The sequence below is a fragment of the Salvelinus namaycush genome, chromosome 2, assembly GCF_016432855.1.
Source record: "Salvelinus namaycush isolate Seneca chromosome 2, SaNama_1.0, whole genome shotgun sequence".
Lineage (NCBI taxonomy): Eukaryota > Metazoa > Chordata > Actinopteri > Salmoniformes > Salmonidae > Salvelinus > Salvelinus namaycush.
The window spans coordinates 65670760-65735803 of NC_052308.1; the positions used below are offsets into that span (position 1 = coordinate 65670760).

Below are 65044 nucleotides of genomic sequence, written 5' to 3' on the forward strand. Positions count from 1 at the left end.
TGCTCCAAATGCCAAATCATTCTCATACACCATTGTTTTCACCACGTCAGGACTCAAGCAGACGATGCACATACAGTATGTTAGTTTTGCTGCAGTTTCCAGGACTCAAGCAGGCACTCAGATTTGTAGCAGAGATTTCCTTGCAGCAGAGAAGAATGGTATTGCTGTTTCATAGTTTTGTGTTATGCACGAAAATTAAACCACTCATTTATTCTGTCTTTTCCTTGCAGGAGACAAGCGCTTCGAGTGCAACCAGTGTCAGAAACGGTTCATGAGGAGCGACCATCTCACGAAGCATTACAAAACACACATAAACACCAAGAACTTGTGAGCTGTGCTGTATACCGACTGTATACACAGACATGCCCTGATGAACTAAACCCCATAGAGGGCCGCAGGAGAGGATACCAAGAGAGTAGTCCCAAAAAGGCCCCATTCTCCCCCACAGAGGCTTTGTAGCCTGGTGTACAAACCAATCCTCCCCCTCACGGACTCAACTGTTCCAGTCAAGTTATTAATGATACAAATATATATAATTACGGACAGCAGGCTTACTTACGTAGGCAGAATGCGTAGAACAGCGAAAGGCGGTCTCCCAGAAAGACAGACAAGCGTGGCTGCTGTGTTCTGATGACCTCACGCTCTGAGCGCCATATCCAAATCCAGTCACCAGGCCTGAGGGAGGAATGAGAGCAAAACTGATAGATTTAGTCTACCAAAGTACCCGAGCCCAAAGGAGACTCCAGCCACTCTTGCCCCTTCTTGTTTTTCCATATTTTATTATTTTCAATATTAATAATAACAAATATTATTTTTGTTGAAGCTCCAGAATAAGGTTTTTTCAAAGTTGATCCTCAAGCCCCACGAGTATCCAAGGTCCTTTTTTCAGTCAAACAAATCCTATTCAGTAAATTGCACTACATGCATATCCTTTTACATGGTTTGAACGGTATTTGTAATTCTATTGTTGTTCAATATCAAAGTAATATTATTGATTTTCCAACAAATAAATTATTTGGTTGGAAAGAAAACATGCATACCTATGAGGCCTTGGTGACCACTTTGAAACCTTACACAGTTCCAGACTCGGAAAACCCAAGTTGGCAAAAGATTTTGTGCATATGCGTACAAACATACATTCACTCATACATGGGCAAATATAGATATTTATGATGTTCAGACATAATACCCTTTTCGGGAGGTTTTTTTGTAAATCGAAAATGTAATTTAGGTTTTGGCATTTGTTTGTTTGAGTAAAGAGTTACAAATTATTTTGAATACAGACTCCCTCCTAATGAGTTTAAATGTAGTGCATTGCTATGTGTATATCATTATGATATTAACTAAATATGTCCCAAATATTGGTCTGGCGTGACAATCATGTCATAAGATGCAACAAAAAAAATCGACATTAAAATGCTTTCTCGGGCCTGTCACCAGTTATTAGATTACATTAGAAGTCATAACTTGTCTATTATGATCTACATTAAGATCCGTTTGAGGCAAATATGTTTGATAAAACATTTCCGATTCGTATGACATAAAAATTGACAAGCTATCTACTATTATTTATCTAAGGTTTCTGGTGTTTCAATTCCTTTAACAGTCAAGGAAGAACACCAGCACTAAACCTTTACTCAATATGTTCTGTTCAATGAATACATATTGACTGTTTATGTAGCTAACTGCATAACAGCGTACATTTTTTATATTTTTCTTTCAAATATTTAATTAACTACTCGGAAAGATTTATACATGTCCCCCAACAAAAAAAATGATCCTCATGCATTTTAAAATGAGATCAACATTTCATTGAATAGCCCATATGAAAATCATGTCCAGTATGTCTGGATGCCTCAACTGGGCCTTGGGGACAGAAAGAAAGTCCTGCTCATATTTATGTTTGTATTGTATGTCCTGAATGTGTATATACAATGTGTCTGGGAGACACAGTAAAATGTAGGATAGAAAGTTACACTGCCTTGTATTTTGGCCGGCCTGGCCAGAGCTGAAGGAAGTGGACTCTGTACAGTGTGAAAGGAAAATGCGTAATGTGACATTGTATAGCTTCATTCCTGCTTTGTACACCATTACTTCTAGATGATCCCTTTTCTATCGAATTTAAAGTTGCCTTAGACAGTTGCACCCAGTATTTAAAGAGATTTCTGTCTAATTTCCAGGGAATGGCATTTGTAGAATTCCTTTTATTTTTGTCTAACTTATGTTACATAATGCCAATGTTTATGTGCACTGACTTGAGCCCAGGTTGAAAATGTGTGATTTTTTTTTAATTTGATTTTTAAGTAATGATCAGTGGATGAGTTATTTTACCTAACCTGAAAAGGTCCTAATGTTGGTCTCAGTGAACCAGGTGCTTTTCCCTCTCTAAACCTGATCTACCACAGTAATAGATACAGACCCTGTGTATGTCTGAAATGGCACCCTAATTCCTATATTGTGCACTACTTTCAACCATAGCTCCATGGTCTGGTCAGAAGTAGTGCACTATATAGGAAATAGGGTGACATTTCAGACTTCCTTTGTTTAACAGGAGTCCTCAGATATCCAGCTATTGCCCATCTTTTATAACTTGTATTAAGGCGCTTACTACAGGTGCTTGCTCCTTTTTTACAGTCACCCACCCCCTCAATAAAGCATTCAAACTGTATTCTGTGTTGTCCTTCTTCATCCAGGTCCCATCAGCCTTCACGAGAGACTTCCCTCACTGAGAACCATAGGGTGAATTTTGAAAAAGGTGTGTTTGTGTATAAGTATTTACCTGGCTGTCATTTGTCTTACATGGGGCAGCAGGTAGTCTAGATCATTGGGCCAGTAACTGAAAGGTTGCTGGTTTGAATACCTGAGCTGACAGGTGAAAAAAATCTGATGTGCCCTTGAGCAAGGCACTTAACCCTAATTGCTCCTGTAAGTTGCTCTGGATAAGAGTGTCTGCTAAATCAGGGTTTCCCAAACTAGTCCTGGGGCCCCGCCCTGAGTGCAAGTTTTGGTTTTTGCCCTATGACTACACAGCTGATTTCAAATATCCAACTCCTCATCAAGCTTTGATTATTTTAATCAGCTGTGTAGTGCTCGGGCAAAAAACATATATATTTTTTAACTACCTTTTATTTAACTAGGCAAGTCAGTTAAGAACAAATTCTTATTTACAATGACGGCCAAACCCAGACGACGCTGGGCCAGTTGTGCGTCGCCCCGACACTTGGGCCGAGCTTGGGAAACCCTATGCTAAATGTGCATGGCTAATGAGAAAATAAAATTGTATTTTCAGAAAAAAGGATTGAGTGATTCCAAGCTATAGGGTCTCGGTGCTGTATCCCCTTTCTGGATTGATGTCTGGACAGTTGACTTCAGAAATAAATGTGTTTGCCACATGTTCTTTAGGGTTAAAGCAAACTTAAGTCGATCTCAGATCGATTGCCTGCGGGGCCAAGTTAACCTCCACTTTCATGTAAAATAATAAGTCATGACCATTGTGTTTTTAAGGAAAGAGGATAAGTTTGTACATGTATTAAGCTGTAAGTTTGACCAATTCCAGTCCCCTTGCTTCGGGGGTTCAGTGTCCACCTTGGGATCATTTTTATGTAGAAGGACTGAAGCACTGTTCTGGTGACTTTTTAAAAGAACCTTCTACTATATATATATATATATATATATATATACTGCTCAAAAAAATAAAGGGAACACTTAAACAACACAATGTAACTCCAAGTCAATCACACTTCTGTGAAATCAAACTGTCCACTTAGGAAGCAACACTGATTGACAATAAATTTCACATGCTGTTGTGCAAATGGAATAGACAACAGGTGGAAATTATAGGCAATTAGCAAGACACCCCCAATAAGGAGTGGTTCTGCAGGTGGTGACCACAGACCACTTCTCAGTTCCTAGGCTTCCTGGCTGATGTTTTGGTCACTTTTGAATGCTGGTGGTGCTTTCACTCTAGTGGTAGCATGAGACGGAGTCTACAACCGACACAAGTGGCACAGGTAGTGCAGCTCATCCAGGATGGCACATCAATGTGAGCTGTGGCAAGAAGGTTTGCTGTGTCTGTCAGCGTAGTGTCCAGAGCATGGAGGCGCTACCAGGAGACAGGCCAGTACATCAGGAGACGTGGAGGAGGCCGTAGGAGGGCAACAACCCAGCAGCAGGACCGCTACCTCCGCCTTTGTGCAAGGAGGAGCAGGAGGAGCACTGCCAGAGCCCTGCAAAATGACCTCCAGCAGGCCACAAATGTGCATGTGTCTGCTCAAACGGTCAGAAACAGACTCCATGAGGGCCCGACGTCCACAGGTGGGGGTTGTGCTTACAGCCCAACACCGTGCAGGACGTTTGGCATTTGCCAGAGAACACCAAGATTGGCAAATTCGCCACTGGCGCCCTATGCTCTTCACAGATGAAAGCAGGTTCACACTGAGCACATGTGACAGACGTGACAGAGTCTGGAGATGCCGTGGAGAACGTTCTGCTGCCTGCAACATCCTCCAGCATGACCGGTTTGGCGGTGGGTCAGTCATGGTGTGGGGTGGCATTTCTTTGGGGGGCCGCACAGCCCTCCATGTGCTCGCCAGAGGTAGCCTGACTGCCATTAGGTACCGAGATGAGATCCTCAGACCCCTTGTGAGACCATATGCTGGTGCGGTTGGCCCTGGGTTCCTCCTAATGCAAGACAATGTTAGACCTCATGTGGCTGGAGTGTGTCAGCAGTTCCTGCAAGAGGAAGGCATTGATGATATGGACTGGCCCGCCCGTTCCCCAGACCTGAATCCAATTGAGCACATCTGGGACATCATGTCTCGCTCCATCCACCAACGCCACGTTGCACCACAGACTGTCCAGGAGTTGGCGGATGCTTTAGTCCAGGTCTGGGAGGAGATCCCTCAGGAGACCATCCGCCACCTCATTAGGAGCATGCCCAGGCGTTGCAGGGAGGTCATACAGGCACGTGGAGGCCACACACACTACTGAGCCTCATTTTGACTTGTTTTAAGGACATTACATCAAAGTTGGATCAGCCTGTAGTGTGGTTTTCCACTTTAATTTTGAGTGTGACTCCAAATCCAGACCTCCATGGGTTGATAAATTTGATTTCCATTGATCATTTTTGTGTGATTTTGTTGTCAGCACATTCAACTATGTAAAGAAAAAAGTATTTAATAAGAATATTTCATTCATTCAGATCTAGGATGTGTTATTTTAGTGTTCCCTTTATTTTTTTGAGCAGTGTGTATATATATATATATATATATATATATATATAATTATTTTATTTTTTTAATGATGCTGACACCCATCTAAAATATAATTTCCACCTCCAGAAATGAGCACATTAACATATTGGTAGAAATTACTGTATCTTACAATTATTTTAACATATTGGACCATGCATATAGCCCCCTCTTGCTCAACTCTGGACCTCGAAGCCAGTTCCACTGCATTTTTTTCATTGTTCCCCTCTAATCAGGGACTGATTTAGACCTAGGACACCAGGTGGGTGCAATTAATTATCAGGTAAAACAGAAAACCAGCAGGCTCTGGACCTCGTAGGGTATGAATTGAGAACCCCTGTTCCTGTGCATTGTCTATAACAGGGCTCTCAAACCCTGTTCCTGGAGAACTACAGTCCTGTATGTTTTCACTCCAACCTTAATCTAGCACACCTGATTATAATTAGCTGATTGATAAGCTGAACCAGGTCAATTACAACTAAGGTTGGAGCGAAAACCTACAGGAGTACAGCTCTCCAGGAACAGGGTTGGAGATACTATACTATCAGATGTGCTATTAGCAAGATGCATGATCACCTGTAGCCCAACTGATGCAGCATAGACCCCAGCTGTTCATGCTAGACATGTACTGTATGCTGTGACGCATAGGCAAAATTGCCATTGGAGATGGGGGGACATGTCCCCCAAATATTCAGAATAGGTCAATTCGTACCCCACAATAATTTCTTTAATAACTTAAAATAAGTCATTTATAAAAATAAAAATGTAATTAAAAATTCCGAATGACCGCGTGGATGCTGACAGAATACGGTCGGGAGACTCGAAAGTCAGGATCAACATTTAACAAGAGTCTGTGTCCATGGTATGTTCACACTCAATTATTTTATATATATATATTTATATATATATATATATTAAAACATGTGGACTGGGCATAAGGTAGGCAAACTCAAACTATAATAAAACTTAGTCTTCATCTTTTGTGTCTTTTTAATATAAATAAATATGCATGTGTGCATCATTATAATACTACTCATTCTACATCTTTTGTGTCTTAATATTTGCCTTGAAATACCTTCATTGATGATGGTGACGACTTATCCTTTCACTTACACTGTGTTTTCAAAATATCCCTCAAAATACCCCTCGAGGGGCATAATAAGTTATGTCAAACTGTGTAGAATTGCAGGAAATGTGTTTTAAAAATGTAAAAAGTGTATGTCTAGTGTTCGTCCCCCCAATATCTACACCACCATTTCACCCTTGGTCTGATGGCATCGATGGAAATCCCACCTAACTGTCTTGCTATTTTTCTACACTGAACAAAAATATAAACGCAACATGCAACAACTTCTTATAAGGAAATCAGTCAATTGAAATAAATGAACTAGGCCCTAATCTATTGATTTCAAATGACTGGGAATACAGATATGCGTCAGTTGGTCACAGACACCTTTAAAAAAAAGTTAGGGGTGTGGATCATAAAACCAGTCAGTGTCTGGTGTGACCACCATTTTCCACATCTCCTTCGCATAGAGTTAATCAGGCTGTTGATTGTGGCCTGTGGAATGTTGTCCCACTCCTCTTCAATGATGCGAGGTTGCTGTGTGAAGTTGCTGGATGTTGGCAGGAACTGGAACACACTGTTGTACACGTCAATCTAGAGCATCCCTAGCATGCTCAATGGGTGACATGTCTGGTGAGTATGCAGACCATGGAGGAACTGGGACATGTTCAGCTTCCAGTAATTGTGTACAGATCCTTGCGACATGGGGCGGTGCATTATCATGCTCAAACATGAGGTGATGGCGGCGGATGAATGGCACAACAATGGGCCTCAGGATCTCATCAAATTGCTATAGACCCTGGTGAAGAAGACCAGTACGCAGATGAGCTTCTCTGAGACGGTTTCTTGACAGTTTGTGCAGAAATTCTTTGGTTGTGCAAACCCACAGTTCCATCAGCTGTCCGGGTGGCTGGTCTCAGACGATCCTGCAGGTGAAGAAGCCGGGTGTTGGAGTGTGCCCCTGCTGTCTGTAAATAAATTAAAAACAAGACAATCGTGCTGTCTGTAAAAAAAAATATTAAACAAGAATTGTGCTGTCCGGGTTGCTTAATATAAGTAATTTGATGTGTAGCGTTTACTTTTAACTTTTAATCAAGTATGAAGCAGTATTGCAAATGCAGAGCGCCATGATACATACAGTGGTTTGCGAAATTATTCACCCCCTTGGCATTTTTCCTATTTTGCTGCCTTACAACCTCGAATTAAAATAGATTTTTTAGGGGGTTTGTATCATTTGATTTACACAACATGCCTACCACTTTGAAGATGCAACATATTTTTTTATTGTGAGACAAACAAGAAATAAGACCAAATATCAAAACTTGAGCGTGCATAACTATTCACTCCCCCAAAGTCAATACTTTGTAAAGCCACCTTTTGCAGCAATTACAGCTGCAAGTCTCTTGGGGTATGTCTCTATAAGCTTGGCACATTGTCACGACTTCGACCGAGGCAGGCTCTCCTTCCCGTTCGGGTGGCATTCGGCGGTCGTCGTCACCGGCCTATTAGCTGCCACTGATCCTTTTCTCCCCCTCCCTATGTGTTTATTGGGTGCACCTGTTTTGTATGAGGGTGTAATTAGTTGGGCTTATTTAGTCAGCCGGCCCGCACGTTTCTTTGTGCGGGATTGTTTGTATGTAAGTGTGGTGTTGGTTTTGTGCTTCACGTTATTCTGGACTGTGTTCATTTCCCCCCGTGTCTGGGGTAGTTTTTAGTGGACTCCCAGTGTGTTAGTAGGGTGGCCTAGTTTGTTACGTGTTCATTAAAGAACATTTGTATTTGCACCTGCTGCTCCTGCGCTTTTTCCTTCACACTCCGACACCCAGGCTTTACACACATCTAGCCACTGGGATTTTTGCCCAATATTCAAGGCAAAACTGCTCCAACTCCTTCAAGTTGGATGGGTTCTGCTGGTGTACAACAATCTTTAAGTCATACCACAGATTCTCAATTGGATTGAGGTCTGGGCTTTGACGAGGCCATTCCAAGACATTTAAATGTTTCCCCTTAAACCACTCGAGTGTTGCTTTAGCAGTCTGCTTAGGGTCATTGTCCTGATGGAAGGTGAACCTTCGTCCCAGTCTTAAATCTATGCAAGACTGAAACAGGTTTCCCTCAAGAATTTCCCTGTATTTAGCACCATCAATCATTCCTTCAATTCTGACCAATTTCCCAGTCCCTGCTGATGAAAAACATCCCCACAGCATAATGCTGCCACCACCATGCTTCACTGTGGGGATGGTGTTCTCGGGGTGATGAGAGGTGTTGGGTTTGCGCCAGACAGCGTTTTCCTTGATGGCCAAAAATCTCAATTTTAGTCTCATCATACCAGAGTACCTTCTTCCATATGTTTGGGGAGTCTCCCACATGCCTTTTGGCGAACACCAAACATGTTTGCTTATTTTTTTCTTAAAGCAATTTTTTTCTGGCCACTCTTCTGTAAAGCCCAGCTCTGTGGAGTGTATGGCTTAAAGTGGCCCAATGGACAGATACTCCAATCTCAGCTGTGGAGCTTTGCAGCTCCTTCAGGGTTATCTTTGGTCTCTTTGTTGCCTGTCTGATTAATGCCCCTCCTTGCCTGGTCCGTGAGTTTTGGTGGGCGGGTCTCTCTTGGCAGGTTTGTTGTTGTGCCATAGTCTTTCCATTTTTTATAATGGATTTAACAGTGCTCCGTGGGATGTTCAAAGTTTCTGATATTTTTTATAACCCAACTCTGATCTGTACTTCTCCACAACTTTGTCCCTGACCTGTTTGGAGAGCTCCTTGGTCTTCATAGTGCCGCTTGCTTGGTGGTGCACCTTGCTTGGTGGTGCACCTTGCTTGGTGGTGCACCTTGCTTGGTGGTGCACCTTGCTTGGTGGTGCACCTTGCTTGGTGGTGCACCTTGCTTGGTGGTGCACCTTGCTTGGTGGTGTTGCAGACTCTGGGACCTTTCAGAACAGGTGTATATATACTGAGATCATGTGACACTTAGATTGCACACAGGTGGACTTTATTTAACTAATTATGTGACTTCTTAAGGTAATTGGTTGCACCAGATCTTATTTAGGGGCTTCAAAGCAAAGGGGCTGAATACATATGCACACCACTTTTGTTTTTAATTTTTTGAAACAAGTAATTTTTTTCATTTCACTTCACCAATTTGGACTATTTTGTGTATGTCCATTACATGAAATCCAAATAAAAATCTATTTAAATTACAGGTTGTAAAACAACAAAATAGGAAAAATGCCAAGGGGATGAATACTTTTGCAAGGCACTGTACGTTTGGCACCACGAGTAAGATATAAAAAAAACTTGCTGGCCATGAAGGACCCAGCGGTCATCTCCACCATTCCCAGTTATATCTGTGAGGGAATCTTGATGGTGTACAAGTGACACCTATCCGCTTCAAGTCTGCAGCCCACGGCGTCCAATAGCTAAGAGCTGCGAAGAGGCTTTGGAGAGGAAGTTCTTTGCAGTCACCCTACCTGAAGACCTAAAGAAGAACAGTTTCCATTAGTGCAGCTCTCAGGTTGGGAAACTGGCACTGTTCCAGAAAGCTTTCCCTCCTCAGAAGGCATTCCCTCCTTTGACTGACAGCGACAAGTTGGAATACATCCACCGTGTAACTCTGCCTCGCTCCTCCGTCAGAGATGTGGTCTGGATCCATCCCAAATACTTTGTTGGGGACGACTATGAAGAAGTTGTAACATCAGAGACCAACGTCAAAGGATTGTGGAAAGACTCCGCAAGATCAGGCTCAGAAGGATGCAGAGAGGGACAAACCAAAGGTGACAAACCTTGATATTGTTCCTGTTATTATTGTCAGGAAAGTGTGTTCCAGGATTCATGGACATTCAAGCACTAATACGAATGTAATGACATCCCACTTTGCAATGATATGGTCCAGCACATACATATCCACGTTCAGAATGAGGCATTGAAATACCAAAACCAAAGAGTATAGTCTTAGGCACTGAAGTAACTCAACAATGAGCCAGACAACATGGCCAAATTCTTAGAAGACATCAAACTCTACATTAGGAAGGAATAGTTCAAGACCTTCTGTCAATGTGCAAGATGTAAATCCCAGCTGTATCCAGACAGACGATCTCTGCTGGTATGCAACATTGCGGTCAGTGAGGTCATGGCTCACCAGAGGTCTACCTTGACCTTCGCCAAGGACACCAAGAAGGGTGATGACCGGCCATACTGCATCAACATCCCGGTCAAGAGAGAGACCAGTACACCGAATGATACAGGTAGAACACTGTTACTGTCGGTGTGGTACATTCAGAATCAGGCCTAGTCTCTTGTAAATGACTAGTATTCCACAATGTTTTTTCATTCACAATTTCACAACAATATCCAATGTTGAGGACACAGCTACTTTTTTTATGTGATCAAATGTTTTTTATTTAGTCATAATATGTCAGCAAATATGAATACATACATACAAAATTAAGTTACATCCCCTCCCCCTGAGTACACAGCTACTAACATGTTGGGCAATAACAACTTGCACTTCCGTTCTAACAGTTCTTATGTTGGCACCTTACCATTTACCCCAGACAAAACCAAGCTGGAGCTACATATCGAGAAAGCAAGTGCTGGAAAAACTCCTTACCTCAGTTGAGAAGGTAAGCTACACTGTATTCTGTATTGTCTCATTGATAATATCAGTCAATTTGAATGTTGTCTGTCCCGTACTGAGCTGCAGCTTCAGCCAATGCCATCCTTCAATCTCATGTTGACAAAACGGTCTATCACTCTGTCAAACAGTACATGCTTTTATTTTTGGTTGTCCTATGCTACCTGGCTAAAATGCTTGCTCGCTAGCCTTACGTCCTTTCATGGGAAACGTTAGCTAGTTAACATTAGTCTTCTACATCTACCTATACATATTGAACGTCCATTCTCTCAGGCCAAGGGCACAATGTATGACTTAATGGTTGGATCAGAATCGCTTTTATAATCATTGGCCAGTACAGAGAATTAAGTAAAACCACAAGTCCAAATACCTATCTCCATCCATGACTAATTTAGGAAATAGCAATTTGCATGAAATCACCAAAATGCAACAATTCAAGTTGTTCCTTTCAATGACAGTATGCTCTCAATACAATTTGATAAGAGTGAAGGCAAATCCAAACTGGCATCCATTGACACTTTTTTTGGTGCGCCAGGACCATTTACAGTTGAACTCACTCAGTTTAATTGGCTATTATTGATTGGCTATTATTTTATATACAATTTTATCAAGGGAGGCCAAATGCTCGCTGGCTTCCCTTGCGTTCAAAGCTATAGCCGGCAACAATGTCATACTCTTTTGGACCAGACAGCATCAGATAGATGGCCTACACATACTGTACAGAGACAGAGGGGCGCTGTTTTGGTCGTGTGGATGCTTTCTCAGTGGAGATACTGCATATTCAGCCTCTTGCGAATTGAAGGAAAATTATGAAACAGAGAGATGAAAGATTAATTATTTTATGTTTTTTTTCTTGGTAAATGTTTTGGGAAAGACTGGCTTCCCTTGGCATTCATGAATACACACCACTGCTCACAAGCTCTGTTTATTCACAGGAACTCAAACCCCTCTTCTGGCAGGAGCGGGCTCCCAAGAAAAATAAGTGTTGTGGCTGGTTCTGCGGTTTGTTTGGCCGCAAGAAGAAACCTGGGGCGCAATACTGGAACAAGGAGATGCGCAGGTTTGGAATTGTGTATGTTAGAGTTGCCATCTAATCAAACTTATTGACACACACAGATAATATAACATAGCCTACCTCAAACCAAACACAATGTAGAGCTTGTCCAATAATATGTCTTATTTTCAATGTAGGCCTTCATAGTATTGATAGCCTGTGACTATGTCTGTCACCAAATAATATTCTGTTCACCTGCAGTTTACTTACATTTAAAAAGAAAAACATTTTATTATTTGTAAACTATTCAACTTTGTGACTACACGTCTTTTATATTTTAAAGACATACACACGTCTTTTATAGGACTTTTCTTACTGATATTTCTGATACGGAATAAAAAACATTCCATATAGAGAAGCCTCCTGTGTCTTTTATGATCAATGTAACTAATAACCATACATTGTTTTATTATTGTATTTATGGTGTAGCTTGAAAATCTAAGTTTGTATGTTGTTTTTGATTACATTAGTTAATTTTTTGTGCGAAAATATGGTTTTAATTTGGATTTCTAATCTAGAAAGTTATTGTAACTTCATTCTAATCTTTATTCATTTTGTATACAATTGCGAACGCGCCCTATGCTTTGGAGAAAAACATCTATGTGTCTCGTCACCGGAAGTCGTCACACTGCTGATGCTCCGCCACCGAATGCTACATCCCCATAAATCCAAAGCTGTAAACAGGTATTTAACTTTATATTGACAATTGTGTTATCCCAAGTTGCAGAGAGAGTCTTGCCATATATACGCTTTATATCATGCAAAAGGCTATGTTTAATTAACTTGACGAACAATAACACACGCTGCTGTTGAGAGATGTGATTGCCACCCTCATCCCAATGTTTACAAATGTTCCCCCCAAACAAGTGTGGCTGACCAGTAGAATATGACAGTTAGCTAGTTAAACCATGTGCAACTGAATCATAGATGCCTTCAAATGAGTTGACAGACTGCTTATTGAGAGACACATATTTCTTAAAACAAATCATTTAGCTATATATGTAGTGTAGCTAGCTAGTACAGAACTGTGCTGTAGCCTATTTAAACTCACCCTTCTTAAAAGCCCAACCTGTTTGACGAGCTAAACACAGGTAGGCCTAGTTGTAGTCAACTGCAGATTTAAATCAGACACGTTAAAAAACGATTTACATACACTACCGTTCAAAAGCTTGGGGTCACTTAGAAATGTCCTTGTTTTTGAAAGAAAAGCACATTTTTTGTCCATTTAAAATAACATTAAATTGATGAGAAATACAGTGTAGACATTGTTAATGTTGTAAATGACTATTGTAGCTGGAAACGGAAGATTTTTAATGGACTATCTACATAGGCGTTCAGAGGCCCATTATCAGCAACCATCACTCCTGTGTTCCAATGGCACGTTGTGTTAGCAAATCCAAGTTGATCATTTTAAAAGGCTATTTGATCATTAGAAAATTGCAAAAGGGTTATGTTAGCACAGCTGAAAACTGTTGTCCTGATTTAAAGCAATAAAACTGGCCTTCTTTAGACTAACTTTTAAACAGTAGTGTAAATTGTGTATACAGTATATCTTTTCCCCAGATGCTTGGAGAATGGGGACAGGTGTGGTGGCTGATTTTGGCCCCAGTGAGTTCATCTCTGGCCTGTGCCACACGGACACCCTTGACCCGTTCCCAGTGTGGCGGGATGGAGCCATCAGCCCCTGTTTTAACCAGCTGGTTCTGGGAGCCCTGGCTCACGCTGTGGTGGCCGTCTTCAGTGCCGTCTACCTGAGTGCTCAGAGGTAACGTTAGGTCACACAGTCAGGCCGCTCACAAAATCACAAGGCATAGGCTAGAACATTCTGGCCACTTTTAATCCTACAGCACATACAGTAGCATGCAATACAGGCCCCCATATTGCACCTAGGTACAATAAAGATGCATACCTCCAGAACAGTAAGTTCATGTCTGTACTGGATCCCATTCTGTAGATCGGCATCTTTATCAGTTATTATATCTAGCCAGGCCATGTTTCAGACAGCTCATCTAACATTTTATCCTTTTGCATTACACAGATGCAGTCTCCTCCGGTCCTCTCCCCCGTTTGGCTGGGGCCTCAGGGTGACCTCGGCCCTGCTGGTGGCCCTGCTCTTTGTGGGGGACTTAGTCCTGGTGGCCCTCCTCTACCGGGGGGACATGTACCTGGACGTACTGGCTGATGGATGTGCCGTTCTAGCCTGGCTGGTCCACTTTGGGGCCCTGCTTGTCCTCCAGAGGTCCATCCATAGAAGAACCAGGGGTCCCTCTATGTTACTACTGCTGGTGCTGTTGCCTATCCCTAACCTGGTGGTCACCCTGCTGGCTTACGCCCAGGATTCCACCTACCTGGACCTGGCGGAGCCCCTTAGAGTGGCACGGCTGGTGCTCGCAGCCGCCCGGGGAATCCCTCTCCTGGTCTACCTCCTGGCCTTCGCTGCTCCCTGCGTCGGTGAAGGGAGTTACACCTCCATGTCCGTCAATGATGCAGACAGCTCTCTCCTCATCCCAGAGAGTACCTACCAGGACACGGGAGAGATGGTGGCAGAGGATGGCAGTGGCTGCATCTCCCGCCTGCTGTACCTGTGGTTGAACCCTCTGCTGAGGCGCGGGCGGCGCGGGGAGCTGGAGAGGCCATGCGACGTCTATCTCCTTCCCCGGAGACTACGCACCAGTGCAGTGCGCCGACACTTCCTCCGCTGCTGGGAGGACTGCCAACAGGGGGCAGCAACACAGAGAGGGAACACTACACCCAGGCCTGCAAACAGGAGCCTACAGAATGGAACATGGACTTCACCCCTCCAGGAGGAACTATCTGGCATAGCAGTGGAGGAGGTAGGACTGTTAATAGTGTTGCACAAAGCCTTCGGACTGCGCTACTACCTGCTTGGTGTGCTGAAGCTAGCGGGCAACATGCTGGGCTTTGCGGGGCCCCTGATCCTCAGCAGCCTGGTGACTTACATGGAGGAGGAGGGGGCCCCCATCAGCTGGGGGGCCTGGTGTGCCACGGGCCTCTTCTTCAGCACCTTATTCTCCGCCCTCATCCGGAACCTCTTCGTCTTTGAGGTCTCGAAGGTCTCACTCTCGGCGCGCGCCGCCCTCGTCTCCTCCATCTACGGCAAAGCATTGCGGGTCAACGGCGGAGGCCTGGCGGCGCGGTTCACCCTGGGTGAGGTGGTCAACTTCATGAGCACGGACACGGACCGCGTGGTCAACTTCTTCAACAGTTTCCACGAGATGTGGAGTCTGCCCTTCCAGTTCTCTATTGCCCTCTACCTGCTCTACCTGCAGGTGGGCGTGGCCTTCCTAGGAGGACTGGGTGTGGCTCTGCTGCTGGTGCCACTCAATAAGGTGCTGGCCTCGAAGATCATGGAGAATAACAAGCACATGCTCACACATAAGGATAGTCGTGTCAAGGTGAGAAATTCTCTATGGCTTTGACTATCTTTGACTTTTATCTTAACACACCAACCATAGCAAACATCAATATGGACACTATTATGTTTATTGTTTAGAGTAGTACTATTAAGTAGTAATAAAGTAGTAATTGCATTATACAACTTCATACATACTGTACGGGTTCTTGTAGACCTAGTCCTACAGCTTTTATATTAAAATTCTTCGATATCAGATGTGAGATGTGAACTCATTCAATGTCTTTTGTCTGCCCTGTCCTTGCCTTCCAGCTAATGGCAGAGGTCCTCTTTGGAATACGAGTCATCAAGTTCTACAACTGGGAGGCCTACTTTGCCCAGAAGATAGCAGATTGTCGGAGGCAAGAGCTGTCCCACCTCAAGGCCATTAAGTACCTGGATGCTCTGTGTGTGTACACCTGGGGAGCTCTACCCGTAGTCATATCTATCATCACCTTCGTCACATACGTGCTGCTCGGCCATGAGCTCACTGCAGCCAAGGTAGGCATGTTTCATTTTGTGAAACTAGAGCGCTTCGCTTTTAAATGTCAGCAAACTATTTTGCAATCAATCTGTTCCAATGTCCTCACTAGCATACCACCTTGTATGAAGTAATGTTTCGGATAGAACATTCCAAGTGGTGGCTATGCCAGAATGGACATTGGAAGAGACGTATTAACTGTTGAAAGACCTACTAGCTGATACCCAGGAACACAATGAGGATGTGGGTACATGAGACTAATTCGAATAGGGACACTTTCCCTCCTCCATTGCAGGTGTTCACCACTCTGGCTCTAGTGGGCATGCTGATTCTCCCCCTCAACAGCTTCCCCTGGGTCCTCAACGGCACTCTGGAGGCCAAGGTGTCCCTGGACCGCATCCAACGCTTCCTCAAGCTGCCCAACCAGGACCTCGATGCATACTTCAGTCATGGTAGGTGTGTGTGTACGTGCGCAGCATAAATAAAGTACATTTTGCTTGTACATACATTATTAATTAATACATGTTCAATAACTCTGTCTATGAAAGTGAGATATGCAATTATGTGTATGAATGTTTTTCATTGACTTTGTGGCTCCTACTTACAGTGGCCCCTGAGGACCCCCAGGACACCATTGTGATGAGTCAGGGCACATTCTCATGGCAGGGGCCTGGGGGGCCAGACCACCCCACAGAGGGAGATACAGGCTCTGAGACTGAATCCACCAAAGGAAGTCTGCTGCTCCATAGCCTCAACCTCACCATCACTAAGGTGTGTACCCTGCATCACAAACTATGTAACCTATACAGCGTGTAAATCATGGGCTCTACCATCTAATCACTGCAATGATGTAATGCTTTTTTTCTCGTCCGTCAGGGATCCCTAGTTGTTGTGGTGGGCAAGGTGGGCTGTGGGAAGAGCTCGTTACTGGCAGCCATCACTGGAGAACTCAACAGGTAGTGCTCATCACCTCATTTACTAAGTTCTCAAAGCTCAAGTAAATTTGTTTTGTTTGTTTATTTCAATGACCTTTTTGGATCTATCATTGAGTTATTACTTCCCTCTGTAGGCATGGAGGTGTTGTATACGTCCAGGGCAGGGAGGATGGGTTTGGTCTAGCCACTCAGGAGCCGTGGATCCAGCATGCAACAGTTCGGGACAACATCCTGTTTGGCAGAGACTACAACAGTTCCTTCTACCAGGCCGTGGTGGAGGCCTGTGCTCTCACGGACGACATCAATGTGAGACTCAGCATCTCTTTTTCACTCTATTTGTTTCTGTCTCTGCTTCAATCTCTCTTATCCTCACAGACAACCTCAATGCTCGCTTTCTCCCTCGTTCCATTTTATTTGGGCCCAGTACAAGCTTTACTTGACAACCCCTAATATATTTGTGATATATCCAATGAATTTTATAAACACAAATTCCAAACTCGGTGCATATGAAAGTATTTGACTGAATTGTCTTGTTTGTCCAGATTCTGCCTAATGGGGACAGGACCGAGGTGGGAGAGAATGGAGTTAATCTGAGTGGAGGACAGAAAGCTCGCCTGGCCTTGGCCAGAGCTGTTTACATGGTAAGAGTCCTCACCAGATTCCATGGTAACACAACAGCCATCTAGAACAGTGAATCTCCAACTTTATTTAACAAGCAAGCTTTTACCAGGTTGGGAGTTTGGATAGCAGAAAACATTAAATGATTCTCTTTTTGTCTTTATCTCTCTTGCACACATCTGCATACTCCCCCTCTCTCTTTTAAACACACAAGGAGAAAGACATTTTCCTCCTGGACGATCCACTGGCAGCAGTAGACACTGACGTGGCCCATCACCTCATGGAGAGATGCATCATGGGAATCCTCAGGAGCAAGACCAGAATCCTTTGCACCCACCGCATAGAGTTTGTGGACAAAGCTGATCTGGTGATTCTCATGGACAATGGAACAATTATTAAAACTGGTAGTGAACTCGGGCCTTATGTTCTTCAATTGATAATGGAATAATGAATTACTTTTCTGTGTTAACACATTTATATGTCTGAATAAACTCTGTCCTTCTCATTTGTTTTAAATAGGTACACCTGAAGAGGTCCTTCCTTTGGTAGAAGCAGTGCCCAAGAACCGGAAGAATGACAGTAATGCGAAGGAGAAAGGTAACAGTAGTCATTAATGTCTCTTAGCATTGTGTTTTGGGAATATATTGCTTGCGACACAGTGCTAATATCACTGATGCAGAGGAACGAAGCTCCATTTAATTACTTTCTACATCTTGAATTGAGTGGTGGACTACTGTATGGAAAAATTGCCAGGTGTTTTTATGTGCATTCTGACTTGAATCAGATGTTATTGAGCGAGAGGAGGAGCAGGGTCCGTCCAATGAGCTGTTTGCAGAGGTGGAGTCTTCACTGTCAGGGGAGGAGCAGAAGGCTGTGGGCGGGCTGGACTGGAAGGTTTACCACACCTACTGGAGAGCGGTAGGAGGGGCTTTGGCTGTCTCCATCCTACTGTCCCTACTCCTCATGCAAGGTACAGTGACCACCTGGTGCCCTAATCACATCACACTTCTGTTGCCTTTGCAGGCTTGTATATGTTTTGCACATTTTGCTGTCTCTGTCCCTCAGCCTCTAAGAATGTGTCTGACTGGTGGCTGTCCCACTGGATCTCTAACCTGAAGAACAATGGTTCCGCCCAGAGTGTTCTAATGCCTGCCTACAGCTCACCACATCTGCTGCTATTCTCTCCTGGAGGACTAATGTAAGTTAGATAGAGGTTCTTACAACGTTGGGACTGATACACTGGATAAGATTCCATTTACTCAGAATGGGCAGTGTGATTCCTCTTATATAATCAATCCACTTACGACTCCACACTGCTTTAAGTCATACTTAGATACATTTATATACAGAGCCTCTAAATATTTTAGATTGTGCAGTAAAATGATTAAGTTTCATAGAGGTGTCAAATCCCACAGACATCCATGATGCAGCACACACGCATGACAAGATTTATTAAGCAATTGCATATTAAAATGCGTGTTTTCTCCCCTTATCTCCAGGTGCCCGGTCAATATTATGGAAATGACACCTTTCGCCAACATGAGCTCAGAGGTGAAGTTCTATCTGACGGTTTACGGTTCCATTGCGGGGGCTAACACGATCTTCACCGCCATCCGAGCCTTCCTCTTCGCCTATGGAGGCATCCGTGCAGCATCGGTCATCCACAACAGACTGCTGGACACAGTCCTCAAGGTGGGCATTTTCTGTTCAGTTGACCCCTCGGGAAACTGGTTTAGTCATGGTCATGGTTTCAATCATGCAAAGGCAGTATTTAAAATTTGTAGCATAAATATGATTTTTTCTGAAAAATTCTCATTGTTCAACTCATGCTGTGAGAGCAGTGGAGGGGAAGGGGACTGTTGAGGGGAAGATGGCTCATAGTAATGGCTGGAATGGAGTCGATGGAATGGTATCAAACACATCAAAGATGTGGTTTCCATGTGGTTGATACCACTCCATTGACTCCATTCCAGCCATTATTATGAGCCGTCCTCCCTTCAGCAGCCTCCACTGTGTGAGAGTTGATGCTTTCAAATAATTTACAGTGTACTTGTTGTGTGTCCACACATTTCTAGTGTTATTCTGTTTGTAAAAAAAATATATATTTTTATATATATATGGCATATATTATATTATTATACATTTTTTTGTACATAAACAAAAATGCTTTATTGGATAGAGGAGAGAGAGTGGGAAAGCTAGTTTTAGGCTGAAAAGGCATTGGTCCCATGCTGCAGCTCTATATGTGATCGGGAGGCAGCGGTTTAGACTGCTAGACCACCTAATCCATGTGTTTGTAATGTTTACTATTTACATTGCCATGATAGAGTACAAACACACCTAACTAACCCTGACCCGCCTCTCTCTATATCAATCCAGGCTACAGTTACCTTCTTTGACACTACACCGCTGGGCCGCATCCTTAACCGCTTCTCCTCCGACCTGTACAGCGTGGATGACACTCTCCCTTTCTTCCTCAACATCCTGCTGGCTAACATCTTCGGCCTGCTGGGCATGCTGGTAGTGATGAGCTACGGCTTGCCCTGGGTCCTAGTGCCCCTGCTGCCCCTGGGCCTGCTTTACCACTGCACACAGCGCTTCTACCGACACACATCCAGAGACCTAAAGCGTCTGTGCAGCCTCACCCTCTCGCCGGTGTATTCGCATTTCTCTGAGACGCTGAGTGGCCTGGGTACCATCCGAGCAAGTTCCAGTGCCTCCAGGTGAGGACGGTAAAGTTAGAATGAGGAATTGATATTTTGGGCCAACCTAGATCTGTGGTTACCAACTTTGATTTGGCTAGTTGAATCAGGGGTGTTAGCGGTTAGTGCTGAGCTGGCACAAAAGCCTGCTTAACCTGTACCACTCTAGGACCAGTCCAAGGTCCAAGCCAAAACATGTTTCTTGTGCTGGCTACTACTGTAATATTTGAAAATGTAAAAATAAGTGAATAGGATTTCAGTATAAATACACAGTTGTCTGCCTGCGGTTACAGCTGAAATATTGCTATTAATGCATGAATTAGGTAACCTTTGAGTGGAAGGAGGTTCATGTTCTCTGTCTGTTGTGGCTCCAGATTCGAGGAGGAGAACGAGCGGCGCCTGGAGCAGAACCAGCGCTGTCTGTTCCTGAGCAACGCCGCCATGCAGTGGCTGGACATCCGCCTGCAGATGATCGGCGTCGTCGTGGTGACGGGCATCGGCGTGATCGCCGTCGTCCAGCACCAGTTCAAATCCATCGACCCAGGTGAGCAGCCAGCTAGCATGTTAGCATGTGTCCCATAGTCAGCACAGGCCTAGCATAACACAGGCCTTGACTCAGATTACACTGTTGATGTCTACTAGTTGTTGAGGCTGCTGTAGAGGAGAATCTAGAAATAGTATCAGTACATGTACACTGAGTGTACAAAACATTAAGAACACCTTCTCTTTCCATGACATTAAGCCTTGAGAAAATTGAGACATGGATTGTGTATGTGTGCCATTGTAATGGGTAAGACAAAATATTTAAGTGGCTTAAAGGGTTTTGTAGTAGGTGCCAGGCGCACCGTTTGTGTCAAGAACTGCAACACTGCTGGGTTTTTCCACGCGCATCAGTTTCCCGTGTATATCAAGAATGGTCCACCACCCAAAAGGCATCTAGCCAACTTGACACAACTGTGGAAAGCATTGGCGTCAACATGGGCCAGCATCCCTGTGGAACGCTTTTGACACCTTGTAGAGTCCATGCCCTGACGAATTGAGGCTGTTCTGAGGGCAAAATTGTTTTGCATTGAGTATACTCTAGACATGTCCTGTTTGCTGTGTCTAGGCCTTAATAATGAATGTTTGTCCTATGGGTGTTCTCCCTGCCAGGTCTGGTGGGTCTGTCCCTGTCCTATGCTCTGTCCATCACAGGCCTGCTGTCAGGCCTCATCTTCAGCTTCACCCAGACAGAGATGCAGCTGGTGAGTGTGGAGCGTACCGAGGAGTACTCCACCACCCTGCCCACTGAGCCACAACACAGCAACCCACAGGTGAGGAGTCCTGTGAGGGTGTGTCTTATAGCATACCACTCAGCTGCACCTCATTAAGGAGGTTTCATAATTCCTTTTTTTCAATGTCAGAAATGTACGCCACTCTTTAGACTTTTAGAATGTTATGTGGAAGGTTTTCACTGGTTATCTTTATGAGGTGTTGGATAGATGTTATTTCTAAAATTACTAAATCTATTTGTTCAAGTTCTTTGGGTCTTTTAGCCTGGTCAGTTACTTCTTACTGATGTGGCCATTCAAGGGAATAGAAAACAAGTACATTTGTTAAATGACTGAGGACCGGGCCTCCCGGGTGGCGCAGTGGTCTAGGGCACTGCATCGCAGTGCTAACTGCGCCACCAGAGTCTCTGGGTTCGCGCCCAGGCTCTGTCGCAGCCGGCCGCGACCGGGAGGTCCGTGGGGCGACGCACAATTGGCATAGCGTCGTCCGGGTTAGGGAGGGTTTGGCCGGTAGGGATATCCTTGTCTCATCGCGCTCCAGCGACTCCTGTGGCGGGCCGGGCGCAGTGCGCGCTAACCAAGGGGGCCAGGTACACGGTGTTTCCTCCGACACATTGGTGCGGCTGGCTTCCGGGTTGGAGGCGCGCTGTGTTAAGAAGCAGTGCGGCTTGGTTGGGTTGTGCTTCGGAGGACGCATGGCTTTCGACCTTCGTCTCTCCCGAGCCCGTACGGGAGTTGTAGCGATGAGACAAGATAGTAATTACTAGCGATTGGATACCACGAAAATTGGGGAGAAAAAGGGATAAAATTTTAAAAAATTATAATAAAAAAAAAAAAAAATGACTGAGGACCCATCTAATTCCGTCTTTACCATAGGTGCCCACCTCGTGGCCGGAGCAGGGTTGGGTGGAGTTCCGTGGGGCCGTGCTGTCCTACAGAGAGGGGCTGCCCAATGCCCTGGACGGGGTGAGCCTGGTGGTCCGGCCTGGGGAGAAGGTGGGGGTGGTGGGCCGGACGGGCTCAGGCAAGTCCACCCTGTTCCTGGCCCTCTTCCGCATGGTGGAGCTGAACCAGGGTCAGATCTTACTGGACGGCGTGGACACCAGACAGGTGGGACTGGCCCAGCTCAGGTGAGAGGATTAAGAGATGATGTTGATCACTATGGTGGTGATATGATGATAATGGATTTGAATGTTTTTTGTACTTTTCCAACTGCTAGACTCAACATTATTGTGTACTTGGATGATGATGGTGATCTGTGCATCTGTAATAAAAGCCCTTTATAGGTGACGACGTTCATCGAGCACATCTGCATATTTTGAACTACAAAAAAATCGGTGTTCCTTCATTCATTCATGAATCTAGAGTAGTTGACAGATCAATCTTTCACACTGCATTTGTGGCTCCCCCTGCAGGTCCAAACTGGCCATCATCCCCCAGGACCCGTTCCTGTTCAGCGGGACAGTGAGGGAGAACCTGGACCCATGTGGAAGTCACCCTGACCCCCGGCTACTGGAGGTCCTGGAACACTGTCACCTCAGCCCTGTCATCAACCGCATCGGTGAGAAAAAGGGAGGGTGGGAGAGGAAGAGAGGATTGAGGACAGTAGAGGAGGGAGATGGTGATGGTGATAGAAGGGAGATGGATGATGAAAAAGCATGCAAATGAGAGGGTGATATAGCGGATAAGAAATAGGAAGAGTAGTTGAATTTAACAGACAAACAGCATGAGAGACCAATGGCGAGAAGAGGGGTATCAAACAGGGGTGAAAGTAAGCCGGTACATTTCGGTAACACGTCCCGACAAAATAAATAGTGGTGGTATGCCGTCCCGGTAAAACGTGGCCCATCGCAATAATTAAAAGGAAATGCCAAGAAAACTATATGCAATTACACCATTATTTAACATTACCGCATGTCAGCTGCATGAAAATGAGCGCGTTGTCTTGAAATCGGTCCGTATACCCTCTAAATTGCGCTGTGAATCGAAGAGAACACAAAAATGTTGCGAAGGCAGAGATAAGTGACCGAGATGCGCGCGTAGTGGGCCTAATGACAATCTCCGAATGTCATTATACTTTTAGTTTTTTTGTAACAGATTTGACTTTCCATTCAGAAAATTGCGGGTGCACTGTGGATGCTGGAATTATTTTGTGAGTGGACAAACCTGCGTGGGTAGCTAACAGGAGTGCCTTTTTGAAGTGATTGTTTCACAATCAAGTGAAAACCTCATGACTGGTTGTTTTTATGCCACATTAAAAGTTAATACATGATAAAAGTTATGACACGGCGATCATATGACATTAATAGCGATTCTATATGTAATATATGCATCTATATGTCATTCTATGATTAGACTAGGGCTGTTAGGGTGACCGTATTACCGCCACACCGGCAGTCACGAGTCATGACCGCAGTCAAATTCCACGTGACCGTTTGTCATGGTAACTAGGCTTCTCCAAGCTCTGATGCTGCTGATGGTCATTAGTAGCCTACCAAACTTGCTAACTGCCTGGTACTCAGCACTCTATTGTCCTTCTAATCACTCTGACATCAATGCAAATGTAATCAAAAATCAAATCAAACACTTCATGAGCTCATGTTGCGCAACATTTCTATAGGATATGCAATTGCGGGAGAAAACAGTGTTTTGATGGCTTCTATTAAAAAGAGGAGGATCCCATCAGCTTTCTATAAGCTAGGCTTTCCTAATATTAAACACATTGCTTTGCTTTAAAACAGAAGTATAGCCTACCTGGCTGTCATTAAAGTTAACCACGGGAAAGTTTCCTTCATTTACTATTTAAGTGCATAGATTCAAGCAGACCACCATAGTCCCTGTGCCCAAGGAAGCGAAGGTAACCTGCCTAAAGGATTACCACTCACATTGGTAGCCATGAAGTGCTTTGAAAGAGTGGTCATGGTTCACATCAACAGCATCCTCCCGGACACCCTAGACCCACTCCAATTCGCGTACCGCCCCAACAGATCCACAGATGACGCAATCTCAATCGCACTCCACACAGTGCCCTTTCTCACCTGGACAAAAGGAACACCTATGTGAGAATGCTGTTCATTGACACCATTGACACTCCCCAGGCTCAGCGTTCAACACCATAGTGCCCACGAAGCTCATCACTAAGCTAAGGACTCTGGGACTAAACACCTCCCTCTGCAACTGGATCCTGGACTTCCTGACGGGCCGCCCCCAGGTGGTAAGAGTAGGCAACAACACGTCTGCCACTCTGATCCTTAACACTGGGGCACCTCAGGGGTGTGTACTTAGTCCCCTCCTGTATTCTCTGTTCACCCACGACTGCGTGGCCAAATACAATTCCAATACCATCATTAATTTAGCTGACGACACAACAGTGGTAGGCATGATCACCGACAACGATGAGATGTCCTATATGAAGGTGGTCTGTGAACTGGCAGTGTGGTGCAAGAACAACACCCTCTCCCTCAATGTGAGCAAGACAAAGGAGCTGATCGTGGACTACAGGAAAAGGCGGGCCGAACAGGCCCCCATTAACATCGACGGGTCTGTAGTGGAGCGGGTCGAGAGTTTCAAGTTCCTTGGTGTCCTCATCACCAACGAACTATCATGGTCCAAACATACCAAGACAGTCGTGAAGAGGGCACGACAAAACCTTTTCCCCCTCAGGAGACTGAAAAGATTTGGCATGGGTCCCCAGATCCTCAAAAGGTTTTACAGCTGCACCATCGAGAGCATCCTGACCAGTTGCATAGCCGCCTGGTATGGCAACTGCTTGGCATCTGACCGTAAGGCGCTACAGAAGGTAGTGCGAACGGCCCAGTACATCACTGGGGCCAAGCTTCCTGCCATCCAGGACCTATATAATAGGTGGTGTCAGAGGAAAGCCCATAAAATTGTCAGAAACTCCAGTCACCCAAGTTATAGACTGTTTTTCTTTGCTACGGCAAGATGTACTGGAGCGCCAAGTCTAGGACATCTACTGGAAGCCAGGAGATGCCAAATGTGTTTGTTAATTAACGGTCAATTACTGTGAGACCGGCAGTTATTTGCTTTACAATCACAAAATGTCATGACCGCCACAGCCCTAGATTAGACCCATTAAAAAAAACATAGTATGTCTAGTACCTGTAAGAAATTAATTATACTTTCACGTTTGGTATCAAACCAAGTGAGAGTGAAAGAACAAGGAAGGAAGAGAGTGACCGTAGTAATTAGTTAATGTTTCTGTCTGTAAGAGTTCGGTCAGGTGGCCTCACTAACATCTGTGTATCTTAGGTGGTCTTGGTGCTGAGGTGGGAGAGCGGGGCAAGTCTCTCTCTCTGGGACAGAGACAGCTGCTGTGTCTGGCCAGGGCTCTGCTGACTGAAGCTAATGTAAGAACCAGCCCGCACCATCATCCATATCGATTACTATCATGGCTTTGACATTCAACCATCTATATAAATTACTAGACAATCTGGACCCTCTCTTTCTAAAATTATCCGCCGCCATTGTTGCAACCCCTATTACTAGTCTGTTCAACCTCTCTTTTGTATCGTCAGAGATTTCTAAAGATTGGAAAGCTGCCACGGTCATCCCCCTCTTCAAAGGGGGTGACACTCTAGACCCAAACTGTCCATCCTGCCCTGCCTTTCCAAAGTCTTCGAAAAGCCAAGTTAACAAACAGATCACTGACCATTTTGAATCCCACCGTACCTTCTCCGCTGTGCAATCCGGTTTCCGAGCTGGTCACGGGTGCACCTCAGCCACGTTCAAGGTACTAAACGATATCATAACCGCCATCGATAAAAGACAGTACTGTGCAGCCGTCTTCATCGACCTGGCCAAGGCTTTTGACTCTGTCAATCACCATATTCTTATCGGTGGACTCAACAGCCTTGGTTTCTCAAATGACTGCCTCGCCTGGTTCATCAAATACTTCTTAGATAGAGTTCAGTGTGTCAAATCGGAAGGCCTGTTGTCCAGATCTCTGGCAGTCTCTATGGGGGTACCACAGGGTTCAATTCTCAGGCCTACTCTTTTCTCTGTATATATCAACGATGTCGCTCTTCTTGCGGGTGATTCCTTGATCCACCTCTACGCAGACGACACCATTCTGTATACATCTGGCCCTTCTTTGGACACTGTGTTAACAAACCTCCAAACGAGCTTCAATGCCATACAACACTCCTTCCGTGGCCTCCAACTGCTCTTAAACACTAGTAAAACTAAATGCATATTCTTCAACCGATCGCCGCCCGCCCGACTAGCATCACTACTCTGGACGGTTCTGACTTAGAATATGTGGACAACTACAAATACCTAGGTGTCTGGCTAGACTGTAAACTCTCCTTCCAGACTCATTAAGCATCTCCAATCCCAAATTAAATCGGCTTCCTATTTCGCAACAAAGCCTCCTTCACTCACGCTGCCAAACATACCCTTGTAAAACTGACTATCCTACCGATCCTCGACTTCAGCGATGTCATTTACAAAATAGCCTCCAACACTCTACTCAGTAAACTGGATGCAGTCTATCACAGTGCCATCCGTTTTGTCACCTAAGCCCCATATACCACCCACCACTGCGACCTGTATGCTCTCGTCGGCTGGCCCTCGCTTCATATTCGTCGCCAGACCCACTGGCTCCAGGTCATCTATAAGTCTTTGCTAGGTAAAGCTCCGCCTTATCTCAGCTCACTGGTCACCATAACAACACCCACCTGTAGCACGCTCTCCAGCAGGTATATCTCACTGGTCATCCCCAAAGCCAACACTTCCTTTGGCTGCCTTTCCTTCCAGTTCTCTGCGGCCAATGACTGGAACGAATTGCAAAAATCGCTGAAGTTGGAGACTTATCTCCCTCACTAACTGTAAGCATCAGCTATCTGAGCAGCTCACCGATTGCTGCAGCTGTACACAGCCCATCTGTAAATAGCCCATCCAACTACCTACCTCATCCCCATATTGTTTTTATTTACTTTTTTTGCTTTTTTGCATACCAGTATTTCTACTTGCACATCATCACCTGCACATCTATCACTCCAGTGTTAATTTGCTAAATTGTAATTACTTCGCTACTATGGCCTATTTATTGCCTTACCTCCTTACTCCATTTGCACACACTGTATATAGATTTTTCTATTGTTATTGACTGTACTTTTGTTTATCCCATGTGTAACTCTGTGTTGTTGTTTGTCGCACTGCTTTGCTTTATCTTGGCCAGGTCGCAGTTGTAAATGAGAACTTGTTCTCAACTGGCCTACCTGGTTAAATAAAGGTGAAATATAAAACTAACATGGCTTTATTTCTCAACCATTGTTTCCTCTCTATAGATTCTGTGTATTGACGAAGCTACAGCCAGCGTTGACCAAAAGACTGACAAACTGCTACAACAGACAATCAGAGAGAAGTTTCAAGACAAGACCGTCCTCACCATTGCCCATAGGTAAATGATTCAGTGAACACAACTTTACATAATAACCTTAAGTGCTTTAGTAGACACTTATACCAAATTATACAAAACTTTTAGTTTTCATGGTACATTTATAATGTAATTTGATGTCATACTTTATTAAACTGACACCTTGATTTTCTCTGTCAACAGGATCAACACCATCTTGGACTCCGACAGGGTGCTGGTGATGCATTCTGGGAAGGTGGTGGAGTTTGACACCCCTGCTGATCTGTGCCAAAGAGAGGACTCTATTTTCTGCAAGCTGGTTGGTGGGAGGGGAGAGTGAGAAGATAAGCTATCAGAGGACTAAAGACAATGGGAAATGTCAATGAGGATCTCTCTCTCTCTCTCTGTTTCCCCACAGGAGGCCAGTGGTGGTCGGACTCGGTGGACCAACCAACCACCTGTCCAATGGAGGTGGTAGAAGTTGGCCCTATAATAATTACTGGTCCAGGGTCAGAATTTATTTTTTCATCCCCATAATCATTAAGGTTAGGATTTAGTGTAGGGTAATCTAATACTAGATCTGTGGTTAAGGGCTGAGACTTCTGCCTTGAGGCCCACCGACTGACATTTGACCTCGGAGAGATCTGCAAGGTCTGAATAGTCCAACCCAAGCGAGATTATTCTTTTACTACATTTTAGGAAGCCGGGTTAATTTTATAACCTGGGCGTCGTGGAATTTCTCTGTTTTTTATTCAGGAAACACGTTAATGTGGTACAAAGGAACTGATGTGTCAATAGCACAGAGATAATGAAGGAATGTGGAATAAGTTCTTTAATTGCTTTTGTATTGAAGGGAGTATTTTATAGCGCTATCATGGATTTTGACTGAAAAGTTGTCTTCCTAGAGCAAGTCAGTCATTCACTTTGCAGCATCGTCAATCATTTATGAATGTGAGATTCCTCTTGCACCTGGTCTGTTGGCAGTATGACCTTTATAGCGAGAAAAGAGTGCACAATAATGGACATACTTCACATAGATAAAATGCATGGTTACACACTGTTTGCTGTATGGACGTGTTGCAGACGAATAGACTGAGATAAATAAAGACAATTTAAAGTTACTCTTTTTCTATTTGTTTACCGTTCACACAGAGCACATTTGTTTGGAAGCTCCTCACAATGTTGTTACATCTGATGATTTCAAGCCATTCTGTAGCAGAACTACTGTATATCAGTCATTTGAGAATGTTTCTGTTTTGTAATACACTGTAAGAGAGAACATCTCAGGGAGAATCGCCTTTACATGCAGCGTTTTCACTTGAGGTCAGCACTCTCATGTACAGTAATATGAAGGTGTAACATGCTCAAAATAAAATGGCTCTAGTGGTTTTACACAGGTCTTGTCACTGTTTTTATTTATTGAGTTTGCTTGAACGTCATTATGATAATCGTCATAATTAGTCAGTTATATTTCTGTTTTACGCATCCCATGTTATTGTTTCGTTGAGTTTGGCTTGATCAAAATGTCAGTATGATTACATTGTCCTTAATAGTAATTGGAAGGAGTAGCCCCACCTTAAAGGTATGGTTACATAGTAAGAATGTTATGTCTCATAAATCAATTCTAATCCCTAGATCATTCCACACCTTCATTGTTGTGTCTTATAATTACCATGAGTCATGAATGAACACATAGCTGCCCCTCCTTTGAACCAAGACATTTTTTTGGCACACCTCTGCATTTTTTTTTCTATTACCAGACCATTTGTTTTCCACCTGTCTTGGCGTGGAGAATGCTCTGTTTGTTTTTTTCCCTCTATCTCACAGTTCCAGTCTTGAGAGGCCAGATTTCAGTGATCCCCGTGCCTACCATTGACTGGGGAGGGTGTGTGACAGTGTGCATCTGGAAAGACATGCCGAATGTGGAACCAGTTTGTCTGCTTTGGGGAGAGAATGCTTTCGCTGACTGAGGCACGGGGTAGGCAGTCCTACAGGAGTAAACGGCAGGGACCGATAACACAGTGTCGCAACTCTCTCACATTGGCAGTTAAACTCTTCAATGGCTGAATAACAAGAACAAACCCAGTCAAAATTGCCCAATGGAGCCTAAGGTAAGAGTTGTAGTCAACTTTTGCTTAAGTACTCCATCCAGACCATATGGTGCCAAGTACTATTGCTATTGTTTAAGAAGTCCACAATGATGTAATCGTTGTAGTAGCTAGATGAGTGTCAAGTTTGCAACAGTATATGCAGGTTTGTAATGCAAATGTCTACAGTAGCTATTGGCATGGATCATGTTTTAATATGGTGATGTGAAACATTTTATACCTGAAAAAAGATATTAAGGATGCATTTAGAGTAGGTGAAACCATACATTTTGACACTCTGAATTGGCATATTTTTGTACAGTAGTATGTACAGTACAGTACATATTAAAAGTTAAATATTCACATGCATACAGTTTGTCTTGAGTCAAAAGAGAGCTCATAAAATACAACCTGCCATATATGGCAATGGTATATTTGTATATAGGCCTACTACAGCTCTGATTACATCCCTCCTCTCTCCCTTTACACCACTGACACTGACCAAAACGGGTCACCGTCTTCCAGCTGATGGCAAAACTCGAGTCCCACTGCATTATTTCTGCCGCATGCACAAATTCATGATGTTTCTCTTATGAACAGAGTAAGTTAAATATTCTTCAATATTAAAAAAGACCCAAGCTGCTAAAAATAACAATATCGCAAGCCTATCGATACACTTTCCTACTCATTCACAGTGGTGGAAAAAGTACCCAATTGTTATACTTGAACAAAAGTAATGATACCTGAATAAAAAATGACTCAAGTAAAAGTGAAAGTAACCCACTAAAATACTACTTGAGTAAAAGTCTAAAAGTATTTGGTTTTAAATATACTTAATTATCAAAAGTAAATGTAATTGCTAAAATATACTTAGTATCAAAAGTAAAAGTATAAATAATTTCAAATTCCTCATGTTACGGATATTCAGGGCCACGCTCCAACACTCAGATATAATTTACAAACGAAGCATGTGTTTAGTGAGTCCGCCAGATCAGAGGAAGTAGGGATGACCAGGGATGTTCTTTTGATAAGTGTGTGAATTAGACAATTTTCTGTCCTGCTAAGCATTCAAAATGTAATGAGTACTTTTGGGTGTCAGGAAAATGTATGGAGTAAAAAGTACATAATTGTCTTTAGGAATGTAGTGAAGTAAAAGTGAAAGTTGTCAAAAATATAAATAGTAAAGTACAGATACCCCCCAAAAATACTTAAGTAGTACTTTCAAGTATTTTTGCTTTAGTACTTTACACCAGTGCGCATTCATTACTACTGTAGTGCTTGTTGTAATGCTGAGTGGAAATAGGAAGAATGCACATTTTATGGTTTATAAAAGTATTGAATACAAAGCCTTGACAGTGCTGAGTAAGAACTTAAACAGGAACACACTCATAAAAATTAATTGACAGTCTCTCATGGTTTAAAACGTTTTTAAATCTGACAGTTTCAACTTTGCTGTAGTTTTCTTTTATGCCTGCTAAATTACTGCAGACATGGTAATCTGAGCCCTCGGATTGGTACACTGGATATATAGTACACTGGCTCTCCGGGCCCATCGGGAAGGCAGAGTTGTACCTTCAGACACATTAAATGGTTCAAAATCGCAACAGTTCTCCTGCCAGGCAGCTGAATCGGGTGCACCTACCATCAACAGCCCGAGACAAATATAAAAATCGATCAACCAGTTGGTGTCCACTGCGTCTCCGTGGGCTGATATTTCCCCCGGCGGAGCTGCGCAGCAGTCTCGGGGCTGGGAGCGCGCAGTCTAGAGGGAACATTGCTGACCAGGTGAATCCAGCTGAAAGCTATGATCCCTTATTGATGTCACTTGGTAAATCCACGTCAATCGGTGTAGATGAAGGGAAGGAGACCGGTTAAAGAATAATTTTTAAACATTGAGACAATTGAGACATGTATGTGTGCCATTCAGAGGGTGAATGGTCAAGACAAAACATTTAAGTGCCATTGAACGGGCTATGGTAGTAGGTGCCAGGCGCACTGAATTGTGTCAAGAACAACTCAAATCAAATTGTATTTGTCACACGAGTCAAATACAACAGGTGTAGACCTTACAGTGAAATGCTTACTTACAAGACCTTAACCAACATTGCAGTTTTAAGAAAATACCTAAACAAAAAGTAAGAGATAAGAATAACAAATAATTAAAGAGCAGCTGTATATAACAATAGCGGGGCTATATACAGGGGGTACCGGTACAGAGTCAATGTGTGGGGGCACGGTGTCGAGGTAATTGAGGTATTATGTACATGTAGGTAGAGTTATTAAAGTGACTATGCATAGATAATAACAGAGAGTAGCAGCAGCTTAGAAGGGGGAGGGGGTGCAATGCAAATAGTCTGGGTAGCCATTTGATTAGCCATTCGGGAGTCTTATGGCTTGGGGGTAGAAGCTGTTTAGAAGCCTCTTGGACCTAAACTTGGCGCTCCGGTACCGTTTGCTGTGCGTTGACAGAGAGAACAGTCTAACTGTCACGACTTCTGACGACTTCCCTGCCACCAGTTACGCACCCCTTACACTAACAGAGAGAACAGTCCAGGGTGGCTGGAGTCTTTGAAATCACCACCTGGTATAGAGGTCCTGGATGGCAGGAAACTTGACCCCGGTAATGTACTGGGCCTTACGCACTACCCTCTGTAGTGCCTTGCGGTCGGAGGCCTAGCAGTTGCCATACCAGGCAGTGATGCAACCCGTCAGGATGCTCTCGATGGTGCAGCTGTAGAACCTTTTGAAGATCTGAGGACCCATTCCAAATCTTTTCAGTCTCCTGAGGGGGAATAGGTTTTCTCGTGCCCTCTCAATGACTGTCTTGGTGTGCTTGGACCATGTTAGTTTGTTGTTGATGTGGATGCCAAGGAACTTGAAGCTCTCAACCTGCTCCACTATAGGCCCGTCGATGAGAATGGGGGCGTGCTCGGTCCTCCTTTTCCTGTAGTCCACAATAATCTCCTTTGTCTTGATCAAGTTGAGGGAGAGGTTGTTTCCTTGCACCACACGGTAAGGTCCCTGACCTCCTCCCTATAGGCTGTCTCATCGTTGTCGGTGATCAGGCCAACCACTGTTGTGTCATCAGACAACTTAATGATGGTGTTGGAGTCGTGCCTGGCTGTGCAGTCATGAGTGAACAGGGAGTACAGGAGGGGACTGAGGTGGCACCCCTGAGGGGCCCCCGTGTTGAAGGCGGATGTGGCGGATGTGTTGTTACCTACCCTTACCACCTGGGGGCGGCCCATCAGGAAGTACAGGATCCAGTTGCAGAGGGAGGTGTTTAGTCCAAGGGTCCTTAGCTTAGTGATGAGCTTTGAGGGCACTATGGTGTTGAATGCTGAGCTGTAGTCAATGAATAGCATTTTCACATAGGTGTTCCTTTTGTCCAGGTGTGAAAGGGCAGTGTGGAGTGCAATAGAGATTGGATCATTTGTGGATCTGTTGGTGCGGTATGCAAATTGTGGGTTTCTGGGATAATGGTGTTGATGTGAGCCATGACTAGCCTTTCAAAGCATTTCATGGCTACAGACGTTAGTGCTAAGGGTCGGTAGTCATTTAGGCAGGTTGCCTTAGTGTTCTTGGGCACAGGGACTATGGTGGTCTGCTTGAAACATGTTGGTATTACAGACTCAGACAGGGAGAGGTTGAAAATGTCAGTGAAGACACTTGCCAGTTGGTCAGCTCATGCTCGGAGAACACGTCCTGGCAATCCGTCTGGCCCTGCTAATGTTTGGTATACTCAGTGTAGTTTAGTAAATCTGAGTGATTAATATTTTTACATATTCATATTTTTGAGGTATTTGATGATGATGAAGTAAATTATGATTATTGTGATCATTGTGGAATTGGTAGCAAAGCACACAAGTTATTGCTCATAGAGCAGCAGTCTCACTAAGCATGTGACACAAATCACTTACACAATTTATACTGTTTACAAATAACTTAATTTGAGCCCCTGCCACAGCAAGCTTTTCATAATAGAAAGTGGTGGGTGTGGTCACTTCTGAGTGTACACCCGACTATAGTGCACTTGTCTCTATTTCCCTGGACAAACTTGTTCCTGTTGTTCCCTCCATCTCCCAAGGCCACACCTCAAATACATCAAAGGTGTAGCTACCTGGGTGTCAACCATGTATCTATTTGCTTATGTAAACAGGTTACCCCTCCATAGTCCCTCTTTAGTTGTGGTGAAACCAAGCTGAGAATTTATTTTCAATTGATTCTTTCCTCCTCAACAGGTTTAAACAGAAACCTGCTGTGAAAACATCAGAAGAATCATGGTATGTGAGATCATTCATCCATTAGCCACGATAATGGTAATAACAAGCATAATCCAACACAATAAGCTAAGCAAAAGGAAATTTACTTTTTGAAAAATACCTAAGCCCCAACATTGCTTTCTGGAAGTGAATTCCATTTTAAAAATCTATAAAAAAATTATTGTAAATAAAAATTTTAAGTTCATTGTTGAAATTCTATTTGATGTTTGGGTTATTGAAACATGACCAATGCTGATGCTACACACCTACCTTTGTATCTGCTTTTAGCCTGGTCACCGTAGGGGAAGGAGCCTCTCTGAGGGGCTGATGCTGGAGGAATCAGAAAAAGGAGGATTGGTCATCTCCAGCGTTATCGGTGGCTCTTCTGGCAATCACGGGCTCAAAGAAGGTATGAGTCTCTTATTTAATGTATACACTTTTTGTTGCGGTACTTACATTTCTTTGAGAAAATGTAAAATTTCACATTTTGGATTGTTGTCTGAATTTTGTGGAACAGTAAAATACAGTGTAACAGTGAAGATCTTCTTTTTTTTTCAGGAGATGAAATTGTGGGTGCCACAATCAACTTTGACCAACTTTCGAAAGACGATGTGTTGAAAATACTGAAGCTGATGGATGATAATGGATTTGATGAGAAGGTTCAAGTTCTGACGAAAAATAATTTGAGCAAGAGTATGGGGACCTTGGACAGCATCAAAGCACCAGATGAGGTTTGTGGAATATAGTTAGTAAATAGAATAAGCAGGGGGGGAAATTATTTCAGAAGGTTGCTGGATAAAATATGTTGTTTGTTAAAGGGTCAGTTTGAGATGTTGGCAATGAAGCCCTTTATTTACTTCCCCAGAGTCAGATAACCTTGTGGATACCATTTTTATGTCTCTGCGTGTAGTTTGAAGGAAGTTGCTAACTAGCATTAGCGCAATGACTGAAAGCTAGCATGCTAGCTGTTCCTGTAGAATTTCCAGTCATTGCGCTAATGCTAGTTAGCATTGGTCCAGTAAAATTACCTCCAACTTCCTTCATACTGGCGGCAAAGACATAAACTTTTTATCCACGAGTTCATCTGACTCTGGGGAGGTCGATAAAGGGCTTCATTGCCAACATCTCGAACTGTCCCTTTAAGGATTGGTTTCTCTTCACAGATGCTGAAGGATTCATATAATAGACTCTACAATGCCAAAATAAATAGGTTCATGACGGATGACAGCCCTGGACAACCTGCAGGTGCTGGGGAAAGAGGCTCCCATAATGGACAGGTGAAGGGCAAGGGACCGGGACCTCTCTGGGACAAGCCTAAAGTGAAAGGTGACCTCAAACTCCCTGTCCTCACCACGGATAACCCAGTTGTGGAGACACCCAAAGTAGATGCTCCACCTATCTAGAGTCTCCAGACCTCAAATTCTCTGCTCCAAAGTTAAAGGTGCCTAAACTTGATGTCAAAGGTATCTGATGCTCGCGGTGGAGAACTTTCATTGCCTAATGCCAACATTAGTACATCAGATCTCTCCCTGCCTCATTTAAATGGGTCACTAAACATTGATGCTCCATCAGTTAACCTGGAAAGGCCATATCTTGAAACTGATATAGATGCTATCGATGTTCTAGAATTTGATATGTCTTTGCCCGAAGTTGAGCTCAAATGCCCTGATCTTAACCTGAAAGTTATAGATCCACTTCCCAAAGTTGTAGGAGATATCAATGTCCCGGAAGCAGAGCTCAATCTACCAGAGGAGGTTGTCACTGGACCTACTTTAAATATCAACACCCCAAAGTTTGATATTGAAAGAGGCAAAAATTTCAAAATGCCCAAATTTAAGATGCCTGACTTGGGTCTCTCTGGACCCAGAGTAAATGTGCCCAGGCTTGAGGTTGATACACCAAATATGAGGATCCCAGATAAAGATATGCTTGGAGTTAATCTCAAAGGTCCCCAACGAGACCTACAAACACCAGATGTTAATCTCAATGGTCCTAATCTAGATCTGCAAGCCCCAGATGTCAGCATGATGAATATGCCTTCAAGTAAAATCAGAGTCTGGTCCTCCAAGAAACTGAAAAACCCCAACCTTGATGTGGATGATCCCTCTGGTTATTTTGAATTGCCTAAGGTTAGGCTCTCTCGCACAGTACCAAAAGGACCAGATTTAGACATTGATGCAGTTTTAAAGACACCAAACATGCATCTTAAAACCTCTTTGATTGGTGCTCCTGACATGAATGACCCTGATCTAGATTTACCTTCAGTGGACCTTAAAGGTTCCAAAATAGATCTAGAGTTACCAGATGCAAACATTGGTATCCCATCTGGGAAGATCAAAACACCAAGTCTTGGTATGCCTGACTTTGATATATCTGGACCAACAGTTAGGACTCCAGACCTGGACCTCTCAGCGGCTGAGATGTGTCTATTAGACGTCCGTCTGCCTGACCTCAGTACTCCAGATATTGACATACCCTCAGGTAAATTCAAACTACAGAAACCACATGCAGAACTCAAAGCTCCTGATTTCAATGTGGATGCCTCCTCTGGTAAACTGAAGATGCCCAAATTTGGCTTCTCTGGCCTAAAAAGACCAGATCTGGGCATTTATGCTGATGTAAAAACACCAAGGTAAGTCTCAAAGCTCCCAAGATAAAAGGTGGGCTTGATGCACCTGACTTGAATTTACCCAAAGTCGACCTGAAAGCACCTAAATTAGATGTAAACACTCCAGATATTGACATTGATGCAAAAATTCAAAATGCCAGAGTTTAAGATGCCTAAATTTGCCCTTTCAGACCCTAAAGGACCAGACGTTGGCATTGATGAAGACTTGGATGGACCAGATCTGAGCTTATCATCTTCCAAATTAAAACGACCAGACTTGGATGTTGGTAGCCCATCTGGAAAATTAAAGATGCCAAGTTTTAAAATGCCAGACTTTGGCTTCTCAGGGCCAGATGTTCAAGGGCCTGACTTTGAGGTAAAAAATCCAGACTTGGATCTTTCAGCCCCCAAGTTTAAAGGGGGAATTAGCCCCCCAGATTTGGATCTGCCAGATGTAGACCTCAAAGGCCCCAAATTAGACCTCAGTGCACCAGATGTCAACTTTAATATGCCCTCCGGTAAAGTCAAAGTACCTACATTGAAGAAACCAAAGGTTGATCTGAATGCTCCTGATCTGGACAATATTGTCCCCTCTGGTAAACTGAAAATGCCCAAATTTGGGCTGTCTGGTAAAATGCCAAAATCTCCCAAATTGAATCTCAAAGCTCCAAAGATGAAGGGGGGAATTGATTTTCCAGACCTGAATTTCCCAGATGCTGACCTCAAAGCCCCTAAACTAGATGTGAATGCTCCAGATCTCGACATCAATGCACACTCAGGAAAATTCAAGATGCCTAAATTTGGGCTGTCTGGTACAATGCCAAAATCTCCCAAATTAAATGTTAAAGCTCCAAAGATGAAGGGGGGAATTGATTTTCCAGACCTGAATTTCCCAGATGCTGACCTCAAAGCCCCTAAACTAGATATGAATGCTCCAGATCTCGACATCAATGGACCCTCAGGGAAATTCAAGATGCCTAAATTTGGGCTGTCTGGTACAATGCCAAAATCTCCCAAATTAAATCTTAAAGCTCCAAAGATGAAGGGGGGAATTGATTTTCCAGACCTGAATTTCCCAGATGCTGACCTCAAAGCCCCTAAACTAGATTTGAATGCTCCAGATCTCGACATCAATGCACCCTCAGGGAAATTCAAGATGCCTAAATTTGGGCTGTCTGGTACAATGCCAAAATCTCCCAAATTAAATCTTAAAGCTCCAAAGATGAAGGGGGGAATTGATTTTACAGACCTGAATTTCCCAGATGTTGACCTCAAAGCCCCTAAACTAGATATGAATGCTCCAGATCTCGACATCAATGCACCCTCAGGGAAATTCAAGATGCCTAAATTTGGGCTGTCTGGTACAATGCCAAAATCTCCCAAATTAAATCTTAAAGCTCCAAAGATGAAGAGGGGAATTGATTTTCCAGACCTGAATTTCCCAGATGCTGACCTCAAAGCCCCTAAACTAGATTTGAATGCTCCAGATCTCGATATCAATGCACCCTCAGGGAAATTCAAGATGCCTAAATTTGGGCTGTCTGGTACAATGCCAAAATCTCCCAAATTAAATCTTAAAGCTCCAAAGATGAAGGGGGGAATTGATTTTCCAGACCTGAATTTCCCAGATGCTGACCTCAAAGCCCCTAAACTAGATGTGAATGCTCCAGATCTCAACATCAATGCACCCTCAGGGAAATTCAAGATGCCTAAATTTGGGCTGTCTGGTACAATGCCAAAATCTCCCAAATTAAATCTTAAAGCTCCAAAGATGAAGGGGGGAATTGATTTTCCAGACCTGAATTTCCCAGATGCTGACCTCAAAGCCCCTAAACTAGATTTGAATGCTCCAGATCTCGACATCAATGCACCCTCAGGGAAATTCAAGATGCCTAAATTTGGGCTGTCTGGTACAATGCCAAAATCTCCCAAATTAAATCTTAAAGCTCCAAAGATGAAGGGGGGAATTGATTTTCCAGACCTGAATTTCCCAGATGTTGACCTCAAAGCCCCTAAACTAGATATGAATGCTCCAGATCTCGACATCAATGCACCCTCAGGGAAATTCAAGATGCCTAAATTTGGGCTGTCTGGTACAATGCCAAAATCTCCCAAATTAAATCTTAAAGCTCCAAAGATGAAGGGTGGAATTGATTTTCCAGACCTGAATTTCCCAGATGCTGACCTCAAAGCCCCTAAACTAGATGTGAATGCTCCAGATCTCAACATCAATGCACCCTCAGGGAAATTCAAGATGCCTAAATTTGGGCTGTCTGGTACAATGCCAAAATCTCCCAAATTAAATCTTAAAGCTCCAAAGATGAAGGGGGGAATTGATTTTCCAGACCTGAATTTCCCAGATGCTGACCTCAAAGCCCCTAAACTAGATTTGAATGCTCCAGATCTCGACATCAATGCACCCTCAGGGAAATTCAAGATGCCTAAATTTGGGCTGTCTGGTACAATGCCAAAATCTCCCAAATTAAATCTTAAAGCTCCAAAGATGAAGGGGGGAATTGATTTTCCAGACCTGAATTTCCCAGATGCTGACCTCAAAGCCCCTAAACTAGATGTGAATGCTCCAGATCTCAACATCAATGCACCCTCAGGGAAATTCAAGATGCCTAAATTTGGGCTGTCTGGTACAATGCCAAAATCTCCCAAATTAAATCTTAAAGCTCCAAAGATGAAGGGGGGAATTGATTTTCCAGACCTGAATTTCCCAGATGCTGACCTCAAAGCCCCTAAACTAGATTTGAATGCTCCAGATCTCGACATCAATGCACCCTCAGGGAAATTCAATATGCCTAAATTTGGGCTGTCTGGTGCGATGCCAAAATCTCCCAAATTAAATCTTAAAGCTCCAAAGATGAAGGGGGGAATTGATTTTCCAGACCTGAATTTACCAGATGCTGACCTCAAAGCCCCTAAACTAGATGTGAATGCTCCAGATCTTGACATCAATGCACCCTCAGGGAAATTCAAGATGCCTAAATTTGGGCTGTCTGGTACAATGCCAAAATCTCCCAAATTAAATCTTAAAGCTCCAAAGATGAAGGGGGGAATTGATTTTCCAGACCTGAATTTCCCAGATGCTGACGTCAAAGCCCCTAAATTAGATGTGAATGCTCCAGATCTTGACATCAATGCACCCTCAGGGAAATTCAAGATGCCTAAATTCAGAGGCCTAAAGGGACCAGATGTTGACATTAATGGCACTATAGAGGGACCAGATCTGAACTTGTCATCTCCCAAACTCAAGGGTCCCAAAGCAGACCTAAACATTCCAGACACTGATATTGACAGTCCATCAGGAAAACTCAAAATGCCAACTTTCAAGATGCCAGATTTAGGATTCTCTGGACCAAAAGTTAAGGGGCCTTACTTAGATCTTTCAGCCCCCAAGTTTAAAGGGGGAATTAGTCCCCCAGATTTGGATCTACCAGATGTAGACCTCAAAGGCCCCAAATTAGACATCAATGCACCAGATGTCAACTTTAATATGCCCTCCGGTAAAGTCAAAGTACCTACATTGAAGAAACCAAAGGTTGATCTGAGTGCTCCTGATCTGGACATTGATGGCCCCTCTGGTAAACTGAAAATGCCCAAATTTGGGCTGTCTGGTAAAATGCCAAAATCCACAAAACTGAATTTCAAAGCCCCAAAGATAAAGGGGGGAATTGATTCCCCAGACCTGAATTTACCAGATGCTGACCTCAAAGCCCCTAAACTAGATGTGAATACCCCAGATATTGACATAAATGCACCTTCTGGGAAATTAAAAATGCCCAAATTTAAAATGCCTAAATTCAGGGGACTAAAGAGACCAGATGTTGACATTGATGGAGACTTAGAGGGCCCAGATATAGATATCAATGCCCCCACAGCTAACCTCAAAGGTCCCAAAACAGGTCTAAAAATGCCTGATTTCAGACTATCTGGCCCAAATGTAGATTATGACTTACCCAATATTGACCTCTCAGCCCCAAAGCTAAAAGGGGGAATCAGTCCCCCAGATTTGAGACTACCTAAGGGTCATCTCAGAGGGCACCAACTAGACCTCAATGCTCCAGATATGCCCTCAGGTAGATTCAGAGTTCCAACCATAGAGAGGCCAAATGATAGCATCAAAGCCCCTGATTTTGACATCAACACTCCTTCATTCAAAATGCCCAAAATGCCTACATTTGTGTTGTCTAGTCCAAAAAGACCAGATCATGACATCAGTGCTGACATAGGTTTTAAATTGCCAAAGATGAAAGGTGGGATTGGTTCACCACACCTGGACCTACCTACAGTTGACCTAGAAGCCCCTAAGATAGATGTAGACACTCCAGATATGAACATTGATTCACCCTCTGGGAAATTCAAAATGCCCCAACTCAAAATGCCTAAATTCAGCCTTTCTGGCTTGAAAGGTCCAGATCCTGGAATAGATGTAGACATTGATGGACCGGACCTAAGCTTGTCAGCCCCGAAAGTAAACACAGGGATCGGTAGTCCAGATTTAGACATAAATGTTCCCTCTGGTAACCTCAAAGGCCCCCAAGCTGATCTCAATTTGCCAGACAGTGACATTGCTATACAATCTGAAAAATTCAAACTGCCATCCTTTAAATTGCCTCAGTTTGGAAGTCCCAATCTAAGGGCAGGTACAGATATGGACTTTATGAAAATAAATGACATTTCTCCTCCAAAGGCTAAAGTGAATCTAAAAGCACCAGACTTGAAAGTTAGTCACCCAGATGTCAGCCTGAGCATACCCAAAGCTGATATCAGAAGCCCGGAATACAAAGTGTCATCTCATAGTAAACGCAGGTCTGATATCCCAGGTGGAGCGCATATAAAAGTGCAAGCAGAAGACATAAATACAGAAGTGACACTGCCACACACTGATAGGAGGTCTAGGAAGGTCAAAGAAAGGGCCAGTTATCCCATTGCAGACATTGATTTGCCAAAAGTTGAGTATGAAGTGTCTGGTTTGGAACTGAGAGGTTCAGACCTTAATGATTCCACAGGGAAATTAAAAATGTCCAAATCCAAGACTTCTAAATTGGGCAGTCATACAAGAATACCAGACCTTGATATAGACTCAAGTCTTGCCAGTATTAACGCTTCAGTCCCTAAACTCCCACCCCCAAGGTATGGAGTAGAGGTTTCACAGCCAGACTTACATTTGAGTAGAACTGACCTCAAGGGCAATAAACATCATATGAAAGCCCCAGCTGGTGAAACCGGCAGAACAAAAAGGAGAAGTCCAAAACAGTCTGAAATTGGAACGTCCATGCCAAATTTTACTCATGGTTCAAACCGCAAAATGTCTGAAGATCAAGAAGGATATTTTGTCACTGTATTTCCCAAACATCTCAAAGGGGATGTACCAGACGGAACTGGGAGCCTGAAAAATCATCACAAGGAAGAGTCAAACCGTAGATCTCATACACTCAGAAGTCTCGACTTCAGTGCATCAAATATGGACCTTGAAGTTCCAGAAGATGAGAACTTAAAAGGGTCAACATTCTGGCTTTCAAAGCTTATATAGCGTTCCGACAACTGACTAAATGTCATTTTAGGCTGGTTTGAGTCACAATCTTCTGTTGAAACATAATGCAGAAAACGTCTGTTACATATAAAACAAGCATCAGATTATTTGCACTTATTTGTACTTTTTTATGTAAATTGATTGGTATTTGTTATGAACATGTTGAAAACTAATGCGTAAAGCTTTCTTTTGTCAAGTGATTTAAAAAATGTATGAAAGGTTGGTTATGTTCTGCTGATAAGCTATTCGAATGGTATTTTTACTCTACACTTGCTACATTGTAATAAAATTAAATGGGATTTAGTAACTTTTATAAATCTTTGTTTTATCTTTCTTTACATAAATTCAACAAAATGATTAATTCAAAACAACTTCAAAATTCATTAGCCTAGGCTTCATTATTCTGACCCAATTCTAACAGTAGGCTTTATCAATAACATTTATTTACAAAGCCCTTCTTACTGTCAGCTGATGTCACAAAGTGCTGTACAGAAACCCAGCCTAAAACCCCAAACAGCAAGCAATGCTTATTTCCCTTACGTTTGAACATTGAAATAACGTTAGGAAAATTCAATTCAACTGCTATTTTTGTATAAATATCGCTTCATCTATTAGAGATGTTCACCTCCGCACCGCTAGGTGGCAGTCTTATGACTCTCTCGCAACATAAACGTCATCGGTATGCGACAACATACCAGCACCGCCGCAAGACTTTTCTTATTTGGAAACGGAAATATCTAGAAAATGCATGTTTGTTTCAAAATATGATCTCTTAAAGATGGCTTTGAAGAAATCGCACGTATTTAGTTGGCTAAATTAGGTTTACAGAAATGTTCCGTATATCAGTTACAGTGTGTGGTCGAGGCATTTCTAAAAGGGTGAGCGTTAAGCTAGGCTAATGCTAACTTAGCTATCTGTCACTTTATTGACGATATATAAAGATGTAGTGGCTGAAATTACTGCTGGCACATATAAAAGCTCATTGTCAGATGTCCTTTTTTAGTTGGCTTCATCTTTCTCTGGAGAGAACGCTCTACCCTCAAATTTACGCATCCCTTCCAATCTCATGGACCATGCAAGAGCAAGTAAGGTCTGATTTTTCATTCCTTGCCTTCTATCATGCACTATGGATCATTGAACTGATTGTGTGAATTTGAAGAAGCAAGTTCTATACAGATGCATGTAGACTGTAAGACCCTATCCAGACACAAAAAGAGTATTCTCCTATTCTTGAATGCAACGTTGGTCTGTCATTTTCAGAGCATTAATTTCCCAACTAGGTCAGATGTAAGAAAGCTAATGATGACTTGTGGTCTCTTTCCAGAGAGGCCCCCTCCATCAGACTCCAGTCTTCCTGTGTTGAGGTGTGATGCTGCCGTCCCTGTACACCTGAGCCCAGTACAGACATGGGTGGAGACGTTGGAGAGGCGGGACAGTAAACAGTTAGGTTTGGTTGACCTCCACCCCGATGTCTTTGCAGTCCCTACCAGGTAAGACTGTCAATGTCTAGCCATTGTATTTACATTTAAGTCATTTAGCAGAGGCTCTTATCCAGAGAGACTTACATATTCAGTGCTTTGTTATCGTTTTTATGAAAATAGTGACGAGTAAATTATTTTGTTGCCACCAGGATTGACATACTCCATGAAGTTGAACTCTGGCAGAGAAATTTCAAGAGAATTGTAAGAAGCAATAGCAAACCAATCATCAACTTTCTCACACTGCTGTTGTGGCCATATTATAAAAATTTGGTGATGAGAAGTACAGACATTTCTGTAGGTTTATACCCAAAGCTCTGTACTTATCTGAGTTGAGCTAGATTTGAATAAATGCACCTGCTCCTACTATAAGAAACTGAAAATCTCCCTTAGAGCCGTGCCCACACTAAGGTCAGATCGGAGGTGAGAGGTGGAGGAAAGAAACCCTGGAGACAGAAGGGAAGTGGCAAAGCATGACATGGAAACATCAGGTCACCTATATGGAGAGGAGGGTCTCAGTCTGTATGGGCCATGTCAGTAGTATGGTGTTAAGTGGAGGACATACAGGTCAACACACACAGATAAAACAAACATATTACATTTTAGTTTAAGATGCCAGTTCCAAGAATGAACATAATTAATCTGTCATCTAAATATCAGTCAGTCCAAAAGAAGGAACAGTCCCAACTAAGAGCCAAAGTCATTGGAGGGATTTAAAACAATTAGAATAAATTACATAATTTCTGTTTTGCAGGTGGTGTTTCTCATGGACCCAGAGGACCAACCAGTTTTTACTACATGTTGCCCATGAAAGTACGTGTTCAAGGACTAAAAATTGCCCGCAGCTCCAAACTGGCCCAGGTATGTACCATTTTATTTGTTAAAACACTTCACAAGTACAAGTTCATTCACATCTTAAACTTCCTCTATCATGTAATCAATCCTCTCAAATGAATGCTTTTTAATTATGCCATCTACATTCCTACTGTATTGATGTTGGGTGTTGTTTTTCAGGATTATCTCCATGTGGTTGACACTAAACATCCCCACACCTAACCCACAGTACCTCATCTGATACCGACATTGGGGGGAGTCTGTTTTGATAGTGGATGTGTAAGTATTAGCAGTGAACAAAAAAACCTCAGTTCTGTGGACATCCTAGCTGAGGATTGAGTCTTTGATATTTTACAGGGGCGAAGAGCTTCCTGAGAACATCCTTCAGGCCACTGAGAGCTTGAAGACTGTGAATGTCTTTCCAGCCATAGGTAAGTTGACAGTAATTTAGAAAATGACTAGGACTTTAAGTCTTGAGACATGGCTTGTGTATGTGTGCCATTCAGAGGGTGAATGGGCAAGACAAAGGATGTGAGTGCCTTTGAACGGGGTATGGTAGTAGGTGCCAGGCGCACCTGTTTATGTCAAGAACTGCTACGTGGCTGGGTTTTTCATGCTCAACAGTTTCCCGTGTGTATCAAGAATGATCCACCACCCAAAGGACATCTAGCCAGCCTGACTTCAACTGTGTGAAGCATTGGAGTCAACAGTGGCCAGCATCCCTGTGGAACGCTTGACACCTTGTAGAGTCCATGCCCCAACGAATTGAGGCTGTTCTGAGGGCAACTCAATATTAGGAAGGTGTTCTTAATGTTTCGTACACTCAGTGTATAATTAACCTAGAGGCAACATTGTGTTACAGTTTACATGGTACTATGTAACATATTTACTGTTACTACACAGGTGAGGGCAAATTAATGTAAAGTTAAAATGTTTCCTGATAACTTTTCTTCCACAGGCCTGAATGTTCATAGCATGCTCAAACACGAGGTCCTGGTCTTCACCCTGGAAGCAGTGAAGTTTCTGGAAAACAAGCTGCTTTGGCACGACGAACGCTTCACACCTCTGTACCCGTTCAAACTCCCCTACACTGACCTGCCTTGAAGGCACTGGGTGAAGTAATAACGTCATGTAACATTCAATGATCCAAATGTTTGTCATGCCTTTTAATATGTTCAATAAAAACTTTTGAATAAATAAATGTCAATGATAAGATATGCAAACTGGTGATTAAAAGAGCCTATTTTAGGCGTAAAGTACATAAGGCCTAGAGTCGATAGTTGATTGGCGGTAGGAGTCCATTGGCCAAGTCATGTCGTATTTCCCATCTCAGGGCAGAGCGTTTCTTCTCTGTAGGCACCACGTAGGTGTTGGGCACAAATACTCTTCGAGGCTTCGGCTGGGGGGGGGGGGGGGGGGACATTACAAGATGTCAATGTTTTCAGTCATTGCTAGGTATTTACCCCCCCAGAAAAACATTGTTTATATATTTTCCGTTAGGCCATGTCTGTGGTTTCCAGGGAGCAATGCAGCACAGCTCAGTGCATCCTCAGTGGTTTTACTTATTCCTTTTAGAATTCTTTAAAAGTGGACCCTTCCTTGAAGTAATCACTCATTTGTAATGACTGGAAAGGTGGAGTCCTTGCGTTCACCTGTCCAACCATGTCTAATCAGCCATTTAGGAATGTGATTAGTGGGCGTGGCTTGCGACCCAGTGACAGGTTTGAGTCAAATAAGAGGAGGCAGGTTGGCTAGCGGGTATAAAACAACAGGTCCCAAGTTCAACACCTGATGCTGATTTTGTTTTCTAACTCTCGTGTTTAAAGATCAGTGGGTTGGGCTTACAGCCATTAATAGTGAGAAGGCATGCCTGGTGCATTGCTCCAAGTGGCAGAGAGCGTAACATGGGTTGCCATGCAGCAGGTCCCTGGTGTGAATGTGAGTCCCGTATTATACATTCTCTATCAACTTGGATTACTAGACTAAAACTTAAAATGTGGTTATGCCCTCAGAACAACATTGAATAAGAAACTCAGATCTGTCTAAATTAGGGGAGAGAAAGGAATCAAACACAAATACTTTGTCCATTTGCATTACAGTCCACAGAAATGTGTCTTAACACACTTTGGGCATCAGGATGCTGAAAGCAATTTATCTTGAAATATTGAACGTTGACATGCATAATTTATGCGGGACTGTGTCAAACATGGCATGGACTAATGACATTCTTTTTGGGGGGGAAATCCCTTTAAGGAAATTTCTGACCTGAAATAATGAATGACAGGATGGTTACAAGATTATAAAATTCTGTTATAAATGAAGCATACTCACTGCTAGAGGTTGGTACGCGAGCTGTTCCTAAAAATACAAAGAGTGATTAATTCAGACATTATGTTCATGCATCATTACAATTAATCATGATTTGTCCACTACATGCAAAAAAAGTGGTCTTGAAATAAAGTATGTAAGCCAACAGTTTGTTATGGAGAAGGTGTTTATACCCTGATTTCCCAGTGCAGTGCTTTTCTATCCTTCTCTCCTGGCGCCTTGAACATTTCCCAGTCCTGCTTGTACTGGAAATACCTTTGGAAGATGGGGAACAATATGAAATGTAGCACAGATCCACAGCAGTAATCTTTCAAAAGATGTCTACTGATTATTTAGACATTTCGATAATTATCCTCTTACTTTGCCACTGGGTCGGTCTTCTTCAGATTTCTGGTGTGAGGATGATCCATTACTGGGCGGATAACTGCAAGAGCAGACATGAGTGACTACGTTTAATTGGGGCACATTGTAACAGGACAGATTGCAGTGAGCACGATGACATGTGTAACAGCAGTGTGGGTACTTACACGACTTGGGCTGGGGTCTGATGTCAATCTCACTCCCAGATCTGGCCTGTAAGAGATTTAAAACGACATTTGTTTTCAACAAACATAGATGTATATGTTTGGAACGATTGTCAAAAAAGATCCTGGACTTAAGGATAAATGATTTATAACGAAAACATCTAAAACTCTACCTCTTCAAAGAGTATCCTAAATAATCCCACAGCACAACCCCCCTTTCGTGAACTAACTATTCCCCTCTTACTAGCTGACTTTGCTGATAGCTAATTTGAGAAAAATGTTACTATGACTGTGATATGTGGTTGTCCCACCTAGCTATCTTAAGATGAAGGCACTAACTTAAGTCGCTCTGGATAAGAGCGTCTGCTAAATGACAAATGTAAATGTACCCATGTTTAATCTGAGATTAATAAACAAAACCGATGTCACCTCTCAAAAGACAAGAGTACCCACCATGCCTCGGATGTAGGCTTTGAAGGCACTTGGGAGATGGTCCGACTCCGACCTGTCACTCAGACTGCCTGCTTCATCACTCTCCAGCTCCAACTCCTGATGGGTGGACATGGACACATGACGCTCCCCCAGACGCTCCCCCAGCCCACTCACTGCACCTGAAAGGGAGACATAATGGGAACACAACACGTTAGCCTTAGTTACCACTGTGTAAGGCCATAAGCAATGCTAGTAAGGGCTAGGCAGGTGTTGCATGATCACTGAGCCGGACAGGCCCAGTACATCTCACATTTTAGTTATACAAGTGCTGCAAGAGGGATTAGTACTATGCACTGTATCAGTGGTTCCCAACCAGGGGTACTAGGACCCCCTGGGGGTACTTGGCATATCCACAGGGGTACTTGATAAGACTCATGAGACCATAGGCCTACTGCTAAAATGCACAAGCAGGAGCAGGCCTTTCTAAATCGACCTGGCCCGGGTATCCTGGAAGAATATTGACCTCATCCCATCAGTAGAGGATGCCTAGTTGTTCTTTAAAAGTGCTTTCCTCACCACCTTAAATAAGCATGCCCCTTTCAAAAAAATGTAGAACTAAGAACAGATATAGCCCATGGTTCACTCCAGACCTGATTACCCCAGACCAGCACAAAAACATCCTGTGGCGTACTGTACTAGCATCGGATATGCAATTTTTCAGGGAAGTCAGGAACCAATACACTCAGTTAGGAAAGTAAAGGCTAGCTTTTTCAAACAGAAATTTGCATCCTGTAGCTCTAACTCCAAAAAGTTCTGGGACATTGTAAAGTCCATGGAGAATAAGAGCAACTCCTCCCAGCTGCCCACTGCACTGAGGCTAGGAAACACTGTCACCACCGATAAATCAACGATAATCGAGAATTTCAATAAGCATCTCTCTATGGCTGGCCATGCATTCCTCCTGGCTCCCCAAATCCCAGCCAACAGCTCCGCACTCCCCGCAGCTACTTTCCCAAGCCTCCCCAGCTTCTCCTTCACCCAAATCCAGATAGCAGATGTTCTGAAAGAGCTGCAAAACCTGGACCCGTACAAATCAGCTGGGCTAGACAATCTGGACCCTCTTACTAAAATTATCCGCCGCCATTGTTGCAATCCCTATTACTAGTCCGTTCAACCTCTCTTTCTTATCGTCTGAGATTCCTAAAGATTGGAAAGCAGCCGCGGTCATCCCCCTCTTCAAAGGGGGTGACACTCTAGACCCAAACGGTTACAGACCTATATCCATCCTGCCTTTCCAAAGTCTTCGAAAGCCAAGTTAAACAGATCACTGACCATTTCGAATCCCACCATACCTTCTCCGCTGTGCAATCCGGTTTCCGAGCTGGTCATGGGTGCACCTCAGCCACGCTCAAGGTACTAAACGATATCATAACCACCATCGATAAAAGACAGTATTGTGCAGCCGTCTTCATCGACCTGGCTAAGGCTTTCAACTCTGTCAATCACCGTATTCTTATCGGCAGACTTAACAGCCTTGGATCACCAACTACTTCTCAGATAGAGTTCAGTGTGTCAAATCAGAGGGCCTGTTGTCCGGACCTCTGGCAGTCTCTATGGGGGTGCCACAGGGTTCAATTCTCGGGCCGACTCTTTTCTCTGTATATATATATATATATATCAATGATGTCGCTCTTGCTGCGGGTGATTCCTTGATCCACCTCTACGCAGACGACACCATTCTGTATACATCTGGCCCTTCTTTGGACACTGTGTTAACAAACCTCCAAACGAGCTTCAATGCCATAAAACACTCCTTCCGTGGCCTCCAACTGCTCTTAAACGCTAGTAAAACTAAATGCATGCTCTTCAACCGATTGCTGCCCGCACCCCGACTTGCATCACTACTCTGGACGGTTCCGACTTAGAATATGGGGACAACTACAAATACCTAAGTGTCTGGCTAGACTGTAAACTCTCCTTCCAGACTCATTAAGCATCTCCAATCCAAAATTAAATCTAGAATCGGCTTCCTATTTCGCAACAAAGCCTCCTTCACTCACGCTGCCAAACATACCCTCGTAAAACTGACTGTCCTACCGATCCTCGACTTCGGCGATGTCATTTACAAAATAGCCTCCAACACTCTACTCAGCAAACTGGATGCAGTCTATCACAGTGCCATCCGTTTTGTCACCAAAGCCCCATATACCACCCACCACTGCGACCTGTATGCTCTCGTCAGCTGGCCCTCGCTACATATTCGTCGCCAGACCCACTGGCTCCAGGTCATCTATAAGTCTTTGCTAGGTAAAGCTCCGCCTTCTCAGCTCACCATAACAACACCCACCCGTAGCACGCGCTCCAGCAGGTATATCTCACTGGTCATCCCCAAAGCCAACACCTACTTTGGCCGCCTTTCCTTCCAGTTCTCTGCTGCCAATAACTGGAACGAATTGCAAAAATCGCTGAAGTTGGAGACTTATATCTCCCTCACTAACTTTAAGCATCAGCTATCTGAGCAGCTTAACGATCGCTGCAGCTGTACATAGCCCATCTGTAAATAGCCCATCCAACTACCTACCTCATCCATATTGTTTTTACTTACTTTTTTTGCACACCAGTATTTCTACTTGCACATCATCATCTGCACATTATCACTCCAGTGTTAATGTGCTAAATTGTAATTACTTCGCTACTATTGGCCTATTTATTGCCGTACCTCCTTACTCCATTTGCACACACTGTATATAGATTTTTCTATTGTGTTATTGACTGTACGTTTGTTTATCCCATGTGTAACTCTGTTGTTTGTCGCACTGCTTTGTTTTATCTTGGCCAGGTCGCAGTTGTAAATGAGAACTTGTCAACTGGCCTACCTGGTTAAATAAAAATGTAATAAAAAACAAGGGGTACTCCGGGCAGAGCAAAATTCAGTTGGTGGTACAGTAACCGAAAAAGGTTGGGAACCACTGCAATGGATGACATGACTTTCAACAAAAATTGCAGGCAAGGTCTTTCGCTTTGTTCTCTTGTACAGGGTGTCAGTCTATTATGCACACACTTGGACTAAGGGGATGTTACCTATAGAAATTGTATTTTCATTCTATAAGGAGAATAGACCGGGTATACAGTTTACCCCTTTTGTGTCTTCTGTTATCCTCCCACTCTTCATAAGTCTTTGTAGACTTGGAATCAATTAACGTAATATCTTTATTGCTCGCCAGCGACTGCAAATCCTCCCACTCCTGCTCATTCTCTGCTCCTTTCTCATCTTTCCTGTCAGAGTCTTCCTCACTATATCCTTCTCCAGTGGGCCTCTCGTTGTCTTTGGACTCAGTGAGAGAACTTTCTTCAGGATATATCCCATCTAATACTGCCTTGTCATTTTTAGTCTGAGCCAATGTATAGTCATCTTCACAGTAGTTCACATCAGTGCGGTCTTTGCTCTCCAATTCAACAGGAGGATGATCTTCACAATATGCCATATTAGAGAGGCTTTGACTTTCTTCCAACTTCGTCCTCAAACCGGTGTCCTCACAGCTCTGTAGATCAGTGGTATCCTCCTTACTGTCACCATCAAAATTGGCGAGCGACTGGTCATCCTCATCGCCATATCGCATCTCAGAAAGGCCCTGGCTTTCTCTGTCAAACTCAGCTATGGTACTGTCGTCTCTATAGTCTTCTCCCTCCGGGTCATCCTTAGCTGAAGAGTCCGGCCTGTAGGTGCCATAACCAGATGTCAGTAAGCTCAGCGCCGGGCTCCCATCACGAGTGCTGTAACCCTCCTCGTCAATCTTTTCCTTTTCACCCTGCTTAGCCCTTTCTCCTCTACACTCCTCCTGTTCGGTTTCCTTTGGACGCTCCGTGATAGGTGGCTCTGCGACAGGTGGCTCCTCTTGTGTGTGTTCAGTGGTTCTGTTGAGCTCTGTATCTTCCTGCTTGTATTGCTCAACCTTCTCCTCCTCCTCCCCCTCTCCGTCGGACCAGAAAGCGGAGTTTAGGGAGCTATTCCCGTCCTCACTCTCTTCATCCCACTGACTGTCGTACATTTTATACATGGTAGCGAAGGGTAAGAAGTCTCCTTATGCTGTTCCTGTGGGGAGTGTGTGGTGATCTGCAGAGGCAGATGGCTAAGTAGTAGTGCTAAGAGGATTATACCCTGTGGTCTCAATGTTGCTCTATACTGCCACCTGTTGACGGCTGGTCGCCAGAGGAACTGCAACTCCACAATGCTGTGTGATGTATTCCTTCTCAACAGCTTGTCCAAAAAGTCCATGGGTAGTCTAGCACTAAGCTTTGTTTGTCAATATCAACAGTACATTTCCAATAGTGCCTAACGAACCTATTCACAGTTGAATAGCTTGCGACATTTGTTTCCAAAACAGACGCGTCAAACATTTCCAAACCAACAATCACAAAAGATAGGCTTAGCTTGCACGTTAAACCAGTATTGTACTCATGGTCTCTTTTGTCAGCAGAGCTGCTTTGCTCCAGGTGTCTTGATTAATCCATAACGTGTGGAACTTTTTACTTAAATGTAGTGGCTTTCAAATAGCCATGGGAACACCAGTTGAAAGATTTGAGACGCAAATCCATAGAAAGTCAAGAATCCAAAGCCTTGATGAATAAAACTTTAAATGTTTTATATGTAGAATCCAAAATGATAAGTGCAAGGTAAACAAAGGTTCCAATATTCAATTTAAATTAAAAGATCAAGGTAAGACGTATGTGGGTCCCAGTAACCCAAACGTTTGCCATGACTAGCAGGCCCTACTTCTCGTCGCAAAATACCCAATTAACATATCTGTGCGGGCCCGCCCATAGTTTAATTCTGGCTAGAGGGTGTAATTGACCTATTCTCATTCAAATCATAAGACCACATAACCAAATTAATATACACACACCTTATATAGAAATTAAATGAAGTTATTCTAAATGGAACAATATGACCTAAAACAAATATTTGCATAACCAAAGAAATAGAAACTGTCTCCAACAACAGGCATCTGAAAACTAAATACAATTATATACCCTGTAGTTTGGATCCTGGGTGCTGATTGGCTGAAATGCTGTGTATATCAGACAATATACTTGTTTACTGTTCTATTTATGTTGGTAACCAGTTTATAATAGCAATAATATACCTTGGGGGTTTGTGGTATATGGCCAATACACCATGGCTAAGGGCTGTATCCAGGCACTCCACGTCGTGCCTAAGAGCAGCCTTTAGTCATGGTATATTTAAGCAATAAGGAGTTGTGGCCAATATACCACCCATAAGGGTTGTTCTTAGGCACGACAAGAACCGGTTTCCAACATAAATATAACAGTAAACAAGTAGTTGTGTCATACCCGTGGTATATTTAAGCAATAAGGCCCGAGGGGGTGTGGAATATGGCCAATACACCACTGCTAAGTGCTGTTCTTAGGCACAACGCAACATGCCTGGACACAGCCTGTAAGCATGGTATTTTGGCTATATATCACAAATCCCCGAGGTGCCTTACTGCTACTATAAAATGGTTACCAACATAATTAGAGCAGTAAAAATAATTGTTTTGTCATACCCGTGGTATAAGGTCTGATAGAACACAGCTTCAGCAAATCAGCATTCAGGGCTTGAACCACCCAGTTTATAATGTATGATATAAACTCAGCAAAAAAGAAACATCCTCTCACTGTCAACTGCGTTTATTTTCAGCAAACTTAACTTAATGTGTAAATATTTGTATGAACATAAGATTCAACAACTGAGACATTAGCTGAACAAGTTCCACAGACATGTGACTAACAGAAATTGAATAATATGTCCTTGAACAAAGGGGGCGGAGGTCAAAATCAAAAGTAAGTCAGTGCACCAGATTTGCCATATCTTGCCATGAGATGTTAGCCCACTCTGCCACCAAGGCACCTGCAAGTTCCCGGACACTTCTGGGGGGAATGGCCCAAACCCTCACCCTCCGATCCAACAGGTTCCAGACGTGCTCAATGGGATTGAGATCCGGGCTCTTCGCTGGCCATGGCAGAACACTGACATTCCTGTCTTGCAGGAAATCACGCACAGAACAAGCAGTATGGCTGGTGGCATTGTCATGCTGGAGGGTCATGTCAGGATGAGCCTGCAGGAAGTGTACCACATGAGGGAGGAGGATGTCTTCCCTGTAATGCACAGCGTTGAGATTGCCTGCAATGACAACAAGCTCAGTCCAATGATGCTGTGACACCGCCCCAGACCATGACGGACCCTCCACCTCCAAATCGATCCCGCTTATTCCTTTGACGATAAACGCGAATCGGACCATCACCCCTGGTGAGACAAAACCGCGACTCGTCAGTGAAGAGCACTTTTTGCCAGTCCTGTCTAGTCCAGCGACGGTCGGTTTGTGCCCATAGGCGACGTTGTTGCCGGTGATGTCTGGTGAGGACCTGCCTTACAACAGGCCTACAAGCCCTCAGTCCAGCCTCTCTCAGCCTATTGCGGACAGTCTGAGCACTGATGGAGGGATTGTGCGTTCCTGGTGTAACTCAGGCAGTTGTTGTTGCCATCCTGTACCTGTCCCGCAGGTGTGATGTTCGGATGTACCGATCCTGTGCAGGTGTTGTTACACGTGGTCTGCCACTGCGAGGACGATCAGCTGTCCGTCCTGCCTCCCTGTAGCACTGTCTTAGGCGTCTCACAGTACGGACATTGCGATTTATTGCCCTGGCCACATCTGCAGTCCTCATGCCTCCTTGCAGCATGCCTAAGGCACGTTCACGCAGATGAGCAGGGACCCTGGGCATCTTTCTTTTTGGTGTTTTTCAGAGTCAGTAGAAAGGCCTCTTTAGTGTCCTAAGTTTTCATAACTGTGACCTTAATCGCCTACTGTCTGTAAGCTGTTAGTGTCTTAACGACCGTTCCACAGGTGCATGTTCATTAATTGTTTATGGTTCATTGAACAAGCATGGGAAACAGTGTTTAAACCCATTACAATGAAGATCTGTGAAGTTATTTGGATTCTTACGAATTATCTTTGAAAGACAGGGTCCTGAAAAAGGGATGTTTCTTTTTTTGCTGAGTTTACATTGCTAGAATTTAGTTTCAGCCAATCAGCATCCAGGACCCCAACTGCCCAGTGTATAATGGCCAACATACCACACCCCCTCGGGCCTCATTTTAAATATAGTACTCCTAAGCCTTTTTGCATAAATAATATCATGCATAACATTGAATTACCTGAATCTTCACTATGTGTTGATTCATCGCAGACGTGAACTTGGCCTTGATGTTTCCTTTAGGAAGAAACAGAGTGAGGTTGATTCAAGTATCCTCAATAGCACACGTGATCATTAGTCTTTACAAAACCACACACGTGATCATTATAATCTTTACAAAGCCGCACTCGTGATCATTGCAGTCTTTACAAAGCCGCACACGTGATCATTATAGTCTTTACAAAGCCACACACGTGATCATTATAGTCTTTACAAAGCCACACACGTGATCATTATAGTCTTTACAAAGCCACACGTGATTATTATAGTCTTTACAAAGCAACACACGTGATCATTATAGTCTTTACAAAGCAACACACGTGATTATTATAGTCTTTACAAAGCCACACACGTGATCATTATAGTCTTTACAAAGCAACACACGTGATCATTATAGTCTTTACAAAGCAACACACGTGATCATTATAGTCTTTACAAAGCAACACACGTGATAATTATAGTCTTTACAAAGCCGCATGCACACGTGATCATTATAGTCTTTACTAAGCCACACACGTGATCATTATAGTCTTTACAAAGCCGCACGCACACGTGATCATTATAGTCTTTACAAAGCCGCACGCACACGTGATCATTATAGTCTTTACAAAGCCGCACGCACACGTGATCATTATAGTCTTTACAAAGCCGCACACGTGATCATTATAGTCTTTACAAAGCCACACACGTGATCATTATAGTCTTCACAAAGCCGCACGCACACGTGATCATTATAGTCTTTACAAAGCCACACGCACACGTGATAATTATAGTCTTTACAAAGCCACACACGTGATCATTATAGTCTTTACAAAGCCGCACACGTGATCATTATAGTCTTTACAAAGCCACACACGTGATCATTATAGTCTTTACAAAGCCGCACGCACACGTGATCATTATAGTCTTTACAAAGCCACACACGTGATCATTATAGTCTTTACAAAGCCGCACACGTGATCATTATAGTCTTTACAAAGCCACACACGTGATCATTATAGTCTTTACAAAGCCGCACGCACACGTGATTATTGTAGTCTTTACAAAGCCGCACACGTGATCATTGTAGTCTTTACAAAGCCACACACGTGATCATTGTAGTCTTTACAAAGCCACACACGTGATTATTATAGTCTTTACAAAGCCGCCTGATGTAAACTTACCGCACCTAAGGACTTTCCTCTTGATAAAGGGTCTCCCATGCGCTCCTGTGTCTCGGTCTGGTGTGGATGACTGACTGACAGAGAACGATAACTGCTGGAGGTCAGTTAGGTCTGGATCCACTTCCAGCCTATTAGGGGCTGTTGAGGGGCGCTGGTACTTGGGGGCAACAGAGTGCTGAGTGTAGGAGTCATACTCCTGTCTGGCACCATAGTTACTGTTATCTCTGCTGTATGTGGAGGTTAGCACCTGGGTGGAGCACAGAACAAAGTAACATGCCATTCTAATAATTTTTATAAATACAATACAGCTAGCTTATCTGCTGGATGAAGGGGGACTGAATGATTTGGGACAAGAATATGTACCCGTCTTTCATGGTGTGATGGACCATCCTGGGCAAACACATTTCTGAAGGCTGCAGTGTTATCCTGTACTGTTAGGGGGGGAAACAAGGGGGGGGGGAAACAAGGAAATTCAATCGAGACTCAAGAGGAACCTCACTGCTCATCAAACGGTGCAACCAACACTTACTGACCAGGGCCCACTTTCCCAAAAGCATCTTAAGGCTAAGTTCATCATTAAAACCATAGGAACCATGGGATCCCATGGCTCTAAGAGGAACTTAGCCTTAAGATGCTTTTGGGAAACCGGGCCCAGTTATATTTGATTATGTAGTGGACATGAGAACACGTACAGTGATCTTACCTTTAACGTTGGTGACTGCAGGAGGACTTTTAAAGATGGTGCTTTGAGATCTTGTCGAGTTCAATTCACTGGATGAGTGGCTCTTAGATTTTTCATGTCGGATCAGTTCATCTAGATCTATATATGTACACACACGTACACACACACACGTACACACACACACACACACACACACACATACACACACGTACACACAAAGTTGCTTCTCCACCAATCTGACAGCTAACTTGCAGAGTGAAAGTCACAAGACATCCCAGTTATTTCAGATTTAGTCAGCATTTGGTCATCAAAATGTAGACCTATATTCGCTAATTTTATCAACCCACCTCTTTTGAATTCACGTAGTCTGTGTCTTGGTATTTTGTTGTAACCAAGTGCCTCCAATTGTTGTTGAATTTCATCTTCCGAGAAATCCAAGTTTTCCATTTCCTGAAAAAGAATTGTCCCTTAAATGTAATATAAGCAAAAGTAAGCAGTTGGACAGTTAGATGGATTGCTAGATAACGTTACTGTTAGATAGATAACTACGTGATCAATTATGGATAGCAGAGAATAATGATGGAAGCGATTGACTAAAATCAGCAACAAGTTGTTAGCTACCATCAGGCTAGACAACCACCAACCAAACTCTAGCTACAATCAATCAAACGTTCATGATCTCTTCCTTATCTAGCTAGCCAAAATCAACCAAAAGGACGCATGCTTCTAATTTTGTATGCAATCTAGCAGCTGACGTTAGCTTCTAATACATGTTAAATGAGCCAATGGCCAGCTAACGTTAACTAGCTAAGTTATAATATAACTAGCTAGCTAACTTAGCAGGATAACAAAGACAGCCGTTCAACACAACAGGCCATTTTGCCAATGCTAACATTGATTGATAAAATGTGTTTTACCTATACAGTGTGAGCTTCTTAGTATAAATGCGTAACGTTAGCCACGTCTGTTTTGCAACACAGGTAACGTTATTGAACTGGAAAAAAAGTATTGAACTGAACCAGCTAGCTAGTTACTGCTTGTATTTTCAGTACCAAGACAACAACACAGCCGTTGTTCGAAAAAAACAACGTGCTTTAAAAACGACGCCCTTTCTGAATTTTCTTCGGTGGATTTGACTTGGCCCAGAAATATCGCCGCCTTGTGCAAGGAAGACCGTGGGGATACCCTGGCAATGCAGTCAGTGCCTATGATGATGATGATGCAGTGCCTATGAAGATGATGCCATTACAAGATTTTGTCTGAAATGTTTGTGTGCTCGCCAGTTTGCAGTCCTTAGTCATCCCTATGGAAAAATGAATGGGGAAAGAATTGGGTTTTGGAAAAAACGGCCAAAATAAATTCTGAAGTTAACACAGGATTTTTACATTTAATATATTTTTTTAATTTCACCTTTATTTAACCAGGTAAGCTAGTTGAGAACAAGTTCTCATTTACAACTGCGACCTGGCCAAGATAAAACAAAGCAGTGCGACAGAAACAACAACACAGAGTTACACATGGAATAAACAAGCGGATTAGGAGATCTAATACATTTTGTTCTATGAGATAATAGCATGACCATTATGATTTTTTTTACATTATTGCATAAATTATTCAAAATTCACAAAAAGTGATGGTCGTTTATGAAGATTATCTCATAGAACAAAACGTATAAACTTTCTTATACCTGTTTATCACAGACCTTATTTTAGGCGTTTATCCAAAAACCCTACAAAAACGCCATTCATTTTCCTCACGAACCATGGCGGAGATAGTACATTCATAAAATACGCCATTATATACTGTATTTCTCTCTTTGAGATAGCTATATAAAAATAAGCATTAAAGCAAGTCAATCAAAATCGACAATTTAATCAGTGGGGATATGTGTTTTTTGAATAATAGATCTCACTCACGTTTATCTATTGTAGGCCGACGCCTACGTGATGTTCCCACAATGTCCAAAATCAAATCAGGCTGACAGATTTAAATTAATTTTGCTCTCTCATTTACAAACTCTATGTTGAAGAAATATTGCATTGATGATTGCAACAACAACATAATTTATGCTGTATGTTATACCTGTGCAGAAGTAGGCTAGGTTTTGTCCTATGCTATTTGGGGAAAGGTTGGATTTGTTTTAGTTTTTTTTTACAATTTGTAATAAACTGTTGGAATACAAGCGTTTAGTTCACAACCTACAAGTCAGCGAAAGTTGCAGGTATTTATACATATTGAAAGAACATTCCAAATCCCACCCACTGTCTCCCACCCAGAGAAACCCTCCCCTTGCGCGCACCTTCCATCTCCTCCAACCACTTACCAGCTCTTCAGTCCATCATGAATAAACATGAATTTTAATAGTACATGGTACCTTTCAGTCTACTGTGAGGTTCAGTTGGGGAATATTGACAGGTGGTCCGTAAATCCCAACTAATCCGGTAAAAGGGACGTTTTGCGTCTTCTGTGTCTTTGGGAAGACCATGGCTCGCGCCAGGATATATCGGGAGTTATTGCTGGTGATTTTATTGCAAATCGTCCTTATTTGCTCCGCTCAGGTAAATCACAAATTACGGTTATTTTCTTCTCCAATGGTTCACACCGAGTTGTTTGCCAGCCACAATGTATAACTGGTTTGTATGACAGGCATGTATGACTGCTTTTCTTGAGATTATATTGTCCTGTGTTATTGGGATAGAATTTCCCATGGATGGGATAGGCTGGGATGGGATGCTCAGACTCCCAAATGTTTTCAAACACATCTTCTATGCATTTACAGATTCGTTGAACCATATAGTTTACAAATACATTAGACCTACCATAATATGCCTATTGATTAGTGGACTATTTCTTTCTTTTGTAAATAGCTGCATGATTTAGAGGTGTGTGTAGGGCAAATAACATAACATGTGCTGACATATGGATCCAATAGGTTGGAATCTCAACAAAGATATTCTCAACATATGTCATTACATAGAGTGGTCCCTTGTATAGTGGATAAAGGCTTGTGGTTTTCTTTTCTTGACCTTTCTACCCACAAAACGACTAATTTCACACAATGGAGCTCTTTGTGTGTAGTGACCAAAGCACTGCCATCAGCCATGATTTGGAGATACATTTCAGTAGAGGCTCTATAAATGATTTTGTGTATTTATCTACAGAGGGGCTCTGTCGGTCCCAGAGGCCCCGCAGGACCCCCTGGTATAGCAGGCGTGCCTGGAGTCGACGGCATTGATGTGAGATATCTTTTGATTTCATATTTTATTGTTTATTTGTGTCATTTCAGGCTTCAGACGTATCTGTTGTACAGCACCTCACCTGGTACAGACCAACATTAATTGTGTTATTCTGTCATTTTCAACCTATAGTGGAGTTTTACATGGTTATTAAATAAACATTCCCTTTTTCTATTTAATTTCAGGGAGACAGAGGGGACGATAACTTCATAGAAGGCGGCCCTGTGAGTGGACTATCATTTCCTTTGCCATAACCTACCAATAAATGGTTAATACATTTTAGCATGGTATTGAAATTGTCACTCTGTTCCCAGGGTCCTGATGGGGAAGACGGCAAACCAGGAACTCCCGGAACAGCCGGCCTACCAGGGGCAGACGTAAGTTACACAGAATACACACATTTACAACCAGTTTATTATTCATACTCCCCAAGCAGGAAACCTTAGTACAAAATCAGATAACAGACTCCACTGAGTCTATTGAACATCTGTAACTTCTGAAACTCAAGGGGCTGAAAATCTGTGGTACTACTGCTGTGTGAGTCATTTATATTGGCTCCTGAGCAAAAGGTTTGGAGGGGGGGATCAGTGGGATACATCAACCTGGGTATTTAGGGGAGAGAGGAGAATGCTTCAAATAGCTTCCTAACTGAAACAGAGAAACAGAGGTCTTTTTGTGTGAGTCGGGGGGTGCAGGGGATTCGGCCGCCCAGTGATGGCTGACAGGAAAGAACTGTATGCTGGGAAAGGTGGAACAGAAGGGCCACAGTGTGTGTGCTGTCCATTTTGGCGATAATGCTGAATACAGAATGGCTTATCAGATGAACTGCTGACTGCTGTGTGTCTGGCAGAGTTGGTAGTGTCCAGGTGTGTTGAGGAATGCACTAGTTTTGGCTGGGTAGCTCCCTGTTTTGTTTAGTGAATAGTGATCATATTTTTAGGAACAGCAAATACCTTGATAACACTGACTTCAAGTAGTCAACTATCATCCATTTTTTCTGTTTCTCTGTCCATAACTGGAGTCCTGATTTGAATGATTCCGGATTTCTGTTGTTTGTTGCCTGCCAAAGCTATTGACTAGTTCGAGAGTAGTAGTAGTTCCTTGATTTTGAGAGGATAGTTCAGAGCGTCTTCTCTTTTCAATCCATTGATTCAAGCTTGGCGGAGGACTAGTTAGACTAATTAAATTACCTATGGTTTATGTAGGTGGTGGAAGAGGGGAGGGGCTAAACAGTGTGAGAGAAGACACACACCCATTTTAGTCTTATAATTGCTAAATTACTGTACAGGAAACATGTAATCCATGAAATGTCAATGATGAAAATATGCAATGGTTTAGTTAGTACATTGTTTAGTTAGAGCATTGATCACACACTGTGTAATATATTATCGTCAAGATACAAAGGTGGAATATAAGAGCTGTCTCAATTGAGATGCCTTTCATAATTTGTCGAAATCTTGTTTCTAGATTATAGATTTGGATTACAAACCTTCCTTTGTGTTTATCAAACACAAATTTCATTAAGGAAATCAGATTTACAGTAATATTGCCTTGAAGTAAGGAAACCCTGTTACTAATGGTGATCTCAGAGAGTACTGTGTCAGCAACTCAGTGTTGGAACAGTTCTATTTCAAATCAATTCATTTCAGGAATGGAGGAATGGATGGATTGCCTATTGTTTCTAAGGAATATTTTCACAATCATGTCCTTTTATAATTTCCCAGGAGTCCCATTGAATACTTGTAAAGAATAAAATATAAAATATCACACTAAGAATGGGTAACAGAGCATGAAATTAGTTCTTTAACTGGAGGGCATAAGACACGTATTGAAGTTTTATATTGTTTACTCATGGACATTCATATTCCTGTATGGTTGATTTAAGCTTTGTATTCTCTATAGGGTGCCACTGGACCTGTTGGAGATCTCGGCCCAGATGGGCCTCCTGGACCAAAAGTAAGTTTTCTTTATTTGAAATCAAATGTATCCATAACCTTCCTATCTGTCTAATATCTATATTGCTGAAATATAATGCATATACACTCTCAGTACTGTAACGGCTGTCATATTCTTCCTCCTCCTCGGATGAGGAGAGGCGAGAAGGATCAGACCAATATGCGGAGTGGTTAGTGCTCATGATGATTTATTATAACGAACACTGAAATACAAAACAAATAAACGAAGTGCAGAAACCTATACAGTACCGTGTGGTGAAAACACTAACACGGAAACAAACACACAAAACACACGTGAAACCCCGGCTGCCTTAGTATGATTCTCAATCAGGGACAACGATTGACAGCTGCCTCTGATTGAGAATCATACCAGGCCGAACACAAAATCCCAACATAGAAAATCACACATAGACAAACCCACCCAACTCACGCCCTGACCAACTAAATAAATACAAGACAAAGGAAAACAGGTCAGGAACGTGACAGAACTCCCCCCCTTAAGGTGCGAACTCCGGGCGCACCACCATAAACTCTAGGGGAGGGTCTGGGTGGGCGTCTGTCCACGGTGGCGGCTCTGGCGCTGGTCGTGGTCCCCACCCCACCATAGTCAATCCCCGCTTCCGTGGCCTCCTCCCAATGGCCACCCTCCATATAAACCCCATTGGATTAAAGGGCAGCACCGGACTAAGGGGCAGCTCCGGACTGAGGGGCAGCTCCGGACTGAGGGGCAGCCCCGGACTGAGGGGCAGCCCCGGACTGAGGGGCAGCACCGGACTGAGGGGCAGCACCGGACTGACAGATGGTTCTGGCAGCTCCTGGCTGGCTGGCTCTGGCGGATCCTGGCTGGCTGGCGGCCCTGGCGGATCCTGGCTGGCTGGCGGCCCTGGCGGATCCTGGCTGGCTGGTGACCCTGGCGGATCCTGGCTGGCTGGCGGCCCTGGCGGATCCTGGCTGGCTGGCTCTGGCGGATCCTGGCTGGCTGGCTCTGGCGGATCCTGGCTGGCTGGCTCTGGCGGATCCTGGCTGGCTGGCTCTGGCAGATCCTGGCTGGCTGGCTCTGGCTGCTCCTGTCTGGCGGACGGCACTGGCTGCTCCTGTCTGGCGGACGGCACTGGCTGCTCCTGTCTGGCGGACGGCACTGGCTGCTCCTGTCTGGCGGACGGCACTGGCTGCTCCTGTCTGGCGGACGGCACTGGCTGCTCCTGTCTGGCGGACGGCTCTAGCGGCTCGGGACAGACGGGCAGCTTTGACGGCTCGGGACAGACGGGCAGCTCTGACGGCTCGGGACAGACGGGCAGCTCTGACGGCTCGGGACAGACGGGCAGCTCTGACGGCTCGGGACAGACGGGCAGCTCTGACGGCTCGGGACAGACGGGCAGCTCTGACGGCTCTGGGCAGACGGGCAGCTCTGACGGCTCTGGGCAGACGTGCAGCTCTGACGGCTCTGGGCAGACGGGCAGCTCTGGGCAGATTGGCTCTGGCGCCTCTGGACTGAGGGGCAGAATCTCTGGCAGTGCCGGACAGGCGGGAGACTCCGGCAGCGCTGGAGAGGAGGAAGGCTCTGGCAGCGCTGGACAGGCGGGAGACTCTGTAGCGATGAGACGGAGAGACAGCCTGGTGCGGGGGGCTGCCACCGGAGGGCTGGTGCGTGGAGATGGCACTGGGTAGACCGGACCGTGAAAGCCCACTGGAGATCTTGAGAGCAGGGCTGGCACCATCCGCCCTGGCTGGATCTTCACCCTAGCCCGGCAGATGTGGGGAGCTGGGATGTTGCGCACCGGGCTAAGCACACGCACCGGGAACACCGTACGCTCCACCGCATAACACGGTGCCTGCCCGGTACGACGCCCCCTCTCTCCACTGGAAGCACGGCTGGGAGAGCTGTAGCACCGAGCTGGCAGACGACGTGCAGGGCTAGGAAGGCGCACAGGAGGCCTGGTGCGTGAGGCTGGCACAGTCTTAACCAGACGGCTAGCACGCACCTCAGGACGAGTATGGAGAGCTGTCCCCGGTGACATCAACTCCTCGACACGTTCAGTCGGGCGGATGTCGTGCCTCATGCACCAAACCAGCACCTCCCTCATAACTCTTTCCTCCAATTTCCCCATTAACTCCTTCACTGTCTCTGCGTCGCTCACCTCCAATTCCGCCCTGACCGGCTCCTTACGGTAAGCAGGAGGAGTTGGCTCAGGTCTGACTCCTGACTCTGCCACACTCCCCGTGTGCCCCCCCCCCCCAAGAAATTTTTGGGGCTGCCTCTCGGGCCTCCAGCCGCTCTGCCGTGCTAGCGCCTCATAATAGCGGCTCTCCGCCTTCGCTGCCTCCAGCTCTTCTTTGGGGCGGCGATATTCCCCTGGCTCTGCCCAGGGTCCTTTGCCGTCTAATTCGTCCTCCCATGTCCATTCCTCCAAATAGTGCAGCCTCTCCTGCTGCTGCTGCTGCAGCCTCTCCTGATGCTGCTGCTGCTGCTGCTGCTTCTCATGCCGTTTACCACGCTGCTTGGTCCTGGTATGGTGGGTGTTTCTGTAACGGCTGTCATATTCTTCCTCCTCCTCGGACGAGGAGAGGCGAGAAGGATCGGACCAATATGCGGAGGGGTTAGTGCTCATGATGATTTATTATAACGAACACTGAAATACAAAACAAATAAACGAAGTGCAGAAACCTATACAGTACCGTGTGGTGAAAACACTAACACGGAAACAAACACCCACAAAACCCCGGCTGCCTTAGTATGATTCTCAATCAGGGACAACGATTGACAGCTGCCTCTGATTGAGAATCATACCAGGCCGAACACAAAATCCCAACATAGAAAATCACACATAGACAAACCCACCCAACTCACGCCCTGACCAA

The 65044-nt window shown here is 43.8% G+C and overlaps 3 protein-coding genes and 1 pseudogene across 6 annotated transcripts in view; 3 read left to right on the forward strand and 1 right to left on the reverse strand.

Annotated features, from left to right (window-relative positions):
- sp2 (sp2 transcription factor) overlaps positions 1 to 2668 on the forward strand; it is a 15341-nt gene extending 12673 nt beyond the window's left edge. For both annotated transcript variants that reach the window (XM_039017613.1, XM_039017621.1), the window contains exon 8: positions 231 to 2668. In XM_039017613.1, the coding sequence (XP_038873541.1) occupies positions 231 to 331 (101 nt within the window). In that variant the 3' untranslated portion in view covers positions 332 to 2668. The remainder of the gene's footprint in view (positions 1 to 230) is intronic.
- A 9944-nt stretch (positions 2669 to 12612) lies between these two features.
- On the forward strand, positions 12613 to 29196 carry LOC120066328 (multidrug resistance-associated protein 7-like). 3 transcript variants are annotated; one of them, XM_039017643.1, is made up of 23 exons: positions 12613 to 12686; positions 13566 to 13767; positions 14041 to 15418; positions 15688 to 15915; positions 16191 to 16347; positions 16503 to 16666; positions 16772 to 16851; positions 16965 to 17136; positions 17373 to 17471; positions 17663 to 17852; positions 17968 to 18045; positions 18233 to 18418; positions 18514 to 18646; positions 18948 to 19140; positions 19828 to 20171; positions 20525 to 20694; positions 21303 to 21463; positions 22298 to 22551; positions 22837 to 22982; positions 25694 to 25791; positions 27733 to 27845; positions 28005 to 28119; positions 28219 to 29196. In XM_039017643.1, the coding sequence occupies exons 2-23, from the start codon at positions 13577 to 13579 to the stop codon at positions 28276 to 28278; spliced, it is 4710 nt and encodes a 1569-aa protein (XP_038873571.1). In that variant the 5' UTR covers positions 12613 to 12686; positions 13566 to 13576; the 3' UTR covers positions 28279 to 29196. The 3 variants fall into 3 exon arrangements, 2 of the variants coding, with proteins under 2 accessions (XP_038873571.1, XP_038873561.1); XM_039017633.1 differs by having other exon boundaries at positions 12632 to 12686; positions 13550 to 13767; XR_005478758.1 differs by lacking the exons at positions 25694 to 25791; positions 28219 to 29196 and having other exon boundaries at positions 12632 to 12686; positions 13550 to 13767.
- Positions 29197 to 42981: 13785 nt separating this feature from the next.
- LOC120066349 lies at positions 42982 to 45834 on the forward strand (annotated as a pseudogene).
- LOC120066341 (hydrolethalus syndrome protein 1 homolog) lies at positions 45749 to 58059 on the reverse strand. The gene is made up of 12 exons (XM_039017657.1): positions 57912 to 58059; positions 57342 to 57444; positions 57016 to 57132; positions 56676 to 56743; positions 56318 to 56559; positions 55112 to 55167; positions 47917 to 48074; positions 47467 to 47512; positions 47300 to 47363; positions 47113 to 47194; positions 46943 to 46969; positions 45749 to 46010 (listed from the first exon to the last, which is right to left on the reverse strand). The coding sequence occupies exons 2-12, from the start codon at positions 57439 to 57441 to the stop codon at positions 45879 to 45881; spliced, it is 1092 nt and encodes a 363-aa protein (XP_038873585.1). The 5' UTR covers positions 57442 to 57444; positions 57912 to 58059; the 3' UTR covers positions 45749 to 45878.
- Between the last annotated feature and the right edge of the window lie 6985 nt (positions 58060 to 65044).

What these genes read in the sequence shown, in the direction of transcription:
- LOC120066328 (XM_039017643.1), top strand. Translation starts at nt 13,577, where the DNA reads ATGGGGACAGGTGTGGTGGCTGATTTTGGCCCCAGTGAGTTCATCTCT. An exon ending in GCAAGTTCCAGTGCCTCCAG is followed by an intron (nt 20,172 to 20,524) that starts GTGAGGACGGTA and finishes TTGTGGCTCCAG; the next exon opens with ATTCGAGGAGGAGAACGAGC. An exon ending in GTGGGACTGGCCCAGCTCAG is followed by an intron (nt 22,552 to 22,836) that starts GTGAGAGGATTA and finishes CTCCCCCTGCAG; the next exon opens with GTCCAAACTGGCCATCATCC.
- LOC120066341 (XM_039017657.1), bottom strand. Translation starts at nt 57,441, where the DNA reads ATGGAAAACTTGGATTTCTCGGAAGATGAAATTCAACAACAATTGGAG. An exon ending in ACTACGTGAATTCAAAAGAG is followed by an intron (nt 57,133 to 57,341) that starts GTGGGTTGATAA and finishes GTACATATATAG; the next exon opens with ATCTAGATGAACTGATCCGA. An exon ending in AACACATAGTGAAGATTCAG is followed by an intron (nt 48,075 to 55,111) that starts GTAATTCAATGT and finishes TCTCCCTTTCAG; the next exon opens with GTGCAGTGAGTGGGCTGGGG.